Here is a 59,468-nt window from a genome sequence, read left to right on the forward strand (position 1 = left end):
TGAGCTCCTTTGAGACACCTCAGGCACCAGAACAATCACAAGGCAAATAATAACAGGGTGACATTACACTGAATAAACACACTGACTGCGGCTGTGCAAATAACTGTCAGCTCTGTGTAATTACAGTGGCAGATAATGAAATCCAGGATACACTGCATTTACCCACGCGCCTGTTCCTGCTGTGTATCCTGACAAGTAATTAACCTGGGGGGTTCTGTTTCCCTGAAATGTAAGAGTATTATACAGAGAACCCATCCAATCACATTCATCTCTGCTCACAACCTTCCTCACCTGTGACAGATCCACTTTGTGCAACACCTGCATCTTCCTCACTGGTTCTGATTGACAATTTCTAACTATCAGAAGGTTCGGTGCTGCATTATCCTGCCTCCGGCATTGAGTTTAATAATAAGAACAAGCTGACATCACAGGAGGCTCATTTACTGGCACATGACTATAATAGTGTACCCCCAGTCTGTTACAGGGTACCCCATCTTCACTGAAACTGGATACATGCTGCGTGACTAAATAGACAGTACTGTATGCTGCAGCCTGTAATGTACATATTCAGGATGCAACATTGCTTTATAATGACAGTGGGCAACAACCCCCCCCCCCCCAGCTAAGCTGATTCCGGTATTTTTCTATTTTTTCTCTAGGCTTGATAAAGGGTCCTGTGAGGCCCGAAACGTTGCCACTTATTGTCTGCTCATATGTTTTGAGCCAATAAATCCACTTTTTGAAAAATTATTCACTTTGCAGTGTGCTGCAGTATATTGGACTTTTGTATTGATTTTCTGACCCATTGCAGGTTGGATCTAATACCGTTCAAGCACCTGATCCTAAGGGATTTGCCGCATGAGGTCAGAGCACTCCATTATTGTGTGATATTTTTCTCATTGACATGAAAAAGCTCCATTACATACATTGACGCCCAGTGGGCAGGGAGCAAATGAATAAACTCAGGAAGATTAATTTTTAGGCTCAGAAGGAAACTGTTGAGAATAAGATGAAGGATTCTGGGACAGAGCAGGACAGAAGCAGTGCAGGCTTTGAAGTGGATTTATTGCTTTTCTGCTCAGTGTCAGCTGCTTATAATTTGGGGCACCCCACCCCTCTGAGCTTAATATGCAGGAAATTACAATTATTGCTGTTGCCTTTACCAGAAGGGATGGACCATACTCTCTGCTCATATCACTCATGTACAACAGATCTGCTCAGTCTGTTCCATGTGTATCACATTGCTCCTCCTCTCTCTCAGTGCCACATATATCTTGTGCTGGGACCTCTCCCTCAGTGCTACATATATCTTGTGCTGGGGTCTCTCTCTCTCTTTCAGTGCCACATATATCTTGTGTTGGGGTCTCTCTCTCAGTGCCACATATATCTTGTGCTGGGACCTCTCCCTCAGTGCCACATATATCTTGTGCTGGGACCTCTCCCTCAGTGCCACATATATCTTGTGCTGGGGTCTCTCTCTCAGTGCCACATATATCTTGTGCTGGGACCTCTCCCTCAGTGCCACATATATCTTGTGATGGGACCTCTCTCTCAGTGCCACATATATCTTGTGCTGGGACCTCTCCCTCAGTGCCACATATATCTTGTGATGGGACCTCTCCCTCAGTGCCACATATATCTTGTGCTGGGACCTCTCCCTCAGTGCCACATATATCTTGTGTTGGGGTCTCTCTCTCAGTGCCACATATATCTTGTGCTGGGACCTCTCCCTCAGTGCCACATATATCTTGTGATGGGACCTCTCTCTCAGTGCCACATATATCTTGTGCTGGGACCTCTCCCTCAGTGCCACATATATCTTGTGCTGGTGTCTCTCTCTCAGTGCCACATTTATCTTGTGCTGGGACCTCTCCCTCAGTGCCACATATATCTTGTGCTGGGGTCTCTCTCTCAGTGCCACATATATCTTGTGCTGGGGTCTCTCTCTCAGTGCCACATATATCTTGTGCTGGGACCTCTCTCTCAGTGCCACATATATCTTGTGCTGGGGTCTCTCTCTCAGTGCCACATATATCTTGTGCTGGGACCTCTCTCTTAGTGCCACATATATCTTGTGCTGGGACCTCTCTCTCAGTGCCACATATATCCTGTAACGTGGCTTCTCTTTCTAGCGTGGAGACATTGCCACTGTATGGACTCTCTATACAACAAGTATCCTGCAGCAGGGCCTGTGTCTCTATGTCATGTGTGTCCTGTAATGTGGCGTCACGTGGGGCAGAGCCATTGCCACTGAATGTATTCCGTGATTCCAGGAAAGCCTGGGTGTCCCCGCAGATAACCTGGTGTGCGGCCTGAATGTGCCTCCGTTGTGACCTCCGCACTACAGAGAGAAGCATACAAGACAGAGTTAAGAGCATTTAGCTATTTTAAGTACAATGCAAAGTGTCACAGCATGCATGCCAACCAACTAAGAATATCTCATGTACACTCCAGGGACAGCAGAACTACAACCTGGAGGTCCAAGTGCAAAGGGAAAGTCGTAAATAAAATGGAGACTTTCCTTCTGCGTTCCCTTTATCCCTGTGACCCCCCCTCCCGTATTGTTAGAGAAGTTTATGTTGCACTGCCCTTTAGACCAAGCAGCTGCTCTTGTCCCCCTGAAAACTTCTCTGAGGAAAACTTCTTCCCAGCTGTTCCCTTTCTGGATATCCTGATGGAATGCTGAACTTTTGTTTGTGCAAATGATTTCCCAAGCCTAGATGTTACAGAGGCGAGTGCTTGGAATCACTGAAGGGGTGCGTATGAACCAATCCCTATCAGTAGTAAGGAACAGGATCCTCACCTCTCTCCCGCACACTTGTTTTCTGCACCTCTGGGATCAAGAAACTATAGACCAGTTCTGCAACAATTTCCTCTGACTGGATCCGAGTGCGACTGCGAGGAAAGAAACATGTTACTCCGACATGCACAACCGAGGAAAAAATAAGACCTACAGTATAAGAGCCAGGCCCCAACACCAATGCAACAGTGAGAGCAGAAGAGCATGCAATCACAGAAGCTGCACTGGCAGTGAGTTCTGGTGTCTGTTTTGGACCAGACTCTCCATTAGAAGAATCTTGTTTTTGAACTTCAGGGCTGATTATCATTGATTTAGTGGGGGTGGGGGGAAAAGCGACACCACCCTAATAAATGACTTAAGCACTTGGGAATAATAGGAGTCTTTATAGAACAGATTTCATAAGATCAAGGGAATTAATTGGGACTAAACACACATAGGCACTATAGGGCCCTGCTTAGAAGCCAGTGTGTCTAGCTATTGATATCTATTGATTATAGTGTAGCTGCTCCTGGAAGTTACCCCCACTATTGTCAGACACATCTATTTGCCCTCCTAGTAAATCAACTCCATGACACGCAAAGGGAAGAGACCCCGGGTCACATTTGCACTGTTTCGAGAGTAATATGCCCAATAATCTCTGCAGTTTCACAAATTCCATCTGTTTTATCTTTAAAAGGATCCAGGAAAGATATTTCAATGTGCAGGACAGAAATGTATTTTTGTATATACTGTAGATATATAATCTATGATGCCTGCAGGAATGATCACATCCCCCGCACCACTTATTTCTTGGTCCTGCGCATTCCATACAAGGGCAATTTGCTGCTAATGTGAGTGATTCAGATTGTGACAGATGAACCCGCATTACTGAGTGCAGAATCAGTGACTTCACAGTTAGTGGGTCTTGGAGGCAAGTAATATGCCAAGCTCTGTGGCATCTCCCTCTCTGTTACCCACCTGCTTTCCATCTGATAAGCAATGTCATTGATCTCCTCGGCCTTCCTCTGAATCTCCTCGCGGGCCTGCTCCTCGGCCGTGTGCTCTGTTGCGCTGAGAATAATCTCCTCCAGGTACGAGTCCACTGTGCTCTGATGAACCTGGACAAGCTTTGAGACAATGCATCATAATAAGGTTCCTCCTGTCCTACTAAGACTCCTATATACCCACAGTAACACTATGGGGGAGACTGGCAGCATTCATATCAGTACCAACTTCCCATTGGACTAACCTGCCTGAAGATTTCATCCTCCTCTCGCCTGCGTCGCTCCTCCACCTGTCTCCTCCCACTCTCCTCTGCTTCTCGAATGCGCCGCTGCCGCTCAGCCAACATGGCAAAGGCATGGATCCTGCGCTCCTCCTGCAGCCTCACCAACTCTTTGGAGAGGAAGTCAAACATGTCTGAGAGAACCTCGCCTTCAAGCTCGGACAGATGCAAATCTAAAACAGAGGCCTGAAAAGAACAGAAATGTGTTCCATGAAGAAAGAGCAATAAGAGATGCAGGGGCTTGTGTAGCACATAGGCTGGATCAGTGACACAGATTTTTGGGAATGACATGGACAGTAACAAGGAAAGGGCCCTCATTATCTAACATATCGATTTGTTTGTAAATGATGTACCCTTATGCTCAGCGGACAATGCTGGTCTTTATAAATAATGGTAATAATAATAATAACTGACACACCAGTTATTACAGAGAACATGACAGAATGAGAATAAAAGGAAAAAATATGGAGGACAAACGCAGATTGCTACAAATGTTGACTTCAACTCTCAACATTCCCCGACAGCTCAAAGCTGGATATTCCTCCATAAGATAATTTAAAGGGTACGTTTTTATTTCAAAAGGGCTGCCCTGTAACATTTTGACTGGCTAACACGGTACATGGATTCACTTGGGAACTAGTCCCATTCCGAATAAACCGATTACTGAATTATGACTCAAGTTCTCAGTTACTGAACTTCACTCCCCAGTAACATTCACTTGCCTTGTGCTCGCCGAGTTCTCTCTGACGCTGTAATGCCAGGGTTGCCTGTTTCTCCGCCTTCTTCAGCAGCTGCCCCTCCTCCTGCAGGGCGTGCGTTGTGCGCAATTCTTGGATCAATTCCAGGCGCTTCTCCTTTCCTTCAAACATCTGCATAAATATAGGAAGACTAGGAATCTCTACAGTTGACCATTAGTAGTTGCTCACATCTTCACTTTAAGCCCTGTGAGCTAAATAATACAAATCCACGGGTCAGAGAGGGTGAATAATGTGAGGAATCAGAATGAGCTCTATAAATAATATGGATATAATGTTACTCCAGAGACACTTCTATAGAGAAGTTCTGTGACTCCTCACTGGTGTTTCTAATCCTTACTATTAATCACAGGGAGCATATAACCCCTTTATATTCTTCAGCCCAACAGGCTCTGATATTTCTTTTCTGCAGTGAATAACTGTGAATATATACATGATAGGTTATTTTCTCAAGGCAAAATCATACCATGTTCTGTATCGCTCGCCCACGGATTAATTTCTGTAATAAGATCACTGCCAGCTCCTTCTCTTCATCTCCCTGTTGGAACAAAACACATCAGAGAATCCACTGGAGCTGCACATTATTTTATAGAATCCCCACGGGCTTAAAGAGCAGTAAATTAAAATAAATGTATAAGCTGCTTTGGGACCAATTCCAGGCAGACACAACAGTTTGGGCCTCTTGCACCGGATCTCTTATAGGCAGTGCTTCCTGGGGCTGTACAGGGGGCACAACAGCAGCTGGGAGGCCCTTTCAGCTCAGATTTGATGAAAGGGCATATTAGCTTTCCTACTTGAAATTGAAGGCCAATTAGTGTCAGATTTGTGGTGAGTGCTGGGACATTATCCTGGAACTATAGCAGGGTGACTGTTACCCCAATATTTCTATATATCTGTAACCTTGTTATGAGCTAAGGGGGCCCAGCCTGAAGGCCAGTTAGGGGGAGGTTTGGGGTGAGTGCTTATTTGTACCCTGGAATTATAGGAGGGTGACTGTTACCCCAATGTTTCTATATATGTGTAACCTTGTTATCAGCTAAGGGGGCCCAGCCTGAAGGCCAGTTGGGGGAGATTTGGGATGAGTGCTTATTTGTTCCCTGGGTACCCCTGGAACTATAGCAGGGTGACTGTTATCCCAATATTTCTATACATCTGTAACCTTGTTATGAGCTAAGGGGGCCCAGTCTGAAGGTCAGTTAGGGGAGATTTGGGATGAGTGATTATTTGTGCCCTGGGTACCCCTGGAACTATAGCAGGGTGACACCCCCATGTTTCTATATATCTGTAACCTTGTTATGAGCTAAGGGGGCCCAGTCTGAAGGTCAGTTAGGGGGAGATTTGGGGTGAGTGCTTATTTGTTCCCTGGGTACCCCTGGAACTATAGCAGGGTGACACCCCAATGTTTCTATATATCTGTAACCTTGTTATGAGCTAAGGGGGCCCAGTCTGAAGGTCAGTTAGGGGAGATTTGGGGTGAGTGTCTATTTGTACCCTGGGTACCCCTGAAACTATAACAGGGTGACACCCCCATGTTTCTGTATATCGGTAACCTTGTTATGAGCTAAGGGGGGCCAGCCTGAAGGTCAGTTAGGTGAAGATTTGGGTTAAGTACTTATTTGTGCCCTGGGTACCCCTGGAACTGTAGCATGGTGACTGTTACCCCAATGTTTCTATATATCTGTAACATTGTTATGAGCTAAGGGGGCCCAGCCTGAAGGCCAGTTAGGGGGAGTTTTGGGGTGAGTGCTTATTTGTGTCCTAGGTACCCCTGGAACTATAGCATGGTAACTGTTACCCCAATGTTTCTATATATCTGTAACCTTGTTATGAGCTAAAGGGGTCCCAGTCTGAAGGCCAGTTAGGGGGAGATTTAAGGAGAACGTTTGTCCTAGAAGTCCAGTTTCAAGGTCAGTTAGGGTTAGAGTTGAGAATTTCCACCCAGTTGTTACTGGTACTATTGCAATGTTCTCATACATCAATAATCTTGTTCTGAGCTATGGGGGAGTGAGGTTGTCAATATATAATCCTCTAAGTGGGTAATTGACTGCTAAGCAATTTCAATGTAGGTTGATGTGAAATGTCTCATTCTCAATGTTTAATGGGCCCTAAAATCATATGTTGTGGGGCCGGGTAACACGCATGATTGGCAATCGTACACGCTGATTAGCTGTTTCAGCAGTAGTTTCTTCCAGGTGCTGGCTGGACAATCACTGGATATTTGTGCCTTGAACAGAATGGTCATGATTGGCCAGTATGTCACTGCAACAGAAACTCATCAGAGTGAACAGCACCATGCAGAGAGTTAGAGGAAGCCGAATAATATATAATATATAATCTGGTCCCATTGATTGAAATAGCGGCATAGCCCTAACCTCAGGGGGATCCTGCACTCTGGGGGTCTCAGGCCTAGGAGCTGGTTTCTCTATCTTTTCCAGGAAGCGAAGAGGTTTCTTAGAAGCTTGAGTCTTGGTTTTGTTTGCCAGCAGAGCCTGTTAGAAAACAGAGTACTGGTGTCAAGAAATGACTGGCATGTGTACAGTGGGAGATATTTAGATTCTATAATACCCAACACTGGTTCTGGCTGGTTCTTTACTAGCTATGTTCTCTTCCATATGATTCTGTACACTGCCTCTAATGGCATGCATTGTACTGTAATACCACAGGGTGCCATTCTATGTACCTTACTGGACCAACAGGAATCCCATCATAGCTCTTCTTGACACACTGACCTGTCTAATCCCAATACTCACAGGCTACAGCTCCAGAATACAATTTATTGTTACATAATAAACCTAACATGTCCCACAAAAACCCTTATAATTAGTAAACTGTGTCTGCTAACAGCCGCCTGTTGATGAATAATAAACATGAAACTCTCTGTGTTACAAATGTGTCACTTGAATGACAGGTTACCCGCTGTAGCCGACACCCCAGGGAGTGACTCACTTGTACTGACCATTTCTACCCAATTCCCTATTGATCTCTATTGGTCAACCATTAACATGTACTCCCTACGGACGAAAATGCCGAACATGGGTAATAGAGATCAGGCCCTTCATACCGAATGGACTTGCTCCAATTCACGGTCCAGGACAGCTGTGCGTTTCAGAAAGCCACTCCTGGTGGTGGTTCGAACCTTGGGAACCTTTACCCGTGGTTGGGTGACGAAGTCTGGGAGATTTGCCTCCAACTCTAGAAGCCCTAGGCAGAACAGGACATGAAAGGCTTTGTTTAATTGTACAATTGGGGAAAAACTAAGGTGGGAAGAAAAGATTGTGATGAAAGGAACTGGGAAGAGGAGGAGTTTATATGGCCATACTGGCCAAATGATCAAGCAGGACTAGTGCATGTTAGAGGGGTGATATAATAGTTTTACAATCACATCCCTGAATACATGGCTTAAGCAAAGAATCCAAAGTTACCGTAGCACATTGATCCAAAATTTTTAGTGCAAAAAGTGTTTTATTGGCTCAAAAGTAGACTTTAATTCTTTTTACGTTACGTTACGTTTTGGGCCACACTGGGCCCTTTATCGAGCCTGGATCAAGCAGAACACCCCACTAAGTTGGTTACATGAGATCCCAGAATGCAGAAGTGGTATATTTCCATTTAAAGACCCAGTGGCTCACCTTGGTAGGAGTTCAGGAAAGGGCTTTTCACCAAATACTGCTCAGCTAGGCGATCTGGAAAGTAACCAATTCGAGACAGGGGCGCATAGGTCTGGGAGGCAAAGTCATTAAATTCCTTGATGATATTCCTCCTCTCCAGTTTGCCTTCTACATTGTTCATTTTACCCGTCAGTTTCCTGATTGCTGGGGATCCAACACAAATAAAGTCAGAGTTTGCAGTAAGCTCCGCTACTACAGGGAGATTCATAAGTGTTGGAAGCCCTGATTGGTCCAAGCCCCATCCCCTAACAAACCATTGGAAAGAGAATATTCCAGGAACAGGAAGAATCAAATCTATCCCATAAGTATTAGACTCCCCTTGCCTAGGGAAGATGTTAATGCAGGTATTAAAAATTAACCCAGAGTTCATCCTAAGTAGATTAAAGTCCATCTGATGTATAAGCAGATGGGATAGCAACTAAAAGTAACCAGTAGCATTGAGTTGCTGTGACCAATGGCTCACAAAGTGGTGTATGTGAAATTGTGTATTGTGTAGCACTGCCATGACTGTGCCCAGGTCACTATACCAGTCAAAAGCAATATAAAAATGTTGCCATAATGTTTGTGAGTTGTTTCCTGGGTGCAGCTGTTCTTACGATATCTGTGTTACTGCCTCTCTATACCTGTAATGTGCTTTTTGCGGATCTGTTTGATTCTCTCTTCTTTCTCTGCTTGGCGCTTAGACCAATGTGAGTCCAGTCTCTTTGTATCAATCTCTTTCTGCTTCTCCTCTCTCTTCTGCAAAAGCTTCCTCAGCACTTCCAGACGTGCTTCCTGCAGCCTAACAAACAGAGGCAAATAAGGTTTTGATCATGCCCCAGTTGACAATTTGGGTGTTATGGCAAGTGCCAGAGAAGCTGCAGTAGACTGGCACTTTCTAATGTGTCTAATGTGTCTGAGTCAGCCTTTTTAGGCCAGGGTGTATTTGACTCTCAGGCCTATCATGGCTGCACTGGCACTTTTACTTTTATTTACCAAGCCCTGAGAAGCCAAAAAGTACACACTATCCTTTACTTTGTATGTGACAGGGAGTCGGATTTTCTGGAAAACAGAGTTCACATTTCCATTTATGCAAAACAGTGAGATGTGCCAATAAGCCAACTCTGCAGTAAAGCAAACTATCCGGTGCCAAAATACCTGTTCTATCACAAACCCACAGGATATCTTCTGAAGCTCCCCCCCAATCAATTTAGTCTCCTTGCATACACATGGGCATCTGGCTTAGTGACCAATCAAATCCTGCTCTTTGGCGCCAGCTGCTGGTCTGGGATTAACACCTATGTTCAACATGTGCCCAGTAACTAATGCTTCTGCCTTTTATATTCATTTGATATCTATATTTGTTACCCTTATTACTAAACAGGGTAGAGGAAGAACACCTTATAGAAATAAACATACACAGGTAAATGGAAGTTGGGAGCAAGTTTGTTGCCAGTATTGATTTTGTGCCCATATTGCTGCTAATCGCCCGTTAGAATGTAATGTGACTTAGGTTTGTGCCTGGCTAATGGGTTCATGGGGGTGTGTCCATTGAATGTTCTTTTGTTGACAGCCCCAGGTGACTAAACATTACATATTTATAATACAAACACAGACATGTCTGTATTTGCATATTTTTGATACAGACATAAACACATGTGCAGTTCTCTAATATTTTCGATACAAACACAGACATTAAAAGTATTTTTAATTCGTGCAATACCCGGTTACCTACTTCTCAATCTCCTTCTCTCTAAAGGCCCACTCCTTCCTCTCCTGCTCATCTAGCATCTTCCTCCTCTTCTCCAGCTGAGAGACATCACTCAGGGGGGGCAGAGTTGCCTCCCACGCCCGCTTCTCCCTGGCTCGTTCTATCATCTCCACTTCTGCGAGCCCAGCCGGAAGCCCACGGCCTGAATGGGGGAAGATAAAGAGAACTGAGAGAGAATATCTGTGGGGGTACAGGAACAGGAGGGACAGAGGAAGAAACATTAGAGCCAGGGAGAGATCAGACAAATTCACATTCAACTGCTTCTTAAACACACACTCATTCATTTGTTATCAATATTATTCTATTATTCACATGTTATTATGTTAGTTTAAATGAATGTAAGTACAACCACAAGCAGCTGCCCTCAAGTCTCACATTCTGCAGCTCTCTATAGAAAAGGCAGTTGGCAAGTGGGAGGGAGAGGCGAGCCTTACCCCAGGTAAGATTGGCAAGAGTCAGCAGCTCAGGAACTGATCCGGAGCATGCCACATATTCAGGGCTGTAGGGGTCTGTCTGAGCCTCGCTGTCACGGTAATCCGTCTGAATGGCCACAGTTCGTACCAGAGGAGTTGCCGGCCTGTCTGGAGCAGGACTGAGATCGGCCCTACAAGCAAGGAATCAGTTGTTCCGATTACAAAGTCAAAAACCTTATAACAACAATGTGACAAATTGAAAATGCTAATAAATGCCAGTTTTAGGGCTGCATTAAAGGGGTTTTTGAGTCATCTTTTAATGCTGGAGAGAGGGATATACCAAAACAAATTGCTGTTGGTTTCCATTTTTTATTATTTGTGTTTTTTTTAATTATTTCAGTTTATGTCCAGTCAATCCCCATGTTTTGGAATTTCAGCAGTTATCTGGTTACTGGGGTTAAAATCACCTTAGCAGTCTGGGAGTGGTTTAAATTAGAGACTGGTATATGAATAGGAGAAGACCTGAACTGAAAAATAAGTAATAAATAATAAAAACCATAAAACTGTTGCCTCGAAGAGCAATAGTTTCTTGGCTGCTGGGGTAAGTGACCCCCGTTTGAAAGTTGGAATGAGTTAGAAGAAGAAGGCAAATTATTAAAGAAATATGTTAATTATATATTTTTTTAATTATTATGTTAATAATATTTTTTTTTAAATTATTAAAAAAATAATGAAGATCAACTGAAAAGTTGTTTGGAATCAGCCATTCTATAACATACTAAAAGTTAACTTTTCATTTACAGATATCGGACCTGTTATCCAGAATGCTCGGGACCTGGAGTTTTCCGGATAACAGATCTTTCCATACTTTGGATCTTCATACCTTAAATCTACTAGAAAATCATGTAAACATTACATAAACCCAATAGGCTGGTTTTGCTTCCAATAAGGATTAATAATATCTCAATTGGGATCAAGTACAAGCTACTGCTTTATTATAACAGAAAAAAGGAAATCATTTAAAAAAAATTGGATTATTTTATTATAATGGAGTCTAAGTGACAGCCTTTCTGTAATTCGGAGTATTTTGGATAACGGGTTTCCGGATAATGGATCCCATACCTGTACTATAGAATGGCCAATGCTAAGCAATCTATCAATTGGTCTTCTTTATTTATTTTTTATAGGTTTTGAATTATTTGCTTTCTTTTTCTGACTCTTTCCAGCTTTTAAATAGAAGTCACTGACCCCATCTAAAAAACAAATGCTCTGTAAAGCTACAAATGTGTTGTTATTGCTACTTGTATTACTCATCTTTCTATTCAGGTCTCTCCTATTCATATTCCAGTCTCCCTTTCAAATCAATGCATGGTTGCTAAGGTGACTGCAAATAAAAAATAAAATATTAAAGCCAATTGCAAATTGTCTCGGAATATCACTCTCTACATCATACTAACAGTTAATTGAAAGGTGAAAACCCCCTTCTATGACATTTAAAAGAAATGCAAAGAGTGCCGCCCTGCTGGCTGGTTCATAAAGGTGTTCCTTATTTTTCATTTAAACGGGTGACCTGTGACTATATATTATGCAAGTCGCAGCAACTCACCTGGAGATGGCTAGTAGAACATTGGGTGGAACCTGCTGAACGAATGGAACCAGAGGCCTAGAACAAGAGAAGAGATGTGCTGTTAGCCTGATAGTAGTCCAGCCACATGGTAAAATGCACAGGCTGGAAGGAAACACATATAAGTCACATTTCTGATATAGAAGAAAGCTGAACAGCTATAGGGAATAGATCCAGTTCTCGTAACAGTGGTAGCCACACTAATATGCCTCCATCTGATTGTGAGACAGTACACTTAAATAAATGTATTTGATTTCAGCTGCCCCAAACTCTATATCCATATTCTAATCCTCTGCAAAATCACAGCAACATCAGGTTACTTACCGCTCAAAGTACTTGTACCGGTCCCGCCCTGACACCCCTCCAGTAGCACCCAGTTCCTGGGGTGGGAGAGTTGGTACCTGAGATCTAAAGGAAAAGGTACAAGAAAGTCTGGGTTTTACGAAAAATCATCTACATTGGGGCAGTTTGTACAAAGGGAAATGAAGTGGGCCGGTTCATAGAGCAGCACAAAACCTACACTCGCACCCATGATTCCCTAAAGAACACAAAGACGCCTCCCTGCTCTTGTTATTAAAGTCGGCCCATGAGACCCCCGTTGGAATATAAACATGGAACCTACTGTGCCAGTTGCTTCAGTGCATTCAGCCGTTGTTCTGCTCTTCCCCTCCAGCGCCGATCCATAAACTGGGGCACTGGATCCTTGAGCTGCAGCCTCAGGGAGTAGCGGGGCTTGTGCACCAACTCACTAAACATTGTGGGGTAAACTGGCACCTTTTGCTGGGGGGGCGAGCAGAAAGAAACAATAAAGTGAAATACATAAAATGCTAATTAACAGCAGTACAACAGAGAAAGACCCTCAGGATCCTTAAAGGGGTTATGCACCTTCAAACGACTAGTTGTTTTCAGATAGTTCAGATAGTTCTCCAGAAATAACAACCTTTTCCAATGACTTTCTATTTACTATGTGTGACTGTTTTTCTAATATTGAAGTGTGATTTTTCACCTCCTAAAGCAGCTATGGGGAGAGGGTCGCCGACCCTGTAAACTGTTCTAAATTGATACATTTAGTTGATCCATTTCTTGTGCTTGTCCCTGCTGAGCAGAATTCCTGAGTTTCATTAAGGGCAAGGCCAGATGTTTTTACATTGCATTTTCAAAAAAGCTCAGTCAGGCGTAAATACGCATAAACTTCACTACCGCTGAAACTAATAGAAAGCGCTCTTTGGCAATTCTCACAGGGCGCAAGCTGAAATCTGCCACGGGACGCCATTATTGGCATTTTTTAGCCCAAACACCAATACGTCAAGAAACTACCAAATCAATAGACTCTATGGGATCTGCAAGTTTGAAACCACACTTTATGTAAATACACAGCGTATTTTAAATATGGCATCCAAATTCTCGCAAGATAAATGACGCATATACGTTTTTACGGCCAGTGACATAATTACATTGTATATTGACAATCATTACTGTTCCATTTTGCATGTAAATAGTTTTTCTATTTCTCAATAGCTTTTCTATTTCCAGCCAGGAGAATTATGGGGAACAAGAACAATGAGAAGTGCATGTTGGGAAAAGAAACCTACGTGCTGAGAAACGCATGAAAAACAGATGTTGACGGTCGCGTGTGGTTTCAGTGGCGTATTTACACCCGACGGAGCTTCTTTTAAAAACGCAACGTAAAAACGCCACGCCTGGCCTTGCCCTAAAGGCAGCCGTTAGAATACAATAGTTGCGAATACTCCAGAAAAAGCGGAGAAATGTTTCAACTAAATGTTTCAACTAAATGTTTCAACTAATTGTATCAACTAAATGTATCAACTAAATGTTTCAACTAATTGTATCAACTAAACGTATCAACTAAATGTTTCAATTAAACGTATCAACTAAATGGATCAACTAAACGTACCAACTAAATGTATCAACTAAATGTATCAACTAAATGTATCAACTAAATGTATCAACTAATTGTATCAACTAAATGTATCATCTAAATGTATCAACTAAATGTATCAACTAATTGTATCAACTAAACGTATCAACTAAATGTATCATCTAAATGTATCAACTAAATGTATCAACTAAACGTATCAACTAAATGTATCAACTAATTGTATCAACTAAACGTACCAACTAAACGTATCAACTAATTGTACCAACTAAATGTACCAACTAATTGTATCAACTAAATGTATCAACTAATTGTATCAACTAAACGTATCAACTAAATGTATCAACTAATTGTATCAACTAAACGTACCAACTAAACGTATCAACTAATTGTATCAACTAAATGTATCAACTAAACGTATCAACTAAATGTATCAACTAATTGTATCAACTAAACGTACCAACTAAACGTACCAACTAAACGTATCAACTAAATGTATCAACTAAATGGATCAACTAAACGTACCAACTAAATGTATCAACTAATTGTATCAACTAAATGTATCAACTAAATGTATCAACTAAATGTATCAACTAATTGTATCAACTAAATGTATCAACTAAACGTATCAACTAAATGTATCAACTAATTGTATCAACTAAACGTACCAACTAAACGTATCAACTAATTGTACCAACTAAATGTACCAACTAATTGTATCAACTAAATGTATCAACTAATTGTATCAACTAATTGTATCAACTAAACGTATCAACTAAACGTATCAACTAAACGTATCAACTAAATGTATCAACTAATTGTATCAACTAAACGTACCAACTAAACGTACCAACTAAACGTACCAACTAAATGTATCAACTAAACGTACCAACTAAACGCATCAACTAATTGTATCAACTAAACGTATCAACTAAATGTTTCAATTAAACGTACCAACTAAATGTATCAACTAAACGTACCAACTAAATGTATCAACTAAACGTACCAACTAAATGTATCAACTAAACGTACCAACTAAATGTATCAACTAAACGTACCAACTAAAAGTATCAACTAATTGTATCAACTAAATGTATCAACTAAACGTATCAACTAATTGTATCAACTAAATGTATCAACTAATTGTATCAAATAAACATATCAACTAAATGTATCAACTAATTGTATCAACTAATTGTATCAACTAAACGTATCAACTAAACGTATCAACTAAATGTATCAACTAATTGTATCAACTAATTGTATCAACTAAATGTATCAACTAAATGTATCAACTAATTGTATCAACTAAACGTACCAACTAAATGTATCAACTAAACGTACCAACTAAATGTATCAACTAAACGGATCAACTAAACGTATCAACTAAACATACCAACTAAATGTATCAACTAATTGTATCAAATAAACATATCAACTAAATGTATCAACTAATTGTATCAACTAAATGTATCAACTAAATGTATCAACTAATTGTATCAACTAATTGTATCAACTAATTGTATCAACTAAACGTATCAACTAAACGTATCAACTAAACGTATCAACTAATTGTATCAACTAATTGTATCAACTAAATGTATCAACTAAATGTATCAACTAATTGTATCAACTAAACGTACCAACTAAATGTATCAACTAAACGTACCAACTAAATGTATCAACTAAACGGATCAACTAAACGTATCAACTAAACATAACAACTAAATGTATCAACTAATTGTATCAAATAAACATATCAACTAAATGTATCAACTAATTGTATCAACTAAACGGATCAACTAAACGTATCAACTAAATGTATCAACTAATTGTATCAACTAAATGTATCAACTAAATGTATCAACTAATTGTATCAACTAAACGTACCAACTAAATGTATCAACTAAACGTACCAACTAAATGTATCAACTAAACGGATCAACTAAACGTACTAACTAAACATATCAACTAAATGTATCAACTAATTGTATCAAATAAACATATCAACTAAATGTATCAACTAATTGTATCAACTAAACGTATCAACTAAATGTATCAACTAAATGTATCAACTAATTGTATCAACTAATTGTATCAACTAAACGTACCAACTAAATGTATCAACTAAACGGATCAACTAAATGTATCAACTAAACGTATCAACTAAATGTATCAACTAAACGGATCAACTAAATGTATCAACTAAACGTATCAACTAAACGTATCAACTAAACGTATCAACTAATTGTATCAACTAATTGTATCATCTAAATGTATCAACTAAATGTATCAACTAATTGTATCAACTAATTGTATCATCTAAATGTATCAACTAAATGTATCAACTAATTGTATCAACTAATTGTATCAACTAAACGTACCAACTAAATGTATCAACTAATTGTATCAACTAAACGTACCAACTAAATGTATCAACTAAACGGATCAACTAAACGTATCAACTAAATGGATCAACTCAATGTAAAATTGTAACAGTTCAGAGTGTGCCCCTGAATTACTGAGCTTCAGACTCAAACACCAGAGACACCGACATTCAACTTTACACTTAGATTTTGGGAAAATGTTAAAAAATAAATAATGGAAAGTAATTGAAAGAAGTCTTTATTTCTGGGGAACAATCTGAAAACAACTGAATTGAAAAAAGTGTTTGGAAGGTGAAGATTCCCTTTAAAAGCCCCAACACATTACCGTACATTAAACATGTATATTATGTAGTGAATAAAGTACCCCCTATTGTAAAATATAAGGATATTATAAGTTACCGAGGAGTTCCATGACCATATAAAAGTACGAGGCTGAAGGCCGAGTGTTTTTATACAGGTCACGGAACTCAGAGGTTACTTCTAATATCCTCATATTTTCCAACAAGTTTTAGAGAGTCACGCGACCAGAATGACATCACTACTAACCATTTATAACTGATGACATCAGAACTCATGGCTTTTGTGTATTGTAGAAATATATTAGGCAAGGTTGCAATTGGTCTTATTTTGTATGTTTGGAATTTGTTTGCTTTCTATGCCTCTGCCACTGACATTGAGCTAAAACGTCTGGTTGTTAGGGTCGCTGACCCTAGGAAGCAAAAAAATAAAAAGCAACTGCAAGACATTTAGAGAACCCCCTGGCTACAATTACTATTTAAATTTCCCCATTTGTCAGTGCAGGGCACGTGGGCAGAAAGGGGGCAAAATAGGGACAAATGGGGCTTATTATAAATGGATCCAGCTGGTAATCACTCAGTAGTGTCAGCAGGGGGCGCTAGCACAGCTGATTATCTGAACTATAAGTCACTCGCAGTAAATGGAGGCAGTACAGGTACATACCATGCGGTCATGTGACAGCTGAGCCCTGAAGCTTGCGTGTGCGTGATCCTTCTCACTGGACAGCGTGTATAACGGATCTGTATAGAAACACAATATTAACCCTTATGATGCTGAATACACATATTGGTTAAGGGCCCCTTTTGCAATGAAACATTAGGTTGGAGCCCCTTGGCAGATTTACAGATATAGGGGTACAGGTGTAACTGTAACTCTCCTATAGTTCCACAGATATTGACACAATCACACTCTCATTTCAGCATAACTTGCCCTCAGTTTGGGGCCCCCCTTCCCCTGCCTTGGGCATCCCTGGGGGGCAGTAGAACAGTTTGGGAAGCACTAAGCTCGGGGGGCAAGTGCCACAGATACAGAGAACTCACATTGCTCAGAAATTAAAGAATTTTATTGGGAAATGAGCCATCGGCTAGAAAGATATATCTGTGTATATAGGGGACCTGCTGTGTGTGGGGAGTATATCTGTGTATATAGGGGTCCTGCTGTGTGTATGGGGTATATCTGTGTATATAGGGGTCCTGCTGTGTGTATGGGGTATATCTGTGTATATAGGGGTCCTGCTGTGTGTATGGGGATATATCTGTGTATATAGGGGTCCTGCTGTGTGTATGGGGGTATATCTGTGTATATAGGGGTGCTGCTGTGTGTATGGGGTATATCTGTGTATATAGGGGTCCTGCTGTGTGTATGGGGTATATCTGTGTATATAGGGGTCCTGCTGTGTGTATGGGGTATATCTGTGTATATAGGGGTCCTGCTGTGTGTATGGGGTATATCTGTGTATATAGGGGTGAGTGAGAGGGGTAGGTAGGAGGGGTAAGTATTAGAGGGGTAGGTAAGTGACAGGGGTAGGAGCGGAGGGATAAATAGAAGGAGGACAGGGCAGTACCATAGAGGAAGTCGTACGCTCGGTTGGGTCGGTAACGAGCCCCAGGGCCAGGCCGGTGGGTGACGGTCTCACTCATGATTCTCATCCGCAAGTGACAAAACACAGGGATTCCGCGCGCTCCGTCTCTACAGCAAAACTGTTACCACAAGCGTCTGGCCGCTACCATGGCAACATCGCCCGGGCCAGGAACTCTCCTCACGTGGTGCTAACGGGGCGGGGCATGTACTTTGAGGTAGAGGCGGGAAGCGGCTGCCATGGAAACGGGAACATGGGAGAGAATAGAAAACTAGTGGGACTGAGCTCTGAGGGTGCGGGGGAATTACCAGTCCCCTCTATGATACGGACAATATGCAATGGTCAAACAGTACAGTCCTAATATTAAGCACCAGTCTGTGGTGGCTGCTGAACTGAGCATGCGCTTTCGGCACTAAATGTTCGGTGTTACGTATCTAAATACGTTGCTTTTAAACCACGTGACCATTACGCGCGAGGTCAATAAACGTCACTGGGCGGGACTTTTGCGAATTATGGCATTTGATTTGTTTGTTGTGCTGCTGCGTGGCACCGTCTACACCCACTCCTCTCACGCCTTGCCCGGGCTCTGTGTTGCCGTCCTTTGCGAAGTGTCTGCGTTTAAGTGGAGTTACCGCTCCCCCGACCGATACCAGTGTTTCCATAACGATTATGGGGTTTTCTGTAAACAATATGGCTGCCGGAGAGCACGAGGAAACACTACAAGTTCCGGCATGCACTGGGCGTGAGCGCGTGCGCAGTATTACCTTCCCCTTGTGTAACGGAAGCACGTGAGAGAGCCGCTAGGAGACCAACTACTAAGGACAAGTAAGTCAGGGCTCTGGGGGAATAAAGTGCGTGGCCCTTATTATTCTAGGACCCTAATATTCTCCGTGGGACTGTAACCCTAGCAAGGTGGCCCCGCTGTTTATATGGGCTAGAGATGCGTGTGTGGGTTATAGTTGTGTGTGTGTTGTGCTACATACGGGTCCTCTGTGTGTAATTAATCACCTCCCACTCTCACATCTCTGCACCAATATCAGCAAATTGCTGCAACTCCCCCAGCAGCTTGTTTATATAAACTATAGTAGTACTTATCTGTTATCTACTGTGTATCCTGTGCTTGAATGGTTGCCCCCATGGCTACACATCAGCTTGTTTATATAAACTATAGTAGTACTTATCTGTTATCTACTGTGTATCCTGTGCTTGAATGGCTGCCCCCATGGCTACACAGCAGCTTGTTTATATAAACTATAGTAGTACTTATCTGTTATCTACTGTGTATCCTGTGCTTGCATGGCTGCCCCCATGGCTACACAGCAGCTTGTTTATATAAACTATAGTAGAACTTATCTGTTATCTACTGTGTATCCTGTGCTTGAATGGCTGCCCCCATGACTACACAGCAGCTTGTTTATATAAACTATAGTAGTACTTATCTGTTATCTACTGTGTATCCTGTGCTTGCATGGCTGCCCCCATGGCTACACAGCAGCTTGTTTATATAAACTATAGTAGAACTTATCTGTTATCTACTGTGTATCCTGTGCTTGAATGGCTGCCCCCATGACTACACAGCAGCTTGTTTATATAAACTATAGTAGTACTTATCTGTTATCTACTGTGTATCCTGTGCTTGAATGGTTGCCCCCATGGTTACACAGCAGCTTGTTTATATAAACTATAGTAGTACTTATCTGTTATCTACTGTGTATCCTGTGCTTGAATGGCTGCCCCCATGGCTACACATCAGCTTGTTTATATAAACTATAGTAGTACTTATCTGTTATCTACTGTGTATCCTGTGCTTGAATGGCTGCCCCCATGGCTACACAGCAGCTTGTTTATATAAACTATAGTAGTACTTATCTGTTATCTACTGTGTATCCTGTGCTTGAATGGCTGCCCCATGGCTACACAGCAGCTTGTTTATATAAACTATAGTAGTACTTATCTGTTATCTACTGTGTATCCTGTGCTTGAATGGCTGCCCCATGGCTACACAGCAGCTTGTTTATATAAACTATAGTAGTACTAATCTGTTATCTACTGTGTATCCTGTGATTGAATGGCTGCCCCATGGCTACACAGCAGCTTGTTTATATAAACTATAGTAGTACTTATCTGTTATCTACTGTGTATCCTGTGCTTGAATGGCTGCCCCCATGGCTACACAGCAGCTTGTTTATATAAACAGTAGAAGTGTTTCTGAAGCAAACACAGCACTTTGACAAGTGCAAGGCAACACTGCGTTATATATTTATTACTTTAAAATAATTTCCTTTTTTGATGTTACTGGTCCTTTAAGACAGACATTTAATAAGTAAATGTATACGTTTCAACTTACATACAAATTCAACTTAAGAACGAACATACAGACCCTATCTCGTGTGTGTGTGAGATATCTATACATACAGGGTTCCCAACGATTGTATGGAATATATCTGTATATGTAGAGGTCTAGTATATATATCTGTATATAGGGGGCCTTCTGTGTGTGCATGGGGGGGATATCGGTGTACATTGAGGTCCCACTTTGTGAATAAGTGATTGGGAAGGGGTATTTGTGTCTATAAATCACAGGTTTCTCTGTATTTGAATGGGGAACTCCAACATTTTTGCCTAATGAAAGAGAATCTGATTCTAAGTGACTTTCCATTGTTCATTCTCACTGGGTTTACAATTCGGTGTAACTGTCTGACTCTTAATACAGAGCAGCAGAGGTCAGGTCTATGACTCTTTTGCTACATTGTTTCAGGAGTCAGAGCCAGCAGTGCAGAGAATATAAACAGACCGTGACAGACAATAGCAATGACTGCTACACATGACTATAGCCCCAGTGGGAACAAGTAATGGATTATTGTTTATTATAATGTTTTCTTTTGCTATAAAAAAAAAAAAATAGTTTTGCATGGCTTTCCCCTTTAAATAAATGAGGCCTGTGTACCTTTGGGTTGCATTGCTGTTTGGGGCGGAGAGAGATTTGGGAGCTGTGACTGTGACATTGTGGGAAGGTCACTCAGCCTCCCATAGAGATTAGGTTTCCTGGCCCCGTCCTCCTTTCTATTCACAGGGTGGGGGTTATGTAACTCCTAGTATTGGGGTGTTTCCCTTTGCTCCTAATTCGCTCCGTAAAATTAAACACTGATAGTTTTACATGCAAGGGGCCACAGCAAGTATCTATTCACTTAGGGTAAAAAAAGAAGCAGGGCCACGTGTTTCCTCTGTGCCAGGAAGCTGCTGTGTAACGAATAATAATGTCCCTTCCTTCCCCAAACTTAAAGGACCAGTAACATCAAAAAATGTATTTGTTTTAAAGTAATAAAAATATAATACAGTGTTGACCTGCACCAGTAAAACTGCTGTTTGCTTCAGAAACACTACTATAGTTTATATAAACAAGCTGCTGTGTAGCCATGGGGGCAGCCATTCAAGCACAGGATACACAGTAGATAACAGATAAGTACTACAATAGTTTATATAAACAAGCTGCTGTGTAGTCATGGGGGCAGCCATTCAAGCACAGGATACACAGTAGATAACAGATAAGTACTACTATAGTTTATATAAACAAGCTGCTGTGTAGCCATGGGGGCAGCCATTCAAGCACAGGATACACAGTAGATAACAGATAAGTACTACTATAGTTTATATAAACAAGCTGCTGTGTAGCCATGAGGGCAGCCATTCAAGCACAGGATACACAGTAGATAACAGATAAGTACTACTATAGTTTATATAAACAAGCTGCTGTGTAGCCATGGGGGCAGACATTCAAGCACAGGATACAGAGTAGATGACAGATAAGTACTACTATAGTTTATATAAACAAGCTGCTGTGTAGCCATGGGGGCAGACATTCAAGCACAGGATACACAGTAGATGACAGATAAGTACTACTATAGTTTATATAAACAAGCTGTTGTGTAGCCATGGGGGCAGCCATTCAAGCACAGGATACACAGTAGATAACAGATAAGTACTACTATAGTTTATATAAACAAGCTGCTGTGTAGTCATGGGGGCAGCCATTCAAGCACAGGATACACAGTAGATAACAGATAAGTACTACTATAGTTTATATAAACAAGCTGCTGTGTAGCCATGGGGGCAGCCATTCAAGCACAGGATACACCGTAGATAACAGATAAGTACTACTATAGTTTATATAAACAAGCTGCTGTGTAGCCATGGGGGCAGCCATTCAAGCACAGGATACACAGTAGATAACAGATAAGTACTACTATAGTTTATATAAACAAGCTGCTGTGTAGCCATGGGGACAGCCATTCAAGCACAGGATACACAGTAGATAACAGATAAGTACTACTATAGTTTATATAAACAAGCTGCTGTGTAGCCATGGGGACAGCCATTCAAGCACAGGATACACAGTAGATAACAGATAAGTACTACTATAGTTTATATAAACAAGCTGCTGTGTAGCCATGGAGGCAGATATTTAAAGGAGAAAAGGCTCAGGTTTTCTTTCCTGCTGATTCACTGATTCACATGCTCTGTGCTGCTGTCACTTACTGATCTTAGGGAGCCACTCACAATATACAGTACACATAGAATAGAAATGTCACAATATAAGGCTGATTAGTAATTAATACACATAATTACTACATGGCAGCACAGAAACCAGTGCAATTAGCATCAGAATTGAATAATCGGCAAACCTGTAGCATCAGCTTATATTACAGCCAGGGAAGCTCATTTTCTGCTGGATAATTAGTGACGAGCCCTAAGCTTAGCTTCTCAACAGCCAATCAGAGCCCACTGAGCATGTGAGTGTCACAGACACTTTCCAAGATGGTGACCCCCTGTGACAAGTTTGAAGTCCTGGATCATTGCTGCTATTGACAAGCTCAAACTTTAGCCTCGTGCAATAAGTTCACTATATAAAATAGGCCATTTTTAGCCACATTAATTTTTATGGTGTGGTTCTCCTTTAACTCTATTCATTCCAAAGGGGAGAAATAACCAGGAACCCCCTGTTTCATTCTGGGCCTATTTTTGTGCCTTGTGTTGCCCCTGGTATAGTAAAGCTTTACATTGTTTATAAGGAATGACACAGGGATAGGGGTAACGTAATGTCTCCTTCTCTCTCTCAGGTGGGGCCGCGCCACTTCTGCAGAGACATGTCTAGTTTGGCCGCAGCCAGTTGTGAGTCTCTGAGCCCCAGTGCAGAGAGTCAGGAGAAGAAGCCCCTGAAGCCGTGCTGTGCGTGTCCGGAGACTAAGAAAGCACGAGATGCCTGGTGGGTGTTGCACCACATTGGACTATTTTTGCACGTTTCAGGGCTCTGGCATTGCAGCTGTGCATTATGGGGCATATTTAAGTTTGATGTTTCTGGCCCTTTAACTATATGTTGTGGCCCAGAGTACGTCCTGCAGTGCTGGCTGTGAGTAGCGTGTGCTTGTGTATCACACACACGGGACACTAATGTGCAGCTGCTCCCTGATATGTAATAGCTGGACATTCCTTGCACAAATATAGAAACCAGTCCCACCCTCATGGTACCCAGTGTTTGTGTCCAGCACGTGGGGGGTTAATTCCACAAGAATTTTATAACTTTAAGAGCTGTGACTCCCAAAATAATCCCCTTGCCTTGGTTGGAAGTGTTGAGAGTGTCACTCGCCCCCAGCAGAGAGAGAACAGGAATTGGGGCCTAATCTTGTACATTGAGATTACACACTATCTCTCTTCCCTTTTAGTTCTGAGTGTGACAAGGTCATTCCACGACCCCCACCCCAAGGGACTATAATAAACACAGTGTTAAAGGGCCGGTGCTCTGATTATGAAACTGTTCCCTATGTACTTACATGCAATATATTCACTGACATCTATCCCTGTCTCCTTTCCCTCCGCAGTATCATTGAGAATGGCGAGGAGAAGTGTCAGCATCTTATTGAGGCGCACAAGGAGTGCATGAGATCCCTGGGATTCAAAGTGTGACCATGGGGCGGGGAGCGACTGAGTGTGAGTGGTAAGATCCAGCCTGGAGCCACGGCCGTGTCCTTGGGATAAAGGAGATTTTAGTCTAAACAGAATTGTGCAATTTATTGGGTTAGTGGGAAAAGAGTTATTATTGGCATGTATTTAATTTATAAGCACCAACGTCTGTACAGCAGAACATACTGGGGATTTCAGCATTACAGTAAAGCAACACTGCACTTTCTGCCACGTCCAGTGTTTTCAGCAACTGTATCTGTTCCAAGGGCCGTGGGGAGTTGTGGGAGTTATGCTGGAGATTGTGTTGTCCAGCTGTGTCGCCGAGATGTGTCCACCAGGAGTTGTATAGAGCTGGTGTACCTGTTACACACCCACACGCCGTTAGACACACCCACACGCCGTTAGACACACCCACACGCCGTTAGACACACCCACACGCCGTTAGACACACCCACACGCCGTTAGACACACCCACACGCCGTTAGACACACCCACACGCCGTTAGACACACCCACACGCCGTTAGACACACCCACACGCCGTTAGACACACCCACACGCCGTTAGACACACCCACACGCCGTTAGACACACCCACACGCCGTTAGACATGTCCGATCTGCATAAGTAACAGAAGCTTTTGTCTTTTCCAGGGAATGGGTGAGTGCGGACTTACATTTTTAACTTATTTCTGTCGCGTGTTGGAGTGTGCTGTGGGCGCCCGGATGCCATAACTGAAGGAGTGCTGCTGGCCTGCTTTCCTCGCTTTCTTTCTGACTCATTGAGGCACTCCCAATTCTCTCTCTTTGAAATGGATTAAATATGCATAAGACAAGTCTGTTTATCGCTGTGTGTTGTTGGCCCTGGATTACTGCAGTTACATGGGCACTAGTCTTTGGCTAATTGGCACGCCGGGGCACTGTGTGTGTGTGTGAGGCAATTGGGGAATTATTAGGGTTCTTATTGCCGCTCTACATAGAAGATCAGTGACAAGGTCAAGTGTATTTCCCAGCATTGTGATTGTTGCACAATAAAGTCTGTGCTTTTGCCCCATCAGTCTCTGAAGCTCATGGGGTACAAGATGTGATCCTGAAACCTACCCCCGTGCCATTGGCTAATGCTGGCAGTGAGGAGGGAATCCAGAGAAGTTTGGAAATAACCTCACACCTTACGTTACCAAATCTCATCTCCTGGTGCTCAGTGATGGGGGAATCGGCACCCCCCAGTCCAGTGTATGAAGAATGTCACCGGCACACAAGAATTACGTTCCGCAGGACAAGCCCTTGCAATTGTATTCAGTGCTTGGTGCAACGTTTCGTGGACACTCCCCTTTGTCCCCTTTTGCTTGACAAAGGGGAGTGTCCCCGAAATGTTTATTGACACCTGAAACGATTCTTTATATCCACTAATTTGGGGGTTTGTGGCTGTGCAGAGCCAATGAGATGAGAGATTGGAAGTCTCTGGCCCCCGAGTGCTGAATAAAGTCACAATTAGTGGTGCCGTGGGAATGACCCAGTTGATTATCTGCTTATTGGCTCTCACATTCCTGCCCGACACCTTCCCCTTCTGGTGCTGAGCCTCCCTCCCATTATCTGTGCCAGAGCCTCACTTTATAAGGGAATGTGTCATTGGGAACAATCAGAAGAGAAGTTATTTTAGGCACCGGAACCTTGTGTCCCCCCCCAGCATCATCTGCCAGTGAAACTCCCCCAGTGCTCCCAGTAAATGGGGGTTATACACAATGGGTTGGTGGGATTATGTTACACAGAACTACATGTACAGCCTGGAGGCAATTCTCTTACTGCTGAAAGTTCTATAATTGCCCCACTCAATGGCCATGCCCCTCACTGACCCCCACTGCTGATTCCACACGGGACATATGCATTTTTCCTCTTTACTCCTACACCTTCTTCTTTACTCCTGCATCTTCTACTGCCTCCTGCTCCTCCCTCTTTACTCCTGCACATTACTCCTTTTGCCTGCTCTTTCTGCTTTGCACCTGCGCCTTCCTCTTTACACCTGCTCCTTCCTCTTTACACCTGCTCCTTCTTCCTCTCTTTGCACCTTCCTCTTGTCTCCTGCACTGACTCTTCTGCATTGTCCACTCAGTTTTTCATCCTACCTTGCTTTCCCTCCCTCCTCACATCCCCTTTTTTCTTATACATCTCCCTCCCAATTCTCCTCATCCCTCCAAACCTTCCTCACTCCCCCCCATGCTTTGATCTTCCTCTTCCCCACACTTTCCTCTCTCTTCTCATTCTGCCCATTCAGAGTTCCTCCAGCTCCTCCTGCACCTGCTTTTCTATACTTCCCCCTGTATCTTCCTCTCCCTTCTCTGTCCTTCTGCATCTTCTTCCCCACGTGCCTCTACCTCACACCATCCTGCCCCTGATCTTCCCTGTACCCCTTCTTCTCCTTGTACCCCCTGTAGTTCCGTCAACTTGCACACTCCTCTTCCTCCATTCTACACCATTTCCCACCCCCCATACTCAGTTTTTGTTCCTTCCCAGCCATTCTGTGTGTCCTACAAGTTTCCTCCTCACTGTTCGCACTCAAGCTGTTGATTGTGCCCATGGCCTCCCCTCCTCCCAGTATCTCTTCATGTTGCCCCTGGGCTCCTGTGTGTGGCCGCACCTGCCTGGCTCAGCTTCCAGTTTGTGTCTCAGAGGAGCTGCTCCATCATTTATCAGTGAGTATAAATAAAGCCGTGTCTGCTCTCCCAGCTGTTGTGATGCACTCGCCTCGTTACTCACAGACATGGGAGAAGACTGTGCCATGGGCCCCAATGAGTCCGTCCTTAGCCGGGCCCCCACATGCAGCTTCTTGTACCCCTCTCCTCAGGTAAGTGCCCCCCACTGGCCATTTCTGCTCTCATAGGAGACTGGTTCATCCCTAGGGCTGTTGGATGGAGATGTTGTTCTGTTTGTGGTGCCTCCGAGCTGCACCTTCTGGGGGGGGGGGGGGGTAACTGAATGTAACAAGCCACATGGCAACTCCTGGGACGAGGCTCTGGCAACTTATTCTACTTGTTGAGCAAATGTCACTTCAAGCAATTTGAGGGTTAAAGTCACAACGTTAGGCCTAGTAACCATTAGCAACCAATCAGCAGGAAGGATTTACCTTTTTAAATGCAAATATCTCCTATAGGCTGGCACCCCTGATGCAAACATTTGTTATATTACCCTGGTCAAGTGATGGGGGCATTCATCTGTATTTGTTTAATACTTATGGTGGGTGGGGGGTATGAGTGGGGCAGACACACCAGCGAGTATTCCAGTGCCGCCTTATATGTGTATTTATAAGTGAGAGCTGCCATACTCCCATACATATACTAACAGACTCGCATACATATACTCCCATATATATATATATATATACTCGCATAGATACATAAATTATTTATACATGTGTGTGAGGCATCAGTTGTCTCTATTATATTACTGTCCTGTTAATAATGTAACTGGGGGTGTGTTTGGTGCAAACTGATCCCTGTTGAGGGAGACCAATGTGTGGTTAGAGGAGGGGGGTCCTGCTGGGAGACTGTGTATTATCTGTAGTTGGTCTGATGGGAAGTGTAAGCCAGAGAGACAGTGGTTACCCCTGTGCATTAGTATTGGGCACAGATCCACAGAGAGACAAACGCTATTACAGCCAAATGGATTTTCGTGTAGTTAATGGGGAGCTGCTGCACCTCCCAGGGGAAATGTAATCACCACTCCTAAGATTCATCTGAAATCTCTTTTAAGTGATGGACTGTGTTGCCCCTGCCTTATGCACTGGGCCCAGAGGTAAGTGGGTACTGGGAAGTGGGCAGTGCTGTTTGGGGGGTCCTACAACTCTTTATTTGAGCGCCCCCTGGTGCAACGCGCTTTTCATACATGGCACGCGCTATGGGCACTGTGTGTGAGGGGGTCTCCCTTAAATGCAGAACTGTTGCTGCTTGGAGTGGTATATTCGGGGTACAGAGCATTTCAGGGGAGCACTAGGTGAATATAGGGGGACCCTCCCTGCACTAACCCAGCTCAGTCTATTGCTTGCTCCCACCTTGGCCCCAGAGCTGCACTTGACAAGCCGGGACACTCACTTTGTAGTTCAGGGATTAATCCCTTTGGCTCCGGCAGTGGTTATAGGACCCCACGGCAGTGGCTGCCACCACATTCCCCCCTACTCTGGCAGTCCAGCTGTCGGGCAGATATGAGCTGTAATGGGACTGGTATTTACAGGGCACCACTGGTGTCAGGACCAGGCAGGGGAGATGAGGCTCTGATGGTGAATGAAAGCAAGAATTGCCATGTGTTGTACAACTACAATTCCCAGCAGCCAGTAATGGATGACATCACTAAGGATAGATTTCACAGCCCTTGGGTTATTATAAAATAGTTCAATTAACTGTGAATAATGCTGGCTGCAAATAACTGTCGCACTCCTTGGAAAACCCCAAAATAAGCCGAGATCGCCAGTTTGGGCACAGTTTCTGCTCCTTTTTTTTAAGCTGCGCCAAGAATGTGACGTGGTGGAAGGATCAGTCGTCAGAGAGACAGGGGCAAATTTAGCTGCCGCTGAACTACAACTCCCAGCATCAGTGGCATTGTTTGTCCAGAATCTGTGGCAAACACTTTTATATATATATGGCCTTAAAGATAAAGGTCCCCCATGCCATGTGGACTGAACCAATCAAGTCTTAATAACCTTTCTTTTTTGCCCTAATCAATTGTTACAATGATCCAACATAATTTTCAGCTGCCATCTGGGCCAATACAGGCACCGTTAACCCCAGGACCCAATTAAGCAGAGATCTGTGGCCAGTAATCAGGACAAACAAGCCCCCCATGCCGAGCACAACAACTGTCACTGTTATTCTCACTTGCACCCCTGCACTGTACAGCCACCCTGTCCTTATCTCCCAGTGGGTGCTATTGTATCACCCCCGCCCCTGCCAGTGTTATCTGACTGGTGTCTGTGACTGCTGCTGCTCTTTCCCTCGCTCCTTGGATTTCAAGCCCAAACATGGATATCCAGCTGGAGCCCCTCTTCAAGCTGTCGCCAGGAGATCACATTCCATTCTGCTGCTCCCCGGCCCATGTGTAGTGTTCCTCCAGCCAGGGAAGGGACAGCTTCTAGCAAGGCTCTCTGGGCCAGCGTGGCACAGGCGGGGTTAATGAGACAGTCCCAGGGATTTGGTGATTGGAGAGAAGTTGGGGAAGATGTCAGGGAACAGAGGCAAGTGGAAGAACTGAACAGAGTGGAGAAGATACAAAGTAACTACTGGGAAAAGTGAAGGACCAGCAGCTTCAGAGGCACAAGACCGGGGGACACACTCCTTGTTCCCCAACAGTTTCTAAGAGCCTGGGGTGCACTTGAACCATAAACTTTTCTGCCCATCCCAATGGACTAGCTGGGCCATCCCACAGGATAGTGAGTTGGGGGCACATCTATCCTGCAGGAGCTAAAACAGGACTAACGCCTGAGGGGAAAAAGGAGCCTTCAGCCAAGAGGTAAGGCAAAAGTTGTGGCTTGGGAAAAACATATCAGTAACATGACTATGGGTTTGTGCAACGTCTGATGGAACCCTGAGTGCCTGGCGCTTCCACTGCTGTAGTCTCCACCCTTGAACCCCAAGTGTCAGACACTTCCACTGCTATAGTCTTCCCCCCAGAACCCTGTGTCAGGCATTTCCACTGTGAAGATCTCCTCCCTTGAACCCCAAGTGTCTGACACTTCCACTGCTATCCAGTAGCACACTTCAATTCTGTGGCTACTAAAGCAAATAAAGTTCTTGTATAAAAAAGGGCATTAACTCAAGGGATGAAACATAATTGTGTCTCTTTTTACCCATAAAGAGAATCACGTACCAGAGGCCTCCGCTTCAGACTAGAGGAAAAGAAGTTTCATTTAAAGGAACAGAGTAGGGGGTTCATCACAGTGAGGACAGTGAGGTTGGGGAATGCACTGCCGGGTGATGATTCAGTTAATGACTATAAGAGGGACTTGGATGATTTCTTGGACAGACATAATACAAAGGCTATTGTGATACTAAACTCTATAGTTAGTATAGATATGGGTATATATCATTTATGTGACAGTAGGGAGGGGTGTGTGTATGGGGCTGGGTTTTACTTTGGAGGGGTTGAACTTGATGGACTTTGTCTTTTTTCAACCCAATTTTATTATGTAACTATGTAACTATGTGTAAAAGGCTTATGTTTTGTTTAGCCCACATACATACAAAAAAAGGGCAATGTTTCGGGCCCCCCTGGGCCTTTTATCAAGCCTAGTGTGAAGATTTCTATGGAAAGGTTATAAAGGTGCTGTGGAGGTGTAAATAAGAATACACGTGGAGCTCACCTAGTCTCTTAGTCGGATTTTCCCACGGGGTATCCTGTGCTTGATATCCCAGTTTAGTCAAACTGTAGAAAATATGAACGTGTGGGACACATCCAAGGCAGCAACTGGACTGCAACAGTTTCTTTATTGGGGGTAGAGATACACAACATGTTTCGGGCGGCGCCCTTTGTCAAGTGTGGCACTTGACAAAGGGCGCCGCCCAAAACATGTTGTGTATCTCTACCCCCAATAAAGAAACTATTGCAGTCCAGTTGCTGCTGTGGAGGTGTATCACATACCCCTCTCCTTCCTGGTGACATCATCAATTAACATATAGTGATTTAAAGTCCAAATTTTTTAGTCCATATGTGTTAGTCCATTTTCTGTGTAGAACTTAATTATTTGAATACATCATAAGGTGAAATTTAATTTATATTACCTGAGACACAGTGGCCAGTGCTGTTGTGTCCAACTTATGTATCCAATACATTTCTCACTTCCGCTGATATACAGTAGTCTCCTCCCCAGGAACCCCAAGTGCCTGGCACTTCCACTGCTATAGTCTCCTCCCCTGGAACCCCAAGTGCATGGCACTTCCACTGCTATAGTCTCCTCCCCGGGAACCCCAAGTGCCTGGCCCTTCCACTGCTATAGTCTCCTCCCCGGAACCCTGAGTGCCTGGCCCTTCCGCTGCTATAGTCTTCTCCCCTGGAACCCCAAGTGCCTGGCACTTCCACTGCTATAGTCTCCTCCCCTGGAACCCCAAGTGCCTGGCCCTTCCACTGTTATAGTCTCCTCCCCGGAACCCTGAGTGCCTGGCCCTTCCGCTGCTATAGTCTTCTCCCCTGTAACCCCAAGTGCCTGGCCCTTCCGCTGCTATAGTCTCCTGCCCTGGAACCCCAAGTGCCTGGCACTTCTGCTGCTATAGTCTCCTCCCCTGGACCATGAGTGCCTGGCCCTTCCGCTGCTATAGTCTCCTCCCCTGGAACCCCAAGTTCCGGGCACTTTCAATGCTATAGTCTCCTCCCTTGGAACCCCAAGTGCCTGGCCCTTCTGCTGCTATAGTCTTCTACCCTGGAACCCCAAGTGCCTGGCCCTTCCGCTGCTATAGTCTCCTCCCCTGGAACCCCAAGTGCCTGGCGCTTCCGCTGCTATAGTCTCCTCCCCTGGAACCCTGCGTGCCTAGCACGTCCACTGCTATAGTCTCCTCTCCCAGAACCCTGTGTGCCTCGCACTTCCACTGCTATAGTCTCCTCTCCCAGAACCCTGAGTGCCACACACTTCGACTGCTATAGTCTCCTCCACTGGAACCCTAAGTGCCTGACAATTTCACTGCTATAGTCTCCTCCCCTGGAACTCGAAGTGTTTGGCGCTTCTGCTGCTATTGAATAAAGAGGTTGAGTGATGAGAGGAGGAAGACCATTTTGGAGATTGGGCTTATGGTTCAAGGTTTTCTGGTGGGACCCCTGGCATCCCACTTCTAAACCAAGTGCTTGGCTTCTCTAGGGGAGTCGCTGGGCACATAGGGTTCATCTGAGGCATGAGGCTATAGGGGGGAAGCACCAGTGCAGAATTGTGTAGTGACATTGGTGGGCACGATGTTTGGCCACAATCACAACTGGCTCCCTGAAGATGGATTAGATGTGGATGGATTTCACAAGAGGGAAAGTATAAAATATACACAGGGAACCCCCCTTTTATAGTTTATTTTGTGCCATTGATTTCCATTTTCTGTCCTATAGGTGTTGGAGACTGTCTCACAAGACACAAGAATGTCAGGAAACAGGACAGTTTGGGAGCAGCTCCTGTACACGTACCCCGAGTGTGATGGCTGGAAGCATTATATGGAGGGGGCCATTTACCACCTGGCAAATCTTCTTCTCCTTCTTGGGTTTATGGGTGGCAGTGGTATCTTTGGATGCATCTATATTTTTGGACTTCTAGCCAGTGGCTTCCTGTGTGTTGCCCTGTGGGGCTGGCTCTCTGCCTGTGGGGTGGACATATTTGTATGGAATCTGTTGCTGCTGCTCATATGCCTGGCTCAGATTTCCCATCTTTTGTACCGGCTGAGGCAGGAGTCCTATGGGGAGCACTATGATTCCCTCTATCGCACACTCTACCAGCCCCTACAGGTGCCACTGGAAGTCTTCAAGGAGATTGCCCACTGCAGTGGAATGGAGGTCCACCACTTGAGCGCAGACCAAAGCTATGCCCTGGAGGGGAAGACACCTATTGAGCGCCTGTCTCTGCTACTTTCTGGGAGGTTGGTATTGATCGTCTGTGGTGAGTTTAATTCATCAGTTTGGAAATGAGATGGTCCTGACAGGACCGTGGGTTGCTTGCCCCAATGTACAAGAGATGTTTTCCTTTATGAGTGCTGAGTGCAAGCATTGCTGACTCACAAAGTTAAGAAACATAAGAATAAAGCTGGCAAGGTATGATGTGATTTGCTTGTCCATATCCCATTAATCCTTGGCATTAGTGCAGTCGTCTATGTCTTGTCATGAGCACAAGGAGAGTTTCTATGGCTAAGCCTTCCCATAAAAACAAGGAAAGGTTCTAGAGCTCAGTCTTACCATGAGCACAAGAAAAGGTTTTAGTGCTAAGCCTTCCCATGAACACAAGGAGAGGTTCTAGGGCTAAGCCTTTCCATAAGCACAAGGAGGGGTTCTAGGGCTAAGCCTTTCCATAAGAACAAGGAGAAGAGGTTCTAGGGCTAAGCCTTCCAATGGGCACAGGCAGAGAATCTAGGGATAAGCCTTCTAAGGAGGGTTTCTAGTGCCAGAACTTCCAAGAGCACAGGGGGAGGTTCTAGGGCTAAGCCTTCCAGTGAGCACATGGAGGGGTTCTAAGGCTAAGCCTTCCAATGGGCACAAAGAGAGGTTCTAGGGCTAAGCCTTCCAGTGAGCACAAGGAGGGGTTCTAGGGCTAAGCCTTCCCATAAGAACAAGGAGAGGTTCTAGGGCTAAGCCTTCCAATGAGCACAATGAGGGGTTCTAGAGCTAAGCTTTCCAATGAGCACAAGGAGGGGTTCTAGGGCTAAGCCTTCCAATGAGCACATGTATGGGTTCTAAGGCTAAGCCTTCCAATGGGCACAAGGAGAGGTTCTGGGGCTAAGCCTTCCAGTGAGCACAAGGAGAGGTTCTAGGGCTAAGTCTTTTCAATAAGAACAAGGAGAGGTTCTAGGGTTAAGCCTTCCAGTGAGCACAAGGGGGGGATCTAGGGCTAAGCCTTCCCATAAAAACAAGGAGAGCTTCTAGGGCTAAGCCTTCCAGTGAGCACATGGAGGGGTTCTAAGGCTAAGCCTTCCAATGGGCACAATGAGAGGTTCTAGGGCTAAGCCTTCCAATGAACACAAGGAGAGGTTCTGTGGCTAAGCCTTCCAGAGAGCACAAGGAGGGGTTCTAGGGCTAAGCCTTCCCATAAGAACAAGGAGAGGTTCTAGGGCTAAGCCTTCCAATGAGCACAAGGAGGGGTTCTAAGGCTAAGCCTTCCAATGGGCACAAGGAGAGGTTCTAGGGCTAAGCCTTCAAGTGAGCACAAGGAGGGGTTCTAGGGTTAAGCCTTTCCATAAGAACAAGGAGAGGTTCTAGGGCTAAGCCTTACAATGAGCACAATGAGGGGTTCTAAGGCTAAGCCTTCCAATGGGCACAAGGAGAGGTTCTAGGGCTAAGCCTTCAAGTGAGCACAAGGAGGGGTTCTAGGGTTAAGCCTTTCCATAAGAACAAGGAGAGGTTCTAGGGCTAAGCCTTACAATGAGCACAATGAGGGGTTCTAAGGCTAAGCCTTCCAATGGGCACAAGGAGAGGTTCTAGGGCTAAGCCTTCAAGTGAGCACAAGGAGGGGTTCTAGGGTTAAGCCTTTCCATAAGAACAAGGAGAGGTTCTAGGGCTAAGCCTTCCAGTGAGCACATGGAGGGGTTCTAAGGCTAAGCCTTCCAATGAACACAAGGATGGGTTCTGTGGCTAAACCTTCCCTTAAGATCAAGGAGAGGTTTTAGGGCTAAGACTTCCAGTGAGCACAAGCAGGGGCTCTGGGACTAAGTATTCTCCTGAATTTGCAACTTTCTTATATACAAATGTCTTTGTCTCTTGTCCCAGGGTGAAGGTGAGTCTGGAAGGCCAGTTCCTGCATTATATCTTCCCATACCAATTCCTAGACTCCCCAGAGTGGGAATCCCTACGTCCCACTGAGGAAGGATCATTCCAGGTAGGGAAACAGAACAATAATTATTTATATACTAAAAGACAGGTTTACTGGGGACCACACATGAGCTTATATGCTTGAACCCCTTGTGGAACCACCTCCCTGCTTTTTCTAGGCATGGGGTTGTCTCTAATCGACACCCCAGAGTATAACAGTTACTGTTCTTTATAGAGGATCCAAGCAAGTTCCATGTTCTGTTTCTTCAGTTGGGCTGTTCTCTTTCCCAGGTCACCCTCACTGCAGAGACAGACTGCACCTTTGTCAGCTGGCCCCGGAAGAGGCTTTACCTGCTTTTGGCCAAGGAGAAGTACATTACCCGACTTTTCTCTCTGCTTCTTGGCTTTGACATCTCTCAGAAACTCTACGCCCTCAATGACAAGCTCTTTGCCAAGTTTGGCCTCCGCTTTGATATCCGTCTGCCGAGTCTCTACCACGTTCTGGGCCCATGCTCAGACTCTTCTGGGGAAATTGCACCTGCCATAGAGTCTTCTCTAATGTCACGCGATCCACCTCCCATACAAAAGATGGCACCATCCCTACCTCAGCAAGCACCAATCAGCAGGGACCACCGGCCAGAGAGTGGCATTCTGGGTGAGGATTCCACCAGTCTAATCATGGAGGATTTTGCTGAGCTGCCTGGTTCCTATATGGATTATGTGAGCGAGGGAGAGTATATGAAGTGAGAGGGGGCCAGGCAGTAGGTATGGCAGCTCCCTGTAAGTACCCATCTTGCCTGCCCATTGGTGGCATGTGTGAGGCTCTGCTGCCTGCCCAAGCCTGTTTAACCCTTTAGTAGATAGTAGGTTGTGTGAGACAGGGGCTGCCTATCACAGCATGGCTGGTGAATGTGATTTGTACAAATAGGGGAACAACAGTGTGACCCCTCTAACAACCAAGTGTAAGAACTACAGCACCATCCTAATATGTAATCATTCCATTTCAAGGGCGGGGGCATAAGGGGGTGTTATTTCCAACTTGAGTCTATTGGAACAGTCCCTTTGGGATACAAAGTCAATCACCTTAATTCCTAGTCGCAACAAAGAGAAATACATAGAACCTGCTATTTGTCCTTGCACTGGAAGGTAGAGTGGCACTAAATCATGGCCCTCATCTAATGGACTCTTGTTGTGTATGTTGTCCGGGAGCAGAGGCAGCTGAGAGGGAGGAAAGAGCTTAATACTATTGGCTTATTTCCATTTTTGCACTGGAAGGTTAAATGAGGCTAAATAATGAAAGCACAAATATGAATATACACAAGCTCATACAATTGAACCCCAAGCTACAACAAACTATAAATAGTATTTTCTGGCTTTAATAGTGAGCAAAGAGTTGTTGTAGCTGATGTATTATAAGTGCGGGTTGACCCATAACCCATGGGAACTGGGGATTTGCTAAGTTTGGGTTGAAATTTGGGCAACTGTGGGGGATTGGGTTGGGTGTGGGTCAGACTGGGGAAGTGCACTGATCCTTTGCTGCCAATAATTCCCCCTCTTGGAAGCAGAGACACTCACAGAAGGAGCAGAGTGGGAAGATACAGGGGCAGGTTGGGTGTGGGTCCTACAATGGCAACAGTTTGTGACTTAGGTTTGGGTGTAGGTAGGACTGGTTGGTTTTGCCTGTCTCTGTGCTGTGGTTGTATTTGCTGGTTAGGTCTCAGTAGGTCATTACTGAGGATTATGGGAAAACTCTTGCATGGATGTTGTGTGGAAGTCAGGGCTTTGCACGCAGACTGACAGACATATTTAACCCAAAGAAATCTCCTCATCGATAACAGGGCAGTGATAATGTTTGGGTGATGCCGCACTAACAATGTAACTAGTCATGTTGTTACTCTAATGGTTAATTATACCCTGTAAGAAATGTGTTTGATGCGTAACTGTAACACTCTAATTCAAGAACTGGGATAATGTAACACTGACACTGGAACACTAACACTGGAACACTAACTCTGAAACAATAACACTGGAACCTAACACTGGCACTTTAAGACTGACATCGGAACACTGACACTGGAACTATAATACTGGAACTGTAACAATGACACTGTAATACTAACACTGGAACCGTAACACTGACACTGGAACACTAACACTGACACTTAAACACTAACACTGAAACCTTGACACTGACACTGTAATACTAACACTGGAACACTATCTCTGGAACACTGACACTGGAACCATAACAGCGACACTGCAAAACCAACACTGACACTGGAACACTAACTCTGAAACTATAACACTGGAACCCTGACACTGTAACACTAACACTGGAACACTAACACTGGAACACTATCTCTGGAACACTGACACTGAAACCTTGACACTGACACTGTAATACTAACACTGGAACACTATCTCTGGAACACTGACACTGGAACCGTAACACTGACACTGGAACACTAACACTGACACTTAAACACTAACAATGAAACCTTGACACTGACACTGTAATACTAACACTGGAACACTATCTCTGGAACACTGATACTGGAACACTGATACTGGAGCACTAACTCTGGAACTATAACATTTAAACTGTAACACTGACACTGGAACACTAACACTGGAATACTAACACTGACAATGGAAACTAACTCTGCAACGATAACACTGGAACATAACATTGACACTTTAACACTAACACTGGAACGCTAACTCTGACACTGTAACATTAACTCTGGAACCATAACACTGAAACTGGAACTCTCTAACACTGAAACTGGAACTCTCTAACATTTGAACTTTAACATATTTTCAATGACTGTATAGCTCTGCAACTGTAACACTGTAGCACTGATGCAAAACACTGGGATTGTAATACTGTAATGCTGGAACCTGAATGGCTTTTCTTCTCTTCCCTGATCAGTTATATTCCAGCCTCTATTATCATTAATGGGCCTCTATTATTTTCCAGGTGACTGTGTCCTGCAGAAGGGCCACCCTCGTCTTCTGTCATACGAGCGAGCGCCTCTTGCCCCAACTCACACTCCGGAACTCTAGGGAACAAGTCCGGAAACCAGGTCCCACTCTGAGCACAAGCCACTAGTGTGTGTGTGTGTGTGTTTGTGTGTGAATTCCCACTCACAGGAGTCCTCCAGCTTTGTGTCTAGACTGTGGGAGTGACCAGTGAAGGGCAGTGGAACAAGGAGCTGGTGTTGTCTCAGTACAGAATTCCATGGTGTAAATATAGTGGATCTTGGATACAAGAGCAGCTGAAATATTTGTGCCCAACTCATTGCTAATTGTGTCTCTTCTGCTGCTTACGGATAAAATACCCTCAGACCTTATTCACTGGATCCCTAGTGGCACCCAAACTCTGCAACGTCCAACCATTGTGGGGAAACTCTGTTTTATATGTGACAGCACCCATGTACCCATGTGCCTTCTCCTTGCGCTCACCCTCATTGTCTCACATGCATTGTCCTTGCACTGGATCTTGGGTTTCTCAGATTCATTAAAGTTTTATTTATGCACTTTTAATCAGAGTCACTTCAGTAACAAAGGGTCTCTTCTTGCTCTCAAAGAACCTTTAAGGACCTCAAGGGCTCTTATAATGTGGCCCCTAGAATCATTGGGCACTGCTACTAACACTATATAGACTACACAGCAGGACTAGCGGTGGGGTGTAAGGGTTGGGGTGCATTGGTGACATTTTGAACAATGGTCTCAGCATGTTTAGAAAACCCCTTATTAACCCCCTAGTTCGGAGTCCAAGCAATATCCAGTATGTAATGTATGTCATCAATGAACCCTAAGTCTCTACAGAGCCCACACCATGGTATTTCCCTTCTATATTGTGCTACACAGTGCTACACAATATGTTGGCGCTATATAAATACATGTTAATAATAATAATAATAATATATTGGCACCCTGGGCACATGCTCACTTTGACTTGGTACAGAAGGAACACAAAATCCTTCTCCAGGTATAAAACATTCATATAATACATATATTCTCCTCATTAGTGTTCAATGGAACTGCCCATTTCTTAAGTTCAAAATTGGGGGGGATCACACTTCATGTGGAGGAGGTTTGGATAGAGCAGATTTAGCTGTAATGGGTCTGAGGGTTCGGGGGCTGTGGATACAGTGATGATGATGATGATGGGGATCTGTGAGTAAATTGGAGAGGGAACAAAGAGCTGGGTTACATGGTGTCTCTATGTCTGTGACCAAGTCATTCTGTAGAACTGTCCCCTCAGAGTTCAGATTGGGGGATTAGAGACTTGAGTGGTGGTCAAAATCTCATTGGTCGGTCCAGTGGGTGGGCTATTGGTCTGTGTGTTGCTTTTCTTTGCAAGGGTTGGATTGTGACATCCAAGTCTCCCATCAGCCTCCAGGTTAAATGAATGTCGGCTGTTCCCAGTCAGGGTTATGGTATTAGGCAGGCAAAACAGTTCATTCCTAGAAGCAAAGAGAGAGTCCCAAGTCAGAACACGGCAGTGCAGAGACGCCAGACACAAAGTCACCATTCCCCTAGTTATATGAGATGGGCATGAAATCCACAATGGAACCAGTGTACCACTTTCTAATAACAACAGAACATCTATGTGCCTACTCAGGTGTCATCAATCCTTGTGCCAGTCCATATAAACCCTCACATTTTGCCCTTCCTTGCTTAGGTTCTTGGGACTAGCCAGTCTGGCTGTCTTGTTTCTGGGCTCAAGTGTCTGTGCGGTCCCACCACAAAATCATTGGACCCTTTAGCACACAAGCAGCCCATGGCCCTTCAATTGGACAGATCAACCTTCATGGAAGAAGCAATGATTGATCCCATTTGCAGCAGTTACCCTTTATTATCCATCAAGTCCTAGTGGGTTCCTAGTGGGTCTAATGACACTTTAGCACTGGCTAATGTTACACATGCTCTTACCTGTCCTTCAGGGGCATCTCTGAGACACAAAATGTGCCACTGATTTCCGTTTTACCCTTCCAAAATCTGATTATTGATCCAGGATATCTCAGAACTGCTGTCTGTAGCTCACACAGAGGAACATCATGAGCAAGGACTGTCCGACCCTCAACGTGACCATTAGGGCTGAAATAAGGGGGAGACAAAATAACTGACATTGATGACGTAACAGCCGAGGATACAGGTGGAATGTTAACGTGGGACAACAAAATAAAGGCAACCTTTCCATTAGTCAGATCTCAGAGAGACTCCTGGGGAGAATCTTACATGGAGACCTTGGCTTTGCTGCTGGAAGTCTCGCTCTTCAGTTCAATCTCAATGGTGATGGTGGAGTCTCTTGGCTCTGTCAGGGAGAAGACCAGTAGCATGTGGTGGGCTGGGGAAGGAGAGAATTCACTGTCAGCTCTGGAGACTAAAACAACAGATTCACATCATGGAATATATTAAAAAGATGTGATGGTGGTTGGGGGCTGAGGGGCACCAGTTATATTTTCTAACAAGAAATTCTTCATTCTATTCTACATTTGTCCTTTCTTGATTTAATTTTGACAACTCTATGAGGGACCTTTGCCTGACATGCTCCCTACTCCCTCTCCTTTTCTGCTTTACCCGTCTCTCAACTATCTATTGGGTTCCAGTAACATGTAGGTACTAATCAGTCATTATCCCCGGGCTACAATATATTAACTCTTCTAACTCCAACTAAGGCTTCTTGTCTTTAATTAATCTTCTATAATGTAACCCCTGAGCCTCCCTCTATGGTTCACTTTCACCCCAGGCACAAGGAGACACTTCATTTCTGCCACATTACAGGGGCTTTGCCCATCACTCACCACAAAATGGGTCTTTGGAAGTGGTCATCAGAAACACTTGGGCCTCCTGTGAGATGATCTGTGTCCTGGGATTGGCCAAGATTTCCTCTCGGGCTTAGGCAATGGGAAGGAGACAAGTAAATGGGTTAGTAAGTGGGTCCTTCCCCATAGGAGCCTGTTACCCTGCTCACCTCCCAACCCGGAGAACTAAATACTATGGAGCATCACCAGAAGGTTCAATATGTAAAATGTATCATTCAAGTCAGGGTCATTATGTGAAAAGATCATTATTAGGAAATTAGAGGACTACAGTAACAATAGAGTCTTATACAAGGCTGAGACTACAAACTACTCAATTGACACCTACACAGAAAAACGGGGACATAAAAAGTAATATTAATTGGCCTTTAATGTAATGATTCTTAATTCTGAACAATGTATTTATGGTAGAGGACACAAAGTCATCATACCTATGCGGGGGCAGGCCAGCGGGGAGGAGACGCTGCAGTTCACACATTGGCCACTGAGGAACTCCTTGTAGTTGGGACATGGAAATCCAGTGAAGGAGCAGATTCCCCGCAGGGCGGTGATATATATTGTGACTGAGCGCATGTGGTCGCAGATAACAAATCCATACACTGCAGGGGCAAATATCACACCCAGGTCACAAAGAGAAACTCTCTGTAGTAGGGTTATACAGGTTCCCTCATAAGACTCATTTATTAGGGGCTATTTACATACTGCCCTGTGGCAAGTAGTAGTAGTAGTAGTAGTTACACCCAGGGCAGGAGGGTGTCATTTCTAATTACACAATCCGTCCCATAGAAGAACTTATAGTTTTAGATGGATTTATAGAGATTGGTCTCTTTTATCGAGGAGGCTAAATCCCCCTTAATCTTCATTATCCCCTTGCAATAAACCTGATTGAGAGACCCCCCCCACATGAAGCAAGGGGGGCCCCAGTGCCAAATACAAATGACCCAGTGTTAGTTTAGCTCACAGTGACGGACAGACGGACATCCAGGCTGGTCTCGGCCTCCATTGATGAAATAGTCAACGTGTCCCACGGGGATGCTGATACCAAAGCCTGGGATATCAAAAAAGGATAGGGGGGAAGTAATGAGCCAATTATTTAGTAATTACCAACGATAGTCATGAGGGTCACCCTAAACAGACCATTGGTCAGTCCATGAGGCTTCCTCCTGTTGAGGATCTACTTGTACCAATGGTTGGGCAGAAAGGTTAACCTGCCCAACTATATATGTGTCATGACTGCTTACTACTCAGTTCTTTGGCCGCACCCCAGCGTTTGACCAATTTATTGGGCCAAACATAGGCAAACAAAACAGTCATTGAATAACAGCAGCCCCCATGGATTTAGATTGCCCAACGATCCATCCATCAAGCTCAACATCAAACAAATAAATCAATATCAAAACTACCCCCAACAGTTTCCATCCCACAAAAAAAGCCCCCCGAGATAAAGCAGTCCTTACTGTCAGTATCTGTGTGTATGGCCTCTACGAATATTGCGTCCCTGGGGTCCAAGCGTTCCTCTGGACCGGCTTTCTTAAATTTGTAGCCTGCAGGATCCAATCCTGGGGCACAGAGGGATCATAATGAATTTATGGGAAGTAATTAAAAAAATACAGTCATTGGCCCAAACTTCTAGTGAAAACCTTCCAATCAGAGCCCAGGGAAAAGTGCAGGAATGACTACTGGTTAGTGGAATATCTTCAGGGGAACTCCATGATCATTGCGACTTATCCTGCTACTAGAGCCGTGGCTCCCCAAATGTGACAATGGCCCTTTGGGGAGGGAAGGGGTGGGGTATGAAGGCCAGTTAGGGTGACAGTTGGGGAGTATGGTCATTTGCTCTTCTAAAAACACCTGAGAGCCCAGCTTGAAAGTAAGATATAACAACATGTTATTGTATTCATAGATTGGATGTTGTCATGTTATTCACTTCTTGTCTATTGCTAAATGAAATAAAATATTTAATAAAAAGTAAGCTATGGTGAGATATGAGATGAATATGTATATGTAGATATGCTCCCCTAGATATGGCTTAATGACTGATACTCCAATATTTCCACTTGAGCCCTGCCCAACAGATGGGCCTTCAAAAAGGGTCCCTCCCAGAGGTTGGACATTTAAGTGAGGCACCTTTTTGCCCCACAGTTGACTTGCCATTGGCTCATCATTGCCCCTTACCTGTGATATGTCCTATCCGCCCACCAAACATCTGCCCCACAAGTCCAGCCGCATGTGCCCCGAGGCTGATCCCAATCATATGCAGAGATTCCTCAGTGACCCCCAATTCCTATGGACACAGGAGAGAAGCCAGTGGAGGGGGAGGCAGTACAGGCAAAGTAACCCCTGCTAAACTTATTAACACCCCCATTCCAATGGTTACATTTAGACCCCATTAATTACCAGCAGGCGGTTTATGAGTTCCGCTACTTTATTGCTGAGCCTCGGAATGTTCTCCACTGCCTGGTTGTACTTGGCGGTTGAACCAGAAACCCAATCTACTGCCACCACGTTGGCATCTACTGCACCGAGTAGGGCATCCACCATATCATCTATCCATGAAGGCTTCGTCCCCAAGGCCCTGAGGATAGACAATAAATGGACTCTAAATGCCACATCTGCCCCAAGGTTCTTGAAACTTGTTGGTTCTTAGGAGCACTTGTGGGAAGAGTGAAGAGTATTTAATCAGGTTCTCCCTCCCAGAATCCCTGTATAATGAGATATGGGCAGAACCTGTAACATCTCTTTAGGCCCTTCTACTGCTCAGGGAGGGAGAAACTAAGGCAAAATCATATACTGGAAGGACACAGATTCAGTATAAAGTCCATTAAAGGCAAAGTTGACCATATCTTGGAGGACAATCGGACAATTTTAATTAGCATAAGAAAGCTATCTATGAGAATTTGGTCTTCAACTGACCTGAAACCATGGATCAGGATCTTGGTGGCCCGGCTGGAGTTGAAGGGTGAGTCCTTGATACTCTCGGGCTTACTCAAGTTAATAAAGTGCCCACAGTTTTGGTTTTGGAAGGTGAATAGCAGAAACTGGACTTGGAGTTCATTGTCCTGGAATATCCCAGATGTCTGGAAATCTGAACACGTGAGATTGGAGTCCTGAGCTTTAACTGGGAGGAAAAAACCTGGATTCGGAACAGGAGAGCACAGATCTGTAGAGCTGACACCATCACACTCTTATTTAAGGAAAACATTATGGCAGCTCCCTCCCTCTTTCTTCTTATGTACAAGTGTACAGAGAAGGAATTATGCAGCATTGGAAAATCATAGGAAACCACCATGAATATTCCTGTTGCAGAGGTGATTGTGCCTTTATAGTGCCTTCCCCCCTCAGGTGCAGGTGATATGGGGGCCCCGATAAGGATTTCTGATGAACACTATGGAGTCTTTGTCCCCAGAAATCAGACCAATAATAATATTTTTGTTATAATATTGTATCTATCCTTGACCAGGTTATTAAATAATGATACCCAAGTCTTCTTACCTGCCCAAGTAATCAGAACCAGGCTGACTGTCCACTGGAGCAAATGGTGCCTGGTGCTCCCACTCCCTGCCATGCTCCTCCGAGTCCCAGTACAGATTTGTACTTAAACCTTCTCAGCTTTACAAATCCCACAGCAGATCAGAGTCCGGCCCTCTCAGCCCAGAGTCCAGGAAACATCTGAACAGTCTCTTTGTTTCTCCTCTAAACCCAAACAGCAGAGAAGCATCAGAACTGGCCTTGAGCAGTTATCCAGCTCCCTTCCTCATCTCATACTCATTATTCAGTGCAATTGTTCAGAATTGTTTTGCTCATAGTCATCAGTCAGGATGTTGTTTGTGTGGACTCTGGACCTGAATCCCAATGACTCCCTCAACCCGAGGTTTGGTCTTTCCTATCCCCCTCCCATCCCCTCTCATAGCCTGATCAGTGCCTAAATGAATAAATACAGACTATATATACCTGGCTTGGGAGTGACCCACTCCCGTCATTGCTTCTTATTGAGTCCAGAATACAAAAATCAAAACCAGAAATCAGTGCCTGGGTCACTTTTTGCTGAGTCCAAACCCAGAAATTGGTTCCAGGCCTAGGAGAGACTTGGTTACTTGATGGCGTCTTACTGATCCACAACCCAGAACTCCCTGCCCAGGATTAAGATAAACCTACTACCTTCATGGTTTTTTACTGAGCCCATGCCACAGATAGAACTTGGGAATTAATTTGGTGCTTCTTACCAAAGCCAAACCCAAAAATTGGAGACCTGGTCTTGGAGAGACTTGATTTCTTACAGAACCCCAACCCAGAACTCCCTGCTCATGCCTTGTAGAGACCTGCTTACATCTTGGCTTCTTACTGAGCCCAAACCCAGAAATTGGATGTCAGGCCTAAGAGTGACCTGCTCCCTTTATGGTTTCTTGCTGAATCCAAACCCAGACATGCCCTGGCCCAGGAGAGACTTGGTTCTTTTGATGGCTTCTCACTGAGCCACTACCTGCTCCCTTCATGGGTTCTTGCTGAGCCCAAACCAAGAAATAGTCTGTCTGGCCTAGGAGAGACCTCCTCCCTTTATGGTTTCTGGCTGAGCTCAAACCCAGAAATTGGCTACCAGACCTAGAAGAAATGTGCCCATTCATGGTATTTTGCTGAGCCCAAACCCAGAAATGGGTGCCCTAGCCCAGGAGAGACTTGGTTCTTTGATGGTTTCTCATTGAGTCACAACCCAGAACTCCCTGCCCAAACCTAGGAGTGGCCCTCTCCCTTTATGGTTTCTTGCTGAGCCCAAACCCAGAAATTGACTACCAAACCTAGCAGAGACCTGCCCCCTTCATGGTTTTTGCTGAGCCCAAACCCAGAAATTGGTGCTCTGGCCCAGGAGAGACTTGGTTCTTTGATGGTTTCTCATTGAGTCACAACCCAGAACTCCCTGCCCAAACCTAGGAGTGGCCCTCTCCCTTTATGGTTTCTTGCTGAGCCCAAACCCAGAAATTGACTACCAAACCTAGCAGAGACCTGCCCCCTTCATGGTTTTTGCTGAGCCCAAACCCAGAAATTGGTGCTCTGGCCCAGGAGAGACTTGGTTCTTTGATGGCCCCTCGCTGAGCCACAATCCAGAAATCCCTGCCCAAACTTAGGTCTGCTCTCTTCATGGTTTCTTGCTGAGCCCAAGCGACAGATATAACTTGTTATGAATTTGGGGCTGTAGGTATCAGGGACTGAGCCTGATCTAATTCCTGATACCCCTCAGTGTTGTGCAGTAATGTGACAATGTTATCCCTGTCCCCTAGTCAGTCCCTTGTCCCAGCCCTTGTGCAAATACACAGATGTGGTGCCATTACAATTGCACATGATATTGCTCTGGGTTGTTTGTACTGAAATGACCGCGGATCACAGATCAGAATCTAAAGTTCAGGAGCTCGGACTGTTGATCAATTTGTTTGCAGACCAAAACTAAACACATAAAGTTCTGCTTAGGGTTCTGAGATGCTGAGTTGCATTAATTGCACTGAATCCCCCAATCAATGGTCTTATTAGGAGCAACTGACTGAGAATTCTGGGTGTTAATCATTTGCACTGATGTACACCCCCCCAGCATCTTACCCAGGGCAGCCATCAGGGGGGGGCAGGGGGAAGAGTTGTAGGGGGCCCGAGGGTAAGGGGGGCCCGGCCACGCCACACTTACTTGATTAGACGGGCCCCCCATCTTTCTGAGAGCTGCTGACTTCGGGAAGGCATGGGCGTTTAAGGGGCCCTGTCCACCAATTTTCTTATAATGTGTGTGGGGGGGGCTGGCCACGAATTCTGGCCACAATTTTTTTTTCTCATGTGGGGTCCTAGCCAGCAATATTTTTTAATGGCCCTGGCCATAAATGTTTTTTTATGGGGGGCCCTGACCACCAATATCTTTTTATTTTTTATTAACATGTGGGAACCCTATTTATTTTGTTTTTTTACTATGTGGTGGGGGGCAGACCTGTGGGGTGGGGAGGGCGGTCCTGTAGGTGGGGCTTGCGGTGGGTGCAGCCCAGGGGGCCCAGGAAATTTTGTCGTATGGGGCCCTGTGATTTCTGATGGTGGTCCTGATCTTACCCTAAAGAGGGGATTTGTAGAAGTGCCTCTTGATTAGATTCAGTCTATTTGGTTTCTTTCTTCTGCTCAGTATCTTAGGGACTGTGGCCCCTATACTAATTAGCTGAACAGTAACTGTCTCATTCATTGGCTGCTGCTTCTGGAACCAGTTAGTATGGCAGCTCCAACCAGAAGATACAGATAAATAATTACTTTCTAACAGTCGATCAAACTGCCTTTAGCAGAAAGCTTGCTCATTGGCTGCTGATTTTGGCACATAGATAATGCAATAATGGTGAAAAGTAAATCCATTAAAGACAAAACCTGCACCCATTAACATTACCTGAAGCACCCTCCTCCCTAAGTACATACAGTCTCCCCCCAGCACTTACCCAGGTACAGAGCTCTGATTCTCTGTACTTCCTGCTCCTGGGCTGTTCTCTTTCCCATGGTCAGACAGGAACCTCCCCCTGGGTAAGTGAATCCAATCTCCCCCAGTACTTACCCAGGTACAGAGCTCTGATTCTCTGTACTTCCTGCTCCTGGGCTGTTCTCTTTCCCATGGTCAGACAGGAACCTCCCCCTGGGTAAGTGAATCCAATCTCCCCCAGTACTTACCCAGGTACAGAGCTCTGATTCTCTGTACTTCCTGCTCCTGGGCTGTACTCTTTCCCATGGTCAGACAGGAACCTCCCCCTGGGTAAGTGAATCCAATCTCCCCCAGTACTTACCCAGGTACAGAGCTCTGATTCTCTGTACTTCCTGCTCTGGGGCTGTTCTCTTTCCCATGGTCAGACAAGAACCTCCCCCTGGGTAAGTGAATCTCCCCCAGTACTTACCCAGGTACAGAGCTCTGATTCTCTGTACTTCCTGCTCCTGGGCTGTTCTCTTTCCCATGGTAGATGGAACAATTTGGTTCTGTATCCGTTGTCTCTATCCAGCTATTTACCTACCCATGATCTATATACATAAAAGCAAAGAAGTGGCCAATACTTGAGATTATTGTATGTATTTTGTTTATATGTTCATAGCACAATTTAGCACTGTCTGTAACAATAAAACTATACAATGTAAATGTAAGAAAGGAATATGTTCTGTGCAGAATAAAAATAGTGAGAATCCAATTTTGAGCACTTTAATATTGGGGAGCTCAGAGCACAGACAGGCAGACAAATAGGGGACCCTAGAAACTTGCTGATGAAATAATTGTGCAGAACTATAGGTTCCACGTAGGATGCTGCCACTTTGCACAGTGATTTGTCTAAACTGGAAAACTGGGCAGCAAACTGGAAAATGAGGTTCAATGTTGATAAATGCAGGTTATGCACTTTGGCAAAAATAATACAAAGTACTATAAATATTTATCCAAGATATATGTCCCAAGGCTCAATTAAAGTTCAAAATTGAAAGTTTATTGGATGAGTGAATGAGAGGAGGGGACCATAGAAGCCCATTAGGGAAGAGAGAAGTATTTTGGATTTTCCATTTACAAACACGTTTGCCATTAGGTCTCAACTAGAAATTCGACATTAAATGTTACACTGAAATAGAACAGGATTCGTTCTTTGATTCTGCTGAACTCTGTATATTTTAGAGCAGACCAATAAAGTTGAAAGATTAGTGATGGGTTTTCACCATCGTTTTCATAACAGAACATATTAGTGCAAAGTTTCTAAGGTATTTAAATTGACTGTATTTTATTGATTGTAACATGTATAGACTTAGTTTTTATATCATTAAAATGCTGGAATAGGATGTTACTGGAATTATATCTGAATTAACAATGAATAACATAAAGTGCAGGATCTGGTACTGTTTCCCTGTATTGGCATAATGCAAAATTGTATTCAAGGGGGTTGGATGTACCTCTTTGGTTTTTGAGTAAAATGGGTGGGATCACCTGGGTTTAAATTCTGTGTTGAATATACTACTGACAAATAGACCTATGACTATGTACCGGAGGGTATGAAACGCGTAAGGTGGGCCATTTGGGGTCACTATGTACTATTTTAATGTGACTTTCAATTTTTAACTTTAATTGAACCTTGGGACATATACCTTGGATATATATTTACATATACATATTGTCAGTTTCCCAGCTGCCCCCAATCATGTGACTTGTGCTCTGATAAACTTCAGTCACTCTTTACTGCTGTACTGCAAGTTGGAGTGAGATCACCCCCTCCCCCCAGCAGCCAAACAACAGAACAATGGGAAGGTAACCAGATAGCAGCTCCCTAACACAAGATAACAGCTGCCTGGTAGATCTAAGAACAACACTCAATAGTAAAATCCAGGTCCCACTGAGACACATTCAGTTACATTGAGTAGGAGAAATAACAGCCTGCCAGAAAGTAGCTCCATCCTAAAGTGCAGGCACAAGTTACATGACTGGGGCAATTGGGAAACTGACAATATGTCTAGCTCCATGTCACATTTCAAAATTAAATATAAAAAAATCTGTTTGCTATTTGGAAAAATAGATTTCAGTGCAGAATTCTGCTGGAGCAGCACTATTAATTGATGCATTTTAGAAAAAACATGTTTTCCCATGACAGTATCCCTTTAAGAGGGATATAAATGAGCTGGAGAGAGTGCAGAGACCAAGGGGCAGATTTATCAAGGGTCGAATTGAAAATTCGAAGTTTTAAATTCGAATTTTGAGTTTATTTTAGTGTAATTTGACTAGGGAATAGTTCAAATTCAATTTGAATTTTAAAAAAAATCTGAAATTAGAATTTTTAAATTTATCATGTACTATCCTTTTAAGAATTTGAATTCAACTATTTGCCATTTAAAACCTACCAAATTGGTGTTTTAGCCTATGTGGGACCTCCTACAATCAATTTGGCGTCATTTGGTGGACTTTTGAAAAAAAATATTTTAAAAAAAAAATTTGGGGTGAAAAACCTCGAATTTGCAGCTCGATCCTATTCACCTGTTTTTAAAAAATTAAATTTTTTAAATAAATTTCGATTGGTTGTTTTTTTTCATATTTCGAGTTGATGGGAGTTGACCCTTGATAAATCTGCCCCAAAGTGCAACTAAACTGGTTAGAGGAAGGGAAGAGTTAAATTATGAGGGGAGACTGACAAGGTTGGGGTTGTTTTCTCTGGGGGAAAAAAGGCGCTTGTGAGGGGACATGATTAGACTTTACAAGTACATTAGAGGACATTATAGACAAATAGCAGGGGACCTTTTTACCCATAAAGAGAATCACGTACCAGAGGCCTCCCCTTCAGACTAGAGGAAAAGAAGTTTCATTTAAAGGAACAGAGTAGGGGGTTCATCACAGTGAGGACAGTGAGGTTGGGGAATGCACTGCCGGGTGATGATTCAGTTAATGACTATAAGAGGGACTTGGATAATTTCTTGGACAGACATAATACAAAGGCTATTGTGATACTAAACTCTAGTTAGTTTACAGATATATATATAAATGTGTGTGTCAGTGTATAGATAGTTTGCTATAGATATAGCTGTATATATGTAAATAAGACAAAACGCAATGTTCCAGCCATATTAATTTAATCCTAAATGTTATGGCACCTCCTGACCATATGGATTGTGCCACAGTGTCTGGGGAAACTCTAGAGGGAAGGTACATATCTCCCAGAATGCTCTGTAAGACCCAGAACATGGGGAAGATAAGAGAAGCTGGTGCAATCAGTGGGCAAACTGTGAATTCCCACAGTATCAATACAAATATACAGAGAAGGAATGTTCTGGGCACACAATAAGCTATACCCCTCATACTGCACTGTCTAAGGGAATCAATATGGCACCTCCCTCCTCCCATATGTATAAATACAAATATACAGAGAAGGAATGTTCTGGGCACACAATAAGCTATACCCTCATACTGTACTGTCTAAGGGAATCAATATGGCACCTCCCTCCTCCCATATGTATAAATACAAATATACAGAGAAGGAATGTTCTGGGCACACAATAAGCTATACCCTCATACTGTACTGTCTAAGGGAATCAATATGGCACCTCCTCCTCCCATATGTATAAATACAAATATACAGAGAAGGAATGTTCTGTGCACACAATAAGCTATACCCTCATACTGTACTGTCTAAGGGAATCAATATGGCACCTCCCTCCTCCCATATGTATAAATACAAATATACAGAGAAGGAATGTTCTGGGCACACAATAAGCTATACCCTCATACTGTACTGTCTAAGGGAATCAATATGGCACCTCCTCCTCCCATATGTATAAATACAAATATACAGAGAAGGAATGTTCTGGGCACACAATAAGCTATACCCTCATACTGTACTGTCTAAGGGAATCAATATGGCACCTCCTCCTCCCATATGTATAAATACAAATATACAGAGAAGGAATGTTCTGGGCACACAATAAGCTATACCCTCATACTGTACTGTCTAAGGGAATCAATATGGCACCTCCTCCTCCCATATGTATAAATACAAATATACAGAGAAGGAATGTTCTGGGCACACAATAAGCTATACCCTCATACTGTACTGTCTAAGGGAATCAATATGGCACCTCCCTCCTCCCATATGTATAAATACAAATATACAGAGAAGGAATGTTCTGGGCACACAATAAGCTATACCCTCATACTGTACTGTCTAAGGGAATCACTATGGCACCTCCTCCTCCCATATGTATAAATACAAATATACAGAGAAGGAATGTTCTGGGCACACAATAAGTTATACCCTCATACTGTACTGTCTAAGGGAATCACTATGGCACCTCCTCCTCCCATATGTATAAATACAAATATACAGAGAAGGAATGTTCTGGGCACACAATAAGATATATCCTCATACTTTTCTGTCCATATATTGGTAGGTTAAGCCTCCTCATGAATATGATATATTGTCCTTGTTATTTTATTACTGTGATTGTATTTGGCCTCTGGCCAGAGAACACACACAACCAAATTCCATTGGCCAGATCTCAGTCACCCATGATCTGATGTTCCAGGTTGGGTGGACATACTGGACATGGAGCAGCTTTATCATCAATCACAGTTTGCGGTTATTCTTGAGAAGCTCCTGCCTTAGGGGGAGCACGGACTCCATCCATCCAGTGGTCAGTTGTTTGCACTGCTCCCAGCTATAGCGCGGCTTGTAGCCCATGTCCCTCTGGGCCTTGCGGTAGGAGAAGGTGAATGGGGTGTTCAGGAGGCGCAGGAGATGGCGGGTAAATGGTGGCACAAACTTCACAAGAGGCTTTAACATGAAACTCATCATTTCTAATAAAAAGGCCACAAAGTAAAGAAGAGGGAAGGGCAGAGCGAGCTTGGGCTCCACCCCCAGTCCCAGATCCTTGCCCAGAGCATGGTTGAGATCAGAGTAGCTGAGGTGGGGAGTGTCATCAGAGATGAAGTAGAAATTTCCTGCCATCTTCTTGGCCCTCTCAGGGTCCCTCATTGCCCGCGAGGCTTGGATGTGAGCCCACGCAACGTTCCCCACGTACACAGGGTTGACCAGAGCTTCCTTCTTGGACAATCGGTGGAAGACGCCACCATTCATTATGGCCTGGTCAAGGTGCAAGAGGAGGAACTGGGAGTTTTCCCCATAGATGTACATTGACCGAAGAGAGCAGGTGATGAGTGTTCCTTCATCTTTAAGGGCCCGCCCATTGGCCCTAAGAACACTGTTCTCAGCCAACCTCTTGCTCTGCCCATAGGTGAAGCTCAGCTTGCTGTTGTACACCAGCTCTTCATCCCCATTAACAACAGGATCCCCCCGCATGTTGGGTCCTACCACCTCCACGCTGCTGGTGTAGACAAAAGAGTGCACGTTGTTCTGCACGCAGGCCTCCAGGAGGCGCTCTGTCCCTTAAAAAAAGAGAATAAAGGCAGTAGTATGAGTATGTGTAGAGTTGGGATGCACCAAATCCACGATTCGGTTCAGGATTCGGCCTTTTTCAGCAGGGCCTAACCGAATCTGAATCCTAATTTGCATATGCAAATTCGGGATGGGTAGTGAAATTTTTTGTCACAAAACAAGGAAGTAAAAAATGTTTTCCCCTTTCCAACCCTAATTTGCATATGCAAATTAGGATTTGGTTCAGTATTCTTTCGCAAAGGATTCGGGGGTTCGGCCGAATCCAAAATAGTGGATTTGGTGCATCCCTAGTGCATAGTAAGGGCCCTCCACACTGTGATCACAGGGTATTATGTACAGAAGTGTAATTGAAAGATGGCGCCATCTAGTGGCCAAACAGATCAATCCACCTGCTGTGGGACAGTGGGAAGGAGAGCAGCCCATGAGCCCAGAGCGATTGCAACTCTCAGGTTGGATAATCCTTACCAGTTACATTAACGGCCACCAGGACGTCCTTGCTGATCTTTCCAACTGTATCAATAATGGCCGCCGTGTGAATGACCAGGTCCACCCCCCGACAGGACTGGAGCAAAAATTCCTGATCCTGAATATCTCCCTGGAGGAGGCTCAGCATCGCCTTTCCCTGGAATCCTGCCAGGAACACGGAAAGAATAATAATGAGTCTTCTTGTCCCCCCAATAAGGAAAACATTTTGCTCCTCCTGGTGCTCAGGTATTTGTTAATATTTGCCAAAAATGAGCTTTATGTACAACACAGGTCTGTTAGATTTACAGGATTTCTCTTATTCATGTTTAATTAACTCTTTATTTCAACATTCAAATTTAAAGGGCAACTAAAATACTTGCTTGTCTGTCTGCTGTACGTAGGGGCTACTGTACTTATCTGCCTGTGCAACGGCTCTGCCCATAATAACACTGAGTTATAACAGGAAGATTAGGTCAATTTCATATATATATATTGTTACAATTTTTTTCTAAGATTTAAATTTTAATGTGTTTTGATCCCTCCCTGCCCCCATATTTCCCATTTGGAGTTCAGTAACCCCAGTTCACCCACTCCCTGAACTGCAGAAGTTGGATACATTGGTTAATAATTGCTGAGAGGCTGTTTATTTCTGTACCAGTCTATATCATTCCTACCATCTCTGCTGGAAAGTTGTTCCCTGTACCTTTCACTATCTTTATTTAAGATCATTGCGGTGACAACAGATGCCGTGTTGGCCAGACTAGGCTCACAACACCAGATCAGATCCGGACCTTAAAGCGGTGGTTCACCTTTAAATAAACATTTAGTATGTTATAGAATGACCAAGTCCAAGCAACTTTTCAACTGGTCTTCATTGTTTATTGTTTATAGTCTTTGAATTATTTGCCTTCTTCTTCTTTTGACTCTTTCCATGTCTCAAATGGGGGGTCACTGACCCCATCTAAAAAACAAATTCTCTGCAAGGCTACAAATGGATTGTTATTGCTTTTTTTTATTGCTCATCTTTCTATTCAGTCCTCTCCTATTCATATTCCAATCAATACATGGTTGCTAGGGTCATTTGGACCATAGCAACCACATGACCGACAAACTGGAGAGCTGCTGAATAAAAAGCTAAATAACTCAAAAACCATAAATAATAAAAAACGAAAACCAATTGCAAATTGTTTTAGAATATCCCTCTCTACACCATACAAACAGTTAATTTAAAGGTGCAGGGACCTGTTTCTCTCACACTGGTGCACATGTATTTGGAGTGGGAATCACTAGGGTTCCAGCCGATGCCAGGGGAGTGCTACTCACTGTCACAGGTGCCCAGCAGGTCAGAGCTGAATTCTTTATCCATGAGCCGAATCTCGGCCAGGTCCCCCTCTTCCTCCAACAAAAGCTGCAGAATCCTGTGTCCCAGGAAGCCACTGGCCCCAGTCAGCAGACAGTGAATCCCAGCCAAGGAGCCGGCCATTGTAACAATACAGTCAGGCAGATGCCCCAGGGTCCAGGTTGCCCGAGAGACTCTCTGATAGGGATATTGGCCCAGTCCAAATGGGAAGAGATCTGGAAGTGAGTAGCATGGGGGGCTCCCTATATTCCACAGATTTCCCTACACCCTCCCCTTATCTGCTGCTTTTTTTTTTGCTGTTTGAAGGTCTTTTCAAGGGGCAGTGAGTCCTTGAGTCAGACATTGTGAAATATTCCTTCCCACTAAAAACCTAATGTATTACCAGCCCCCCTTGAACTTGTTAGAAATACTGGCTGAGTTTTAAGTGAGCAAACCTGGTGGTCCCCCCCCCCAACTCATCTCCCCCTGTACCTTGGAAGAAACCCTATCAGCACAAAGCCCAAAATAAACTGGCCGCAGCTATAATCACAAAATATTCATGTGTTTCGTTAGCTAAACAGGGAAACTGAAATTCCTCTATAGCTGTCCTTGCAGGGTAGATCATTTGAGTCCCAATATACACCCTTTGTTGTGACTGTTTTGTTAGTGAAAGCCCATTATGCACGGGGATTATCTGTGTGCTGGGAACACATGTATCTACTTGGATGGACAAACCATGGAGGAGCTTTAGTTTCCCTGTTTAGCTCAAAGAATAAAAAAAATAAAAAAAAATGGATTTTTCACAAATGCTGCACAAGGGTGATACTGTCCCTTTAATGATCAGCCCAAGACCTATTCATTGCACTCATGTTGCACAAGTGGGTTACTGTCCCTTTAATAATCAGCACAAGTCCTATTCATTGCACTCATGTTGCACAAGTGGGTTACTGTCCCTTTATTGATCAGCACAAGCCTATTCATTGCACTCATGTTGCACAAGTGGGTTACTGTCCCTTTATTGATCAGCACAAGCCTATTCATTGCACTCATGGTGCACAAGTGGGTTACTGTCCCTTTAATGATCAGCCCAAGTCCTATTCATTGCACTCATGTTGCACAAGTGGGTTACTGTCCCTTTAATGATCAGCCCAAGTCCTATTCATTGCACTCATGTTGCACAAGTGGGTTACTGTCCCTTTAATGATCAGCACAAGTCTATTCATTGCACTCATGTTGCACAAGTGGGTTACTGTCCCTTTAATGATCAGCACAAGCCTATTCATTGCACTCATGGTGCATAAGTGGGTTACTGTCCCTTTAATGATCAGCCCAAGTCCTATTCATTGCACTCATGTTGCACAAGTGGGTTACTGTCCCTTTAATGATCAGCACAAGCCTATTCATTGCACCAATAGCTCAATGGAATTGAGAGAAAGCACGCAATGCAGATTAACTGCTAAGTGATTTATTTTTCACAACATGTTTCAGGCTGCACGCCCTTTATCAAGTGTAAAACAAACTGATTATTCACAAACGTTTAAAGGTGTAGACAGGAAGTGAAGTCACACAGGGTGAATACAAATTACCTTAATTAATACGGGTAATTACCATATAGTCACATTTAGTATGAATAAATTACTATCATAATATCCAAACATATGAAAGTTATAAAAAACCTTTAGTGGAAACACTATAGAATAGAAAATTAGTTTATAAAAAACTTTTTTTAAAAAAAAGGTACAAAAATTCAAAAATTCATACATAGTACTGCCCATTATTAGGGCCTGCTATGAAAAAGCTTGATGGTCCTGTGTTAAATATGAAAGGAAGGAAAAGCCCGGTAGTCTTACCAGTAGCCGTACAAATTAGTATATTGTATCTATCTTGAGCACAGAGATATTTATCTGCAAAAAGGAAACAAATACAGCATCAGTTTCAATCATAGGCAACATTGTAACAACATTAGAGAAAACATTTCACACTCCAGCTGTCGTTCATGCCTTTTGGCTGTAGTGTGTCAAGTCTCTTAATCCAATAGGCTTCCCTTTGTAGTAACTTTTTATTAGTGTCCCCACCTCTCTGGGAGGTTTCCAGTTTCCATGCCCCTAAAGTGATTAGAGCTATCCCTAAGGGCCAGTTGTAAGGGCACGGAGGATTTCCTCCGAAGAAGGGAACTATACCTCAGCAGTGGAAACGTTAAAACAACGATTTGTAAAAAGAGGTTATAAAACTAAGGATATAGAGAACTGTGCCATAGAAGTGGGTAATATGCCTAGAAAAGAGCTGCTAACATATAAACCTAAATGTAATAAGAATGTTTTCCCATTTGTAAGTCAATATAACTCCAAAAGTAAGGTAATAGAACGTATCATCCATAAATATTGGACAATACTGCAACAAGATAAAACACTGAAGAGTGTTTTGTTAAATCCACCTGTTTTCAGTTATAAAAAAGGTTCGTCCCTCCGAGATTTATTGTGTCCCTCAGAGGTTAATCCCCCACAAAAAGGAACTCAAAGGTTTTTAGGGAAACCAAAAGTTGGCACATATGCATGTTTAAGTTGTAACTGCTGTTCCTCTATTCAGGGCCGCCATCAGGGGGGGACAAGCGTACCGGGCCCGGGCATGAAGGGGGGCCCGGCAGCGCTGCATTTTTTGAAGATCCGGGCCCCCCTTACGAGCGCCCGAGCCGTACGTCATTCCTCTTGAGTGCCGAATGCGGAAGTGCCGAAAAGCCGAAGCCGATGCGCCGAAAAGACCCGAAGTCACGGAAAAAGCCGAAGTGACGAAGTCACGAAGCGCCGAAAAGACCCGAAGTCACGAAAACAGCCGAAGCCGAAGTCCTGAAGCAGCGCAAAGACTCGAAGTCACGAAAACAGCCGAAGCCGAAGTCCTGAAGCGGTGAAAAGACCCGAAGTCACGAAAGGAGGCGAAGTTGAAGTACTGAAGTCATGAGTTCAATTCTACTGAACACCAGTTTGTGTTTTTTTTTAATCCCCTGGCCACCAATGTATTATTTTAATATTCTATAGGCCCCTGCCACCAATCTTTTTTTTAAAACTTTTTTTTGGGGCCCCAATTTTTTTTTTAACTCGTAAGGGGCCCCTTGCCACCAATGTTTTTTTTTTTTAAAAAAAATTAATTTTCTTTTTGGTGGCCCCAAATTTTTTTAACTTGTAAGGGGGCCCCTGCCACCAGTTTTTTTTTTTTCAAAAAAAAAATTTTTTTTTTTCTAATTTTTTTTGGGGCCCCAATTTGTTTTTAACTTATAAGGGGGCCCCTGCCACCAATGTTTGTTTATTTTTTAGTTTTTTTTACATTTTTTTTGTTGGGGCCCCAAGTTTTTTTTAACTTATAAGGGGGCCCCTGCCACCAATGTTTTAAAAAAAAATTTACATTTTTTTTTTTTTGGGGCCCCAATTTTTTTTATAAGGGGGCCCTGACCATCAATAGCTTTTTACAACTTGTGTGGGGGGGGTTACTTTTTTAGCGAGATGTCTGTGTGGTCTTTTAACTGCGATGTGGGCGGGATATGGGGCGGAGCTTGGTCGTCACTGTGGGCGGGGCCCAGGGGGCCCCAAAAATTTTGTTGTACGGGGCCCCGTGATTTCTAATGGCGGCCCTGCCTCTATTATTAAAGGAGACGCTATGCGACATCCGACACAGGGGACCCCAGTTAAGCTGAAACACTATGCCACATGTGACACAAGTAGTGTTATCTACCTGCTTAAGTGCCCCTGTGGTCTAGTGTAAATTGGCCAAACGAAAAGACCCATAAAAACTCGGATTAAGGAACATAAGGGTAACATCTGAAATTTTAAAAAAGGAACAGCAACAGACACTACGGTGTCTAGACATTTTAATTCTGCTTATCATAACCAATCCCAGTTAAGGTGGGCAGTCGTGGCAGTAGTTACACCCTCCCAGAGAGGTGGGGACACTAATAAAAAGTTACTACAAAGGGAAGCCTATTGGATTAAGAGACTTGACACACTACAGCCAAAAGGCATGAACGACAGCTGGAGTGTGAAATGTTTTCTCTAATGTTGTTACAATGTTGCCTATGATTGAAACTGATGCTGTATTTGTTTCCTTTTTGCAGATAAATATCTCTGTGCTCAAGATAGATACAATATACTAATTTGTACGGCTACTGGTAAGACTACCGGGCTTTTCCTTCCTTTCATATTTAACACAGGACCATCAAGCTTTTTCATAGCAGGCCCTAATAATGGGCAGTACTATGTATGAATTTTTGTACCTTTTTTTTAAAAAAAGTTTCTTAAAAAAGTTTTTTATAAACTAATTTTCTATTCTATAGTGTTTCCACTAAAGGTTTTTTATAACTTTCATATGTTTGGATATTATGATAGTAATTTATTCATACTAAATGTGACTATATGGTAATTACCCGTATTAATTAAGGTAATTTGTATTCACCCTGTGTGACTTCACTTCCTGTCTACACCTTTAAACGTTTGTGAATAATCAGTTTGTTTTACACTTGATAAAGGGCGTGCAGCCTGAAACATGTTGTGAAAAATAAATCACTTAGCAGTTAATCTGCATTGCGTGCTTTCTCTCAATTCCATTGAGCTATTGGATCATTTGTTGCCCCTGGAGCGGGGGTGTCCTGCTGAGATAGAGAGCCTGAAGTACCCCAATACCCAGTCATCTTCATTTTTTTGCAATTTTTTCCTATTCATTGCACTCATGGTGCACAAGTGGGTTACTGTCCCTTTAATGATCAGCACAAGCCTATTCATTGCACTCATGTTGCAGAAGTGGGTTACTGTCCCTTTAATGATCAGCACAAGTCTATTCATTGCACTAATGGTGCACAAGGGGGATACTGTCCCTTTAATGATCAGCACAAGCCTATTCATTGCACTCATGTTGCACAAGTGGGTTACTGTCCCTTTAATGATCAGCACAAGTCCTTTTCATTGCACTCATGTTGCACATAAAGGGGCAGCATTGAATTCCAACTGAGGGTTGAGGGGTTGGCATATGGGGTGCAGTTAGATACCTACAAATCCTGGCGAGGAACCCATAGGGCAGAGAATGGGGCCCCCTAA

The 59,468-nt window shown here is 43.8% G+C and overlaps 5 protein-coding genes across 11 annotated transcripts; 2 read left to right on the plus strand and 3 right to left on the minus strand.

The window, feature by feature from the left end:
• Positions 1 to 1,048: 1,048 nt before the first annotated feature.
• Positions 1,049 to 30,834, minus strand: LOC108707797 (cilia- and flagella-associated protein 91). Of its 3 annotated transcripts, none has more exons than XM_041581388.1 (17): positions 30,735 to 30,834; positions 17,519 to 17,595; positions 12,897 to 13,054; positions 12,599 to 12,682; positions 12,257 to 12,313; positions 10,672 to 10,841; positions 10,202 to 10,379; positions 9,111 to 9,268; positions 8,449 to 8,631; positions 7,881 to 8,020; positions 7,192 to 7,308; positions 5,286 to 5,357; positions 4,787 to 4,933; positions 4,029 to 4,250; positions 3,758 to 3,906; positions 2,804 to 2,895; positions 1,049 to 2,341 (listed from the first exon to the last, which is right to left on the minus strand). In XM_041581388.1, exons 2-17 carry the CDS (start codon positions 17,519 to 17,521, stop codon positions 1,218 to 1,220), a joined length of 3,054 nt encoding a protein of 1,017 aa, XP_041437322.1. In that variant the 5' UTR covers positions 17,522 to 17,595; positions 30,735 to 30,834; the 3' UTR covers positions 1,049 to 1,217. The 3 variants fall into 3 exon arrangements, with proteins under 3 accessions (XP_041437322.1, XP_041437321.1, XP_041437320.1); XM_041581387.1 differs by lacking the exon at positions 30,735 to 30,834 and adding an exon at positions 24,263 to 24,449; XM_041581386.1 differs by lacking the exon at positions 30,735 to 30,834 and adding an exon at positions 18,420 to 19,262.
• cox17.L (cytochrome c oxidase copper chaperone COX17 L homeolog) lies at positions 18,986 to 25,224 on the plus strand. Its single transcript, NM_001171600.1, is given in 4 exon segments — positions 18,986 to 19,259; positions 23,552 to 23,697; positions 24,311 to 24,426; positions 25,043 to 25,224. Coding segments are annotated over 2 exon segments (204 nt in total). The 5' UTR covers positions 18,986 to 19,259; positions 23,552 to 23,578; the 3' UTR covers positions 24,396 to 24,426; positions 25,043 to 25,224.
• popdc2.L (popeye domain containing 2 L homeolog) lies at positions 25,044 to 38,401 on the plus strand. Of its 4 annotated transcripts, XM_041581392.1 has the most exons (5): positions 25,736 to 27,078; positions 32,456 to 32,976; positions 34,814 to 34,922; positions 35,147 to 35,510; positions 37,836 to 38,401. In XM_041581392.1, exons 1-5 carry the CDS (start codon positions 26,962 to 26,964, stop codon positions 37,919 to 37,921), a joined length of 1,197 nt encoding a protein of 398 aa, XP_041437326.1. In that variant the 5' UTR covers positions 25,736 to 26,961; the 3' UTR covers positions 37,922 to 38,401. The 4 variants fall into 4 exon arrangements, with proteins under 4 accessions (XP_041437325.1, XP_041437326.1, XP_018101276.1 ...); XM_041581391.1 differs by lacking the exon at positions 37,836 to 38,401 and having other exon boundaries at positions 25,044 to 27,078; positions 35,147 to 35,635; XM_018245787.2 differs by lacking the exons at positions 25,736 to 27,078; positions 37,836 to 38,401 and adding an exon at positions 27,092 to 27,230 and having other exon boundaries at positions 35,147 to 35,635.
• Positions 38,402 to 38,859: 458 nt separating this feature from the next.
• pla1a.L (phospholipase A1 member A L homeolog) lies at positions 38,860 to 44,262 on the minus strand. Of its 2 annotated transcripts, none has more exons than XM_041581390.1 (11): positions 44,179 to 44,262; positions 43,600 to 43,804; positions 43,084 to 43,261; positions 42,862 to 42,970; positions 42,144 to 42,245; positions 41,648 to 41,734; positions 41,118 to 41,285; positions 40,669 to 40,761; positions 40,103 to 40,211; positions 39,797 to 39,961; positions 38,860 to 39,327 (listed from the first exon to the last, which is right to left on the minus strand). In XM_041581390.1, the coding sequence occupies exons 1-11, from the start codon at positions 44,249 to 44,251 to the stop codon at positions 39,129 to 39,131; spliced, it is 1,488 nt and encodes a 495-aa protein (XP_041437324.1). In that variant the 5' UTR covers positions 44,252 to 44,262; the 3' UTR covers positions 38,860 to 39,128. The 2 variants fall into 2 exon arrangements, with proteins under 2 accessions (XP_041437324.1, XP_041437323.1); XM_041581389.1 differs by having other exon boundaries at positions 43,600 to 43,819; positions 44,179 to 44,261.
• Positions 44,263 to 51,542: 7,280 nt separating this feature from the next.
• Positions 51,543 to 54,606, minus strand: hsd3b1.L (hydroxy-delta-5-steroid dehydrogenase, 3 beta- and steroid delta-isomerase 1 L homeolog). The gene is given in 3 exon segments (NM_001096285.1): positions 51,543 to 52,576; positions 53,052 to 53,216; positions 54,375 to 54,606. Coding segments are annotated over 3 exon segments (1,143 nt in total). The 5' UTR covers positions 54,535 to 54,606; the 3' UTR covers positions 51,543 to 51,758.
• Between the last annotated feature and the right edge of the window lie 4,862 nt (positions 54,607 to 59,468).

The sequence above is a fragment of the Xenopus laevis genome, chromosome 2L (assembly GCF_017654675.1).
Source record: "Xenopus laevis strain J_2021 chromosome 2L, Xenopus_laevis_v10.1, whole genome shotgun sequence".
In the NCBI taxonomy this organism is placed as follows: Eukaryota; Metazoa; Chordata; class Amphibia; order Anura; family Pipidae; genus Xenopus; species Xenopus laevis.

Coding starts and splice junctions, on each gene's coding strand:
- popdc2.L (XM_041581391.1), top strand. CDS start 26,962: ATGGCCTCCCCTCCTCCCAGTATCTCTTCATGTTGCCCCTGGGCTCCT. Junction 27,079..32,455: donor AGCTGCTCCATCATTTATCA/GTGAGTATAAAT, acceptor TCTGTCCTATAG/GTGTTGGAGACTGTCTCACA. Junction 34,923..35,146: donor CTGAGGAAGGATCATTCCAG/GTAGGGAAACAG, acceptor TCTCTTTCCCAG/GTCACCCTCACTGCAGAGAC.
- pla1a.L (XM_041581389.1), bottom strand. CDS start 44,251: ATGGCAGGGAGTGGGAGCACCAGGCACCATTTGCTCCAGTGGACAGTC. Junction 43,820..44,178: donor GGTTCTGATTACTTGGGCAG/GTAAGAAGACTT, acceptor TTCCGAATCCAG/GTTTTTTCCTCCCAGTTAAA. Junction 41,735..42,143: donor CATACACACAGATACTGACA/GTAAGGACTGCT, acceptor TTGATATCCCAG/GCTTTGGTATCAGCATCCCC.
- LOC108707797 (XM_041581386.1), bottom strand. CDS start 18,504: ATGAGAATCATGAGTGAGACCGTCACCCACCGGCCTGGCCCTGGGGCT. Junction 12,683..12,896: donor GCACTGAAGCAACTGGCACA/GTAGGTTCCATG, acceptor CTTTTCCTTTAG/ATCTCAGGTACCAACTCTCC. Junction 5,358..7,191: donor GAGTGCAGGATCCCCCTGAG/GTTAGGGCTATG, acceptor TTGTTCCAACAG/GGAGATGAAGAGAAGGAGCT.